The 72,089-nt window shown below is 45.4% G+C and overlaps 1 protein-coding gene and 1 pseudogene across 1 annotated transcript; one reads left to right on the forward strand and one right to left on the reverse strand.

Moving 5' to 3' along the window:
• Positions 1-27,178: 27,178 nt before the first annotated feature.
• Positions 27,179-37,645, forward strand: LOC125525796 (protein PAF1 homolog). Its single transcript, XM_048690805.2, has 12 exons — positions 27,179-28,267; positions 28,905-28,973; positions 31,477-31,584; positions 31,669-31,849; positions 31,941-32,020; positions 32,128-32,247; positions 32,616-32,721; positions 33,231-33,317; positions 33,515-33,583; positions 33,680-33,751; positions 33,852-34,004; positions 37,099-37,645. Exons 1-12 carry the CDS (start codon positions 27,567-27,569, stop codon positions 37,207-37,209), a joined length of 1,857 nt encoding a protein of 618 aa, XP_048546762.1. The 5' UTR covers positions 27,179-27,566; the 3' UTR covers positions 37,210-37,645.
• LOC147959821 (uncharacterized) lies at positions 34,393-37,092 on the reverse strand (annotated as a pseudogene).
• Positions 37,646-72,089: the final 34,444 nt, after the last annotated feature.

Raw genomic sequence — 72,089 nt, forward strand, 5'->3', positions numbered from 1 at the left:
GTCAAGCACACTAGCGCTCCCCAAATACTCCCGCCTCTGCATCCCTCGCAATCTCGAAAATATTACTGCCTCGTAATCTCAAAAATATCTACGCGGATGTGGTGCCAGGTAGCAGGACGATGCGCTATGGTGTGGAGTTTAGCTGGGCGTTGCCACTTTAAGTAGCGCATTCCAGTGAGGCCAAGCGTCCGAGTGCGTCATTAAGTCGCCGGAGTTGGTTCCTCGGGCACCAAGCCTCTTAATGATGGCATACGGACGAATGGCATGAATGCAGGCAGCTGACGCCAGTTGGGAACGCATCGCGCGACGGTGCGAGGGACGAGGGTTTTTGGTGTGCCAGGGTAGTCAGCTGTGGTCAGGGCAACGTTGGAGATGCCCTTTGCTCACATGCGATCCCCACATGTCATTGAAAAAGCAAGATGACCCAACATGGTCTCAGGTCCTGGGGATGCAGTTGGCCGCGCTACAACACTTCACGGACGAATCGCGGCGCGCACGCACTTCGGTGCCCCATGCATCCTCGATGAGCCGGGTGTTGATCTGCTAGTCGTGCCATAGCGCTAACGCCCCCCTCGGCACCCTGAAGCTAGCCGTGTCCAGCAACGATGAGCGTGTCGCTCACCGCGGTCGTCGTGTCTAGAGGTGGTGCAAGAGCTGCACCACATTCCTAGGCCCCCACGACCCACATGAACGGTTGTCGGTGGTGAGGAGGTTGTGTGCCAGCTACTCCATTGGACTAGTCTGCGCCACATCATCCCGACAGGTGTGCCCCACATGTCGGTTTCCTTGTTTTCCCAGCCAAATTCAAGCATCAGTGCTCCGTGTTGCGCATTAGGCGCAGAACAAGTGGTTTTTGTGCCCTAGTTCAAATGTGGTACAATACCAAGTTGTTACCCTAGCCTCAAGTGTGGTGATTTTGGGTACGGTACCACCCTTTTCCTTTTCAACTAGTGAAGCGTAACACTTGATTAAGTAGCCGGATGGTGTGCTAATGTAGGTGTCCGACTGTTTCAAGGAATAATTGAGGTGTGCCCGATCCGTGCCCACATTTAGGGGTCCAACTTACCATGTACCGGCAGTAGTAACTATACTAGTCCCTGCGTACTCCCTCTGTTTTTATTTACTCCGCATTTTAGCTTTGCTCAAAGTCAAACTTTGTAAACTTTGACAAAGTTTATAGACATAAGTAATAACATATACAATAACAAATCAATACCATTAGATTCATTATTGAATATACTTTCACATCATATAGATTTGCTATTGTAAATGTTCATATTTTTTCTATAAATTTGGTCAAATTTTATGAAGTTTGACTTCAGTCAAGCCTAATATGCAGAGTAAATAGAAACAGAGGGAGGATCTTACTCCGTGACCAAGAGAAAGGGAAAACGAAACAACTTATTGTTTATTTGTGTCGTTCAAGTATAATCATGTGGCGTTGCTTATTTCTCATTCCTCTCCAACCCTCTTCTCCATCGATCATGCTGCCCTCCAGTCGAGTCCGTCCTCCCGCATGCCTCATTTGAACATTCTGCCGAGTATCATTCGCATGTGGGCCTTGACCATGCTTGTATTTCCAATGTTGTAATTTGTCCGACATGCATGCGAGAAAACGGTTTGTTTAGAGTTTCACTTTCCCTCCACTATGTGTCGCTTCCCATCTTAGTTTTGACATCCCATTCAGTTCATGCCCTGACACATCTTGACGAGATCAATTTATGTTGAGAGATCAAGTGTGTGTTGTGCAAGGTGATAAAGGTTTGGTGTGTTTCTATGATAGAAATGACCCGGGGGGGTCTGTGGGGATCAGAGGGAGTATATTGTACGTTAAAAAGCGAAATGTACATACTATAACCACCCTAGTCCTCTTTCAATCGATCTCCGGACCCCGAGATGAAACCGAGAGAGAGTAAGTGGGTGAATGTGTGATACCTAAGGCAGATTCAAAATTTTGAATAGGTGATCATAGCATCAGCAAATCATATATAAAGGGTATTCAATGTTTGTTTCGCTTTTGAACGTACAACATACTCCCTCCGATCCTTTCTAGTTTACATATAAGTTTTATGTGTAGTCAAAGTATCTCTACTTTGATCAAACTTACAGAAAAAAGTATCTACATTCAACAACACCCAATCAATATTGTTAGATTCGTACGTACTCCTAGATTTGTATTCAAACAGAGATGGTTTCCAATTTGTTTTCAAACACGTGAATGTGCTTGTTCTCGCGCATGCTCTTCCTACTAGTATTTCGCCACGTATAGCCTGTCCAATAATAACTTTTCTAAGCTCCCTGCCCAATAGTACTAGTGGAGTACTGACAACATCTGCAGTAGAGTATGCAGTGCTCATAGTACTAGTAGTGTACTCCCTCTGCTTTTATTTACTCCGCATAAAACGGAGGGAGTACTAGTAACACTCGGTCGACCTCTCTCTCTCTCTTCTAGTAGTAGTATAAATGACGCGGCGGGGGAGGGGGAGGGACATCGGTTTGCCCTCAACTGCGGTCCCACAAGCGAGCGAAAACACAAGACGAAGCGCATTCCATTCGGTGAGCGACGTGGAGGGTCCAGCTTGCCGGGGCGCAACGCAAATGCGACAAGAGCAATGTATAGTCAAAATCGAATGACCGGTCATCACCGAAACCACTATTCACACCAGAACCCTCGCTGCTCGGCCTACGCCAGCCACTGCCCCAAAACCACACCTCCTTTCCAGCCGATTCCCCCACCTTTTGATCCCCTAGCCCGCACCAAGCGCCGCCTAGTTCGCAGGAAAGCCATGGCGCGCCGCAAGATCACGTACTACAAGATGCTGACGCCGGAGCGCCACGCAGAAATTGCGGCGGTGGTCGGTGCCACAGACCTGCATTCACAAGCTCGCTTTGCGGCAGGCCAATCCCCGAGTTCTCTGGAGCCAAGCTCCGAGGAGGAGGAAGTTGATCCAATGTTCATGGCAGAGGTCGCGGCGCAGAAGACCCCCAATGTGTATGAGACAACGGACGTCGACTTCATGCCGGCGTCCGGGACCCCCATGGTGCAGGCGGACCAGCGGTTCAACCTGGCGATACTAAAGGAGGATCGGGAGGCGGAGGCTCAACTCAACGCGGAGCGCGCGTCTGCCGCTGCCATCGAGGCCCTCCTGCAGGCAGAACCAGATGTCGTGGATGTGAACCGGTCGGCGGAGGCTTAACTTGACGCAGAGCGTGTGGATGCCACTGCCATCGAGGCCCTCCTGCAGGTGGAATCGGACGTCCTGGACTTGAACAGGGTGGCGGAGGTTTAACTTGACGCGGAGCGCGCGGATGCCGCTACCATCGAGGCCCTCCTGCAGGCGGAACCAGATGTCCTGGACTTGAACCGGGCGGTGCTCGCGTCCGTGCAGAGCGCCCGCACGCTCCGCGTGAACGAGTAGCTGGAGGCCGAGGACAAGCACGGTGCGGAGACACACGTCGGCAGCTACAGCTGCTTCGCGCCGGCAGCCAAAGACGACGAGGCCGTCTCATTCCGCGAGCAATGATAATTTTTCTTTATGTTGTTGTTTTTAGGGATCTTTTGCTGTGTAAAAACATACATTTATGCAAGTCGTCTGACTTTCATCATTTTGGTCAGTCGACCATTTCAGGCTGTTGGATGAATATCCTACGTTTCCTAACCCTTCTTCCTCACCTCTTCTTCTTCCCCAACAGATCACCGCACGGGCCATAAGGATCTTCCCCAACATGCGGTTGGATAAACATATTGTATGAACGAAAATTATGTGTTAGTGGTAGGATGGCTGAGTTTGGTTTGATCATATGCGGTAGCACATGTCAGTGAGGGTGCGTTCCCTTGGTTGGGTTTGCGGCATGCAGGAGCGACTGTGTGAGGGTGCGGTGCGACTGCGACAGCCGTGTGCAAGTGTACCTCCTTTTCATTTTGAAAACTTTAGGCAAGCTTGGCAAAAATGTGTGATGAAGTATGGTAATGCAAGGCCTAGACCCAAACATGATACAAGTACGTACGTAGGAGTACTACTTGTGTTAAAAAAAGAAAGGCAGGGTCTTTCACGGGATTGATTGATACAAATCCTCGTTTGACGTGTAAATTAATGCGTATTTTTTCTCCAATGCCCAAAGAGCTAACCATCTCACTCCTCATTGTTCGATTAATGCAGCGTCATGCAAACCAACCTTCTCACTTCCACATGTATGCAAGGGTATATTAATGTCCTTGCACTACAAAAAAAGACACATTCGTGACATTTTGGGCCGAACGATTTTTATCTGCCATGCTTATGACACTTATATGGCGATAATTGTGACAAAACCCGGTATCATCATAGATGTTGTCGGCTCCTACTTCTATGACAAAAATCATGACAGAAAATGGGCTTTTCGTCTTAGGCGGGCAGGAGACGCAGCTGCATGACATTCTTTGGGCCGTTCATGACGGAAAAAAACGTGGTAGAAGCGAGGGCGAGGAAAATATCGGGGAGTTCCCGGTTACGGTGGGTGGTTGGGGCCGAGCGATGCACGGAGTTTTGCGCATTTCTCTCGTACACGTACGCGCGCGTGTGTGAGGCGTTGCGCTCTAAATGAACCCGAGCGAGGCGTTGGGCTCTAACTAAACCCGAGAGATTGCACTACACTAGTACGCGTCGGTGCTATACAAACGGTTTTTAACCCCTTTCCGCGACGGCATTTGGAACCGTTGCCTAGTGAGTTATGTCGATAGGGGGGTCCTTCCCACACGACCCAGAAACCTTCGGGGATAGGGAGCCTTGATGCATACAGTTGTCCCTATATAACCGTTTTCGATATCTCGAATATCCCAAACGCTTCATCCTTGCTACTCGTTTGTGCTCGCATTTCCATCACAGTCGGAGTTTTGTGGTTTTACCTAAAACCAGGCAGATTTCAAGCACAAGAGCTTTCCAGGCAGATTCCAGGCATGAGAGTTTTACGATGCCTGGCACATCACAAACAGTTCATGATTATGAACCATGTACCATAGCTAGACAATCACACACGTTTAGTTTCCCCGCACAGTATGTGATAGTGTCTGACATCACACACGCTTTGCAAACGGCACTGTGTGCATGCTTGCACACGTTTCCTCTCTGTGAACCGTCTCGGATTATGGTGTATATCGCAAAGGTTTGTGTTTTACCAACCGTGTGTGCCGTAATTGAAGGAAATATGCCCTAGAGGCAATAATAAAGTTGTTATTTATATTTCCTTATATCATGATAAATGTTTATTATTCATGCTAGGATTGAATTAACTGGAAACTTAGTACATGTGTGAATACATAGACAAACAGAGTATCACTAGTATGCCTCTACTTGACTAGCTCGTTGATCAAATATGGTTAAGTTTCCTAACCATGGACAAAGAGTTGTCATTTGATAAACGGGATCACATCATTAGAGAATGATGTGATTGACTTGATCCATCTGTTAACTTAGCATGATGATCATTTAGTTTACTGCTATTGCTTTCTCCATAAGTTATACATGTTCCTATGAGTATGAAATTATGCAACTCCCGAATACCGGAGGAACACTTAGTGTGCTATCAAACGTCACAATGTAACTGGGTGACTATAAAGATGCTCTATAGGTGTCTCCGATGGTGTTTGTTGAGTTGGCATAGACCGAGATTAGGATTTGTCACTTCGTGTATCAGAGAGGTATCTCTGGGCCCTCTCGGTAATGCACATCACTATAAGCCTTGCAAGCAGTGTGACTAATGAGTTAGTTGTGGTATGATGCATTACGGAACGAGTAAAGAGACTTGCCAGTAACGAGATTGAACTAGGTATTGAGATACCGACGATCGAATCTCGGGCAAGTAACATACCGATGATAAAGGGAACAACGTATGTTGTTATGCGGTTTGGCCGATAAAGATCTTCATAGAATATGTGAGAGCCAATATGAACATCCACGTTTCGCTATTGGTTACTGACCGGAGACGTGTCTTGGTCATGTCTACATAGTTCTCGAACCCGTAGGGTCCGCATGCTTAACGTTCGGTGATGATCGATATTATGAGTTTATGTGTTTTGATGTACTGAAGGTAGTTCGGAGTCCCGGATATGATCACGGACATGACGAGGAGTCTCGAAATGGTCGAGACATAAAGATTGATATATTGGACGACTATATTCGGACACCGAAAGTGTTCCGGGTGATTTCGGAGAAAACTGGAGTGCCGGAGGGTTACCGGAAACCCCCCGGGGATAGATTGGGCCTACATGGGCCATAGGAAAGAGGGGAGGCAGCCCACAAGGGTCAGCCGCACCCCATCCCTATAGGGAGTCCGAATTGGACTAGGGAGGGGGGCGTGCCCCCCTTTCCTTCTCCTCTTCCTCTCCTTTCCCTCTTTCCCCTTCTCCTCCTAGTAGGACTAGGTAAGGAGGAATCCTACTCCTACTAGGAGGAGGATTCCTCCTCCCTTGGCTCGCCCCTAGGGCTGGCTGGCCTCCCCCTTGCTCCTTTATATATGGGGGCAGGGGGGCACCCTAGTACACACAAGTTGATTGCTTTTAGCCGTGTGTGGTGCCCCCTCCACCATAATCCACCTCGGTCATATCGTCGTAGTGCTTAGGTGAAGCCCTATGCCGGTAGCTTCATCATCACCGTCATCACGCCATCATGCTGATGAAGCTCTCCCTCGACACTCACCTGGATCAAGAGTTCGTGGGACGTCACCGAGCTGAACGTGTGCAGATTGCGGAGGTGCCATACTTTCGGTGCTAGGATCGGTTGGGTCGTGAAGACGTTTGACTACATCAACCGCGTTGTCATAACACTTCCGCTTACGGTCTACGAGGGTACGTAGACAACACTCTTCCCTCTCGTTGCTATGCATCACCATGATAGATCTTGCGTGTGCGTAGGAATTTTTTTGAAATTACTGCGTTCCCCAACAGTGGCATCCGAGCCAGGTTTATGCGTAGATGTTATATGCATGAGTAGAACATAGAGGAGTTGTGGGTGTGGGTATATACATATTGCTTGCCGTCACTAGTTGATTCTTGATTCAGTGGTATTGTTGGATGAAGCGGCTCAGACTGACATTACGCGTACTGCTGTAGTAATCTGTAGCCAGCGCAAGATCTGGAACCCCAAAAATTCTAAAATAAATTGCTGGACGTGTGGAATTTATCTATTAATCATCTGCAAAAAGAATTAACTAAATATCACTTTCCAAATAAAAATGACAGCAGTTCTCGTGAGTGCTAAAATTTCTGTTTTTTACAGCAAGTTCAACAAGATTTTCCCCAAGTCTTCCCAACGGTTCTACTTGGCACAAACACTAATTAAACACAAAAAACACAACCAAAACAGAGGCTAGATAATTTATTTATTACTAAACAGGAGCAAAAAGCAAGGAATAAAAATAAAATTGGGTTGCCTCCCAACAAGCGCTATCGTTTAACGCCCCTAGCTAGGCATAACAAGCAAGAATAGATCTAGGTATTGCCATCTTTGGTAGGCAATCCATAAGTGGCTCTCATAATAGATTCATAAGGTAATTTAATTTTGTTTCTAGGAAAGTGTTCCATGCCTTTCCTTAATGGAAATTAGAATCTAATATGTCCTTCCTTCATATCAATAATCGCACCAATCGTTCTAAGGAAAGGTCTACCAAGAATAATAGGACATGAAGATTGCAATTTATGTCAAGAACGATAAAATCTATGGGCACATAATTTCTATTTTCAACAATAATAACATCATTAATTCTTCCCATAGGTTTCTTAATAGTGGAATCCGCAAGGTGCAAGTTTAGAGAGCAATCATCAAAATCACGGAAACCTAACAAATCACACAAAGTCTTTGGAATTGTGGAAACACTAGCACCCAAATGACATAAAGCATAGCATTCATGATCTTTAATTTTAATTTTAATAGTTGGTTCCCACTCATCATAAAGTTTTCTAGGGATAGAAACTTCCAATTCAAGTTTTTCTTCACAAGATTGCATTAAGGCATCAACGATATGTTTAGTAAACGCTTTATTTTGACTATAAGCGTGAGGAGAATTTAGCACGGATTACAACAAGGAAATACAATCAATCAAAGATCAATTTTCATAGTTAAATTCCTTGAAATCCATAATAGTGGGTTTAGCAACATCTAGGGTTTTAATTTCTTCAATCCCACTTTTATCAATTTTAGCATCAAGATCAAAAGATTCAGAATTCTTGGAACGCCTTCTAGGTAAAGGTGGATCACATTCAGTCCCATCATTATCAAGATTCATATTGCAAAACAAATATTTAATATGGGACACATCAATAACTTTTAGATCTTCGTCATTATTTTCATAGGAACTAGAAGAACACGCTTTTATAAAGGCATCTTTCTTAGCACGCATCCTAGCGGTTCTTTCTTTGCACTCATCAATGGAAATTCTCATGGCTTTGAGAGACTCATTGATATCATGCTTAGGTGGAATAGATCTAAGTTTCAAAGAATCAACATCAAGAACAATTCTATCAACGTTCCTAGCCAAATCATCAATCTTAAGCATTTTTTCTTCAATCATAGCATTAAAATTCTTTTGCGAAGTAATAAATTCTTTAATATTAGATTCAAAATTAGAGGGCATCTTATTATAATTTCCATAAGAATTCTTGTAGGAATTACCATAATTATTAGAGGGATTACTAGGATAAGGCCTAGGGTTGAAATTTCCTCAATACGCGTTATTACCAAAATTGTTCCTACCAACAAAATTCACATCCATAGATTCATTATTATTCTCAATCAAAGTATACAAGGGCATATCATTAGGATCAGAAGAAACACTCTTATTAGCAAATAATTTCATAAGTTCATCCATCTTTCCACTCAAAACATTAATTTCTTCTATCACATGCACCTTTTTATTAGTAGATCTTTCAGTATGCCATTGAGAATAATTAACCATAATATTATCTAGGAGTTTAGTAGCTTCTCCTAAAGTGATTTCCATAAAAGTGCCTCCCGCGGCCGAATCTAAAATATTTCTAGAAGCAAAATTCAATCCGGCATAAAAAATTTGTATAATCATCCACAAATTTATACCATGAGTAGGGCAATTACGTATAATTAATTTCATTCTCTCCCAAGCTTGTGCAACATGTTCATGATCAAGTTGCTTAAAGTTCATAATATCGTTTCTAAGAGAGATGATCTTAGCGGGAGGAAAATACTTAGAGATAAAAGCATCTTTGCACTTGTTACATGAATCAATACTATTTTTAGGCAAAGACGAAAACTAAGCTTTAGCACGATCTCTAAGCGAAAAAGGAAATAGCTTCAATTTAACAATATCATTATCCACATCTTTCTTCTTTTGCATGTCACACAAATCAACGAAGCTATTTAGATGGGTAGCGGCATCTTCACTAGGAAGGCCGGAGAACGGATCTTTCATAACAAGATTCAGCAAAGTAGCATTAATTTCACAAGATTCAGCATCGGTAAGAGGAGCAATCGGAGTGCTAATAAAATCATTGTTGTTGGTATTGGTGAAGTCACACAATTTAGTATTATCTTGAGCCATCGTGATAAGCAAGCAAACTAACACACAATCAAACAAAAAGCAAGCGAACAAAAAGAGGCAAAAGAGGGAGGATAGAGAAAGAGAGGGCGAATAAAACGGCAAGGGTGAAGTGGGGGAGAGGAAAACAAGAGGCAAATGGCAAATAATGTAATGCGGGAGATAAGGGTATGTGATGGGTACTTGGTATGTTGACTTTTGCGTAGACCTCCCCGGCAACGGCGCCAGAAATCCTTCTTGCTACCTCTTTTAGCACTGCGTTGGTTTTCCCCGAAGAAGAAGGGATGATGCAGCAAAGTAGCGTAAGTATTTCCCTCAGTTTTTGAAAACCAAGGTATCAATCCAGTAGGAGGTTACGCGCGAGTCCCTCGCACCTGCACAAAACAAATACATCCTCGCAACCAACGCAAATAGGGGTTGTCAATCCCTATAGGGCCACTTATGAGAGTGAGATCTGATAGATATGATAAGATAATATTTCTGGTATTTTTATGATAAAGATGCAAAGTAAAATAAAGGAAAAGTAAATGGCAAAATAAATAACTAAGTAGTAGGAGATTGATATGATAAAGATAGACCCGGGGGCCATAGGTTTCACTAGTGGCTTCTCTCAAGAGCATAAGTATTCTACGGTGGGTGAACAAATTACTGTTGAGCAATTGACAGAATTGAGCATAGTTATGAGAATATCTAGGTATGATCATGTATATAGGCATCACGTCCGAGACAAGTAGACCGACTCCTGCCTGCATCTACTACTATTACTCCACTCATCGACCGCTATCCAGCATGCATCTAGAGTATTAAGTTAAAAACAGAGTAACGCCTTAAGCAAGATGGCATGATGTAGAGGGATAGACTCATGCAATATGAAGAAAACCCCATCTTGTTATCCTCGATGGCAACAATACAATACGTGCCTTGCTGCCCTTACTGTCCCCGGGAAAGGACACCGCAAGATTGAACCCAAAGCTAAGCACTTCTCCCATTGCAAGAAAGATCAATCTAGTAGGACAAACCAAACTGATAATTCGAAGAGACTTGCAAAGATAACCAATCATACATAAAAGAATTCAGAGAAGATTCAAATATTATTCATAGATAGACTTGATCATAAACCCACAATTCATTGGTCTCAACAAACACACCGCAAAAAGAAGATTACATCGAATAGATCTCCACAAGAGAGGGGGAGAACATTGTATTGAGATCCAAAAAGAGAGAATAAGCCATCTAGCTACTAACTATGGACCCGTAGGTCTGAGGTAAACTACCCACACTTCATCAGAAGGGCTATGGTGTTGATGTAGAAACCCTCCGTGATCGATGCCCCCTCCGGCGGAGCTCCGGAACAGGCCCCAAGATGGGATCTTGTGGATACAGAAAGTTGCGGCGGTGGAATTAGGGTTTTGGCTTCATATCTGATCGTTTGGGGGTACGTGGGTATATATAGGAGGAAGAAGTACGTCGGTGGAGCAACAGGGGGCCCACGAGGGTGGAGGGCGCGCCTGGGGGGGTAGGCGCGCCCCCTACCTCGTGGCCTCCTGTTACGTGGCTTGACGTAGGGTCCAAGTCTCCTGAGTTGTATTCAATGAGAAAACCACGTTCCCAAAGGTTTCATTCCGTTTGGACTCCGTTTGATATTCCTTTTCTTCAAAACCCTAAAACAGCAATTCTGGGATGGGCCTCCGGTTAATAGGTTAGTCCCAAAAATAATATAAAAGTGGATAATAAAGCCCAATAATGTCCAAAATAGTAGATAATATAGCATGGAGCAATCAAAAATTATAGATACGTTGGAGACGTATCACCCGCCTTGTCATCAATAACGATATCACTTCTGGAAGGACCCTAGCTCCAGGTCAGGTCCTCCAGCTCGGCGGTTTTACCATGGGCACTTGCCCGACCGTTAAGCCAACAGTGGCCCCCATGACCGCCAAACATCATCTCCGCATCAGCCTCGAACACTCCGAAAAGATGGATCCGGCAGATATCTCATCTTTGAACGAGCTGATAGATCGCATCGCTACCCTGGGGGTCGCAACAAACTATGATCGGATTGGGCTTAAACCCGATCAGAGGGAGATCAATTCCCCACCGATCACCCACTTGGTAGCGGTCGTGGAGGAATGAGCCGAGAAGGCCTCTTCCCCTAAGTTAAGAACCGGCTATGTTCAGATTTCCGAGCCCTGCAAGCCAGATACCCATCCTCGGAAGAGACTTCATGTCCTCCGAACATAGGATCAGGCATTGAACCCGGAAGTCACCAGGACCTTCCCGATCCTGAACTGGTGACCTCGGAGATTCTTCAAGCTCCAGATTCAATCATGGGTCAGGATTCAGATTTTAGCCCGCCCACCCACCACAATCAATATTCCCCAAGCAATTCAGGCCCTTCAGACATATGTGACCTAATGTATGTACGGCATCAACCTCTAGAAACAGTCCAGCACTTCTGGGCCAGATTCCTCCTTGTTAAAAACAAGATTAAAGATTGCTGTGACGACGACGCGGTTTCAGTGTTTTCCCGCAACTGTACAGACGAGGGAATTATCAATGCCCTCAACCGCCGCATACAACACTTTACAGATTTGGCACACATAGTACAGAAGTACTGCGCGATGGAAAACGCTTGGAAAGCCTAGACAGCGCGGTGGGAACCCCTGGCCTTTAAGCAACCCACCATACGGGCAAAACGTATGCACCCTTACGAAGCATCTGACCACAAACCAATTGACAAGAAAAACAAGCCCTTCACGGGACATAGAACCGTCCTTGACGAACTGCTTGATAAGCCCTGTCAGATACATACGACTCCGAGCACCGAACCAATGCATAGCCTTCGGGCATGTTGGGTACTCCGTCAAGTGGCTAAAAGCGGTGAGGCTATCCTCACCAATACTACTCCAGAGAGGCATTCCTTGGAGGAGGAGGATTTCAACGTCTGTACGATCTTTGAGACCTTTTCTTCAAATAATCGACGCAAATGGGCGCTCTGCGACCTCGCCGAAGTCAACCAAGTAACCGCAATGAACCCTTGGAGCGATACGGCCATAACTTTCGCCGCCGACGACGAACCAAGGGCCCGATCAGTCTGAGCACCAGCCGCCTTGGTCTTAAACCCAATTGTGGATGGTTTTCGACTCACCAAAGTGCTCATGGACGACAATAGCGGACTTAACCTCATCTACGAAGATATGCTAGACAATATGCAAATGGACAAGAGTAGCGTCGAGCAAAGCAGTACCACCTTTCGAGGTATTATCCCCAGTCGAGAAGCACGATGCTCGGGGAAAATCAAACTCGGTGTAGTATTCGGCATGCCTGATAACTACAGGTCCGGAGAGTTGCTCTTCCACGTGGCCCCTTTCAATAGCTGATATCATGCCCTTTTGGGGTGGGACGCCTTCGCACGCTTCCAAGCCATACCCCATTACGCGTACGTGAAGCTTAAAATGCCAGGGCCCAATGGAGTAATCACTATCATCAGCGATCCGGATATAGCACTCCGTGCCGAAAACAAAACCGCATCCTTGGCCCTCGAGGCACTATCCGAGGCCCTCGCGGCCGAAGAGTTAACCACTCTACGTTCTACAGTGGACAAAGACGATGTAATCCTCGACAAGAGCCCCAGATCCACCTCTTTCAAACCAGTAGATGAAATAGTCAAATTTCCAGTGCACCCGACGGATCCTAACAAAATAGCATCCATTGGAGCACAGCTGGATCCGACGGTCGACGCCGCCTTACGAGCGTTCCTGCGTGAAAATTGGGACATCTTTACCTGGCATCCTTCGGACATGCCTGGAATCCCACGCAGACTGGCCAAGCATAGCCTCAACATAATAAAGGGGTTCAAACCAGTAAAGCAAACGTTGCAGCGATTTGCCAAACCCAAATGACAAGCTATGGGGGAGAAGCTAGCCAAACTACTTGAGGCCGGGTTCATTAGAGAGATCAAGCACCCAGACTGGCTAGCGAACCTGGTCATGGTGCCAAAGAAGGATAAATCCTAGCACCTTTGTGTCGATTTCAAAGACCTCAATAAGGCTTGCCCTAAGGACCCCTTCCCGCTGCCACACATTGACCAAATCATTGACGCAACTGTAGGACATGATTCATTGTGTTTCCTCGATGCCTATCCGGATACCATTGGATTAAGATGAAGGAGTCCGACCAGGTCGCAACGGCATAATTACCCTATACGGGCCTTTTTGCTTCAACACTATGCCCTTCGGGCTCAAAAACGCTGGTGCCACCTACCAACGCATGATTCAAACATGTTTGAAAAACAAATCGTCAAAATAGTGGAGGCATATGTGAATGACGTGGTCATCAAAACTAAACACATCAAATCATTGGTCGACGACCAACGCCTCACATTTCACAACCTCTGAACATATGACATACGGCTCAATCGGGAAAAATGTGTCTTCGGCGTTCTAGCTAGGAAACTGCTCGGGTTCATTGTTTCCAATAGAGGAATCGAAGCGAACCCAGCCAAAATCCGAGCCCTGTCACAATTGGCAATGCCGATAGACCTAAAACAGATCCAAAAACTAGCTGGGTGCATGGCAGCCTTAAGCTGCTTCATCTCCAGATTGGGAGAAAAGGCACTACCACTTTATCAACTGCTCCAGCGCACCGACCACTTCGAATGGACGGACGTGGCTATAGCTGGATTGGAAGAAATAAAAACTTTGTTAGCAGGTAACCCAATCCTAGCTGCACCAAGTGTTGGCGAGCCTTTGTTGCTATATATATCTGTGATGCACCAGGTAGTGAGCGCCGTACTCATCGTTGAACGAGAGGAAGAGGGACATAAATTCCCCATCCATAAACCGGTGTACTACGTATCAGCGGTCCTTACACCATGCAAATCTCGATACCCTCACTATCAGAAGATAGCTTATGCGGTCTTTATGGCATCCCAGAAGCTATGGCACTACTTTCAAGAGTGTTCGATCACGGTGGCATCCGAAGTACCACTGCATGACATCATAAATAATCGGGATGCCGCCGGCTGCATAGCCAAATGGGCCATCGAGCTCTTACCATTTGAAATAACATACAAGCCACGCCGAGCTATTAAATCTCAGGTGCTGGCCGACTTTGTCGCCGAATGGATGGAAGTCGAGCTCCCTAAAGAGTATAGCACATACTCCAACTGGATTATGTACTTTGACAGCTCCAAAATGTTAGCCGGACTGGGGGCTCGTGTCATCTTGACATCCCCTATGGGAGACACAATCCGCTATGTGTTACAAATCATGTATACATATTCCAACAATGCAGCCGAATACGAGGCATTACTACATGGTCTCCGAATGGTTGTCTCCATGGGCATACAACGCCTAGAGGTGCGTGGGGATTCGAACCTCGCAATATCCCAAATAAATGGAGAATTCGATGCAAAAGACCAAAAAATGGCGGCATACCAGAATGTCGTACTCAAAATATCAGCTCGGTTTGAGGGGCTTGAATTCCATTACATTGCTCGAGACAGTAATCACGCAGCAGACATCCTTGCTCGAATGGGCGCTAAGCGCGATCCCGTCCCGCCCAACACCTTTGTGGAAAGGCTCTTCAAGCCATCTGTGGTATGGTAGGACGGGAACAGAAATACTAGTCCGGAGCCGATCATACCCCTAGCAGCCGAACACAATTCCGATATCATTGGGGGCTCGGACACCGAAATGACACCTTCCGCCCATGTAATCAGGGTCGTCATTGCTCCGTGGACCGAACCCTTCCTGGCCTACCTTATTAGGCAGGAGCTCCCTAATGACCAGAATGAGGCCCGTCCCATAGTTCGATGCTCCAAAGCCTACAAAGTTCATGAAGGTGAACTCTACAAGAAAAATACTACTGGAGTCCTTCAAAGATGCATCTCCGAAGAGGAGGGATGACAGCTCTTGGCTGAAATACATGTTGGTCTCGATGGCCATCACACCGCAGCTTGGGCCCTCGTAAGTAAGGCCTTTCATACAGCTTTCTTTTGGCCAACGGCCCGAGCAGACGCACATGCCCTTGTGCAGCGCTGTGTGGGATGTCAGCTTTTCACCAATCAAAGTCATATGCCGCCCACTGCCCTAAGAACAATCCCCATTACTTGGCCCTTTGCGGTCTGGGGGCTAGATATGGTCGCACCCCTTAAAGGGGGAAGCCACAAGAATAAATATTTGCTGGTTATGGTAGATAAATTCACTAAGTGGATAGAGGCCAAACCAGTAAAGACGGCTGAAGCCGGGCAAGTGATCGACTTTATATCCGGCGTGGTACACCATTATGGTATCCTGCACAACAACATCACCAATAATGGCTCCAATTTCATAGCCAATGAGGTGACAAATTGGTGTGCTAACTTGGGCATTAAGCTCGATTACGCCTCCGTATACCACCCTCAAACAAACGGTCAGGTCGAACGGGCTAATTGCCTGATAATGAGAGGCATCAAACCCAGACTAGTGCGATCCCTACGGGAGTCAGATAAACATTGGGTCAAGGAACTTGATTCCGTACTCTAGGGATTGCGGACTACACCCAATCGCACGACCAGATACACACCCTTTTTTATGGTGTACGACGCAGAGGCTGTCTTGCCCTACGACATTATTCATGACTGACCTCGAGTGCGCATGTATGAAGAGAGAGAAGTCGAGCTCGATCGGCGGGACGACCTAGACGGCTTGGAGGAGGAGCACGAAATTGCAAGAGCCTGTTCCGCATTTTATCAATAACAGGCTCAGAGATACCAAAGCAGAGAAGTGCGGGCCAAGACATATAATGTCGGCGAACTCGTTTTACGACTCCCAGAGAAGAAAAAGGACAAGCTCAAACCAAAATGGGAGGGGCCCTTCATTATAGATGAAGTTGTCATAGGAGGAGCCTATCGCCTTCGTAATGCATCGGATAATCGCCTAGAGCCGAATCCAGGGAACGCTGCTCGGCTCCAAAGATTCTACGCATAAGTTCGGCCATGCTTCTTTTCGCCCTTTTTTTTTTCTTTTTCCTCTTCATTTACTGTTTTCCCGTTTTTATACGTTTCCCAGGATATGTTCGGATAGGACTAACTCTTAAGGGGTACACATCTTAAAATGTATACACCCCACCATGTCTGGGGGCTTCTTTAACCGAAGCTTATTATTATTCAGAGCCTAGAGCTCACAGTTTATACGTTGTTTGTTTATATACACTCTTTTTTGACATTATATGCACCTCTATGACTTAAGTTTTTGCCAAGCTAGGTTGCCTTGCTCCTGTGTTTATGCCCTACGTTCCCGATTGTTCGACTAGGGCATAAAGGGAGCACCTCTGCGATTGTTACAACTGGGTAATCCGTACATGTACCTCAGACGGGTGAAGCTGAAAGCTAGCATTCTTAAGAGAATAATTGGTCGGCAATCAAACGACAGATATTTACATTCTTGTAACTCTTAAAACAATGTGGGATAGTTTTTCCGTAATACGGACCAAAGCCCAGGCACGCACAATTATAGCATGCCAACTTAAGGAAAGGAACCCTTAACATAACTATTCTCCTTGGAAGATGTTTCTTACATATGTAATATAATATACCTCCCAAACTATTTTTTTTCTGTTCGAGCACAATGACTGGGTTGCCTGGTTTCCGAACATAATGAATGCATCTTTAATTCCACAATAGTATCCGGAAACACTCCACCATTTTGGTTTGGAGGTTAAAGCCAAAAGCCTGCGATGACAAATTTTCCACATGTTCGGCTGAAGATACAGGTTGATCATAAAGTACATTAATACATTGAATCAAATACCTACCCCTCATCTATTCCATCTATTAGACTGTCTAACCTACAGTCTTCTTGTGAATATTTCACATCTATCATTACTTGGTCATACACCAAGTTCAATGGAATTTCTTTCCTGTTTGGTCCCTGTGGTCCCACTCGGGCCATATGATTCAGATCTAGCTTGGTGAAGTGTGTTTTCACCATTGCCCAGGCTTCTCGCGCGCCTTCACGGCAGGCGAACGTCTTCCATAGCTCAAAGCGGTGCCGGGCACCTTTGAACAGGCTTGCCGAACCCTCCATACTTTCTGTAGGGGTATCGGATGGACATAAAGCCTAGATTAGGGGGTCCTCGGGTGTCCGGGCTACTGGATATGGGACGGACTGATGGGCCATGAAGATACAAGGCAGAAGGCCTTCCCCCGTGTCCGGGTAGGACTCTCCTATGCGTGGATGGCAAATCGGTGTTCGGATATGTAATTTCCTTCCTCTATAAACCAACTCTGTACAACCCTAGGCCCCTCCGGTGTGTATATAAATCGGACGATTTAGTCTGTAGAGGCTATCAGAATTTATAGAGGCTAGACAACTAGGGTTTAGCCATTACGATCTCGAGGTAGATCAACTCTTGTAACCCCTATTCTTATCAAATACAATCAAGCAGGACGTAGGATTTTACCTCCATTAAGAGGGCCCGAACCTGGGTAAACATCGTGTTCCCCCTGTCCCTTGTTACCTTCGATCCTCAGACGCACAGTTCGGTACCCCAACCTCAGATCGGCCGGTTTTGACACCGGCAATAACCGCAACTCCGAGAGACGAGGGTGTATGTCGATGTTCACTTCCTTGCAGGGAAGCTAGTCACAGTTAGAGAGGTGGATGCTACCACGAAGGCACACAACCACCACGAAGGCTCACCCTATGTCCCCCCTATGTAAACACCACAAAGGCGTTTCTCAACTACTAGTGGTAGACCTTGAGGTGGTCTCCAAACCTTGACAAACTTTCTGAGGGGGTAATCACAATGAACGATTCCTCTCTAAAGAACTCCTACCGCCTAGATGTCTCCAACCTCCAAGGGTAACAAGATATGGGGGGAGAGCTCAAGACTTGCGCAAATCATGATTTGCTTCATTCACAAGAAGGAGAGGGAGTAGATCTTCCTCTTTATTAGAACAACTCTCAAGAACACTCACAAATATTCTCGGGATCAAAGATTTAGTGTGGGAGAGTGTAAAAGGGAGCACTTGTGTTCCTGGGGAAGATATGAATGTAGAGGTCAACCTTCTCATGGAGTGGGAGAGGGGTATTTATACCTCCTAATAAATGTGGTCGTTCAATGCACAAGGTTACCTGTCCGGATGATCCGTATGCCTACCCGGACGATACAGGCAAAGCCCGGATGATCCATCTAGGGATCCAAATGATCCGTTTGGGTCAAACCAGCATAGCCACGTAGAGGCGACCAAACATCTAGGAGGGACTCCAGATGAGTTTAACACGGGCGACAGGCACATGGGTGCCTAGACGTTCGCGAAGGGATCCAGACAATAAGCCGGATGAACATGCTCTCTATTGAGCAATCCAGGCAGAGTATCCAGGCGATGTCCGTATGATCCAGATGGGTACACAGATGATCCGGGTAATGCCCGGGCGATCTGACTTCACGACAAACCCGCTGGTGGTTTCTAGTCCTCTAATCGGACGATTTGGGATGGAGTCCGGATGATCTAAGACGGCGTCTGGACGATCTGACAGAGAGACCATGGGCAAGAGAATTTAACCAAGGGTTTTGGCAAAGTGGATTTTGTGAGCGTAACGAGGCAGGGTACTCGTGAGGAAATATATGGAGATGTGTATGTGTAGGGAGAAGGTGACATGAAGATAACTTGAGCAAATCTTGAACGAACCCCTTTGATCCCCTCTTAATAGTGCGGGATCCCAATAACTCAAGATGAAATAAAAAAACATGCACTTCTTTTCTCGTTATCATCATGCTTGAGTCATATCTCGTTTGATGTGTCTATGATCCCTACAACATGATGCCAAAGAGAGTAATGTCTTGTGTATAGACTAGGAAACGCAATTAGTCCCCTATTTGTATTTTGTCATCAACGTCAAAATAAGATTAAGGGGATGATTGCACTTTTAGTAGGCCATTCTTAAGAACCATTAAAGTTTTTGAAGGTCATGTGAGATTCGATCTTCCGTCAAATGATCCTTTTGTTAAACATTTCCCCACTAAAATGAGAAGATGAAGATGTACACATGAGATGGTATCACCCTAAATGCCATGAGCTATGGGCTAGGCATTCATGCACCAAAAGAGAAGTAATAGTCACTAAGGTCGAGCTAACTGACCAAAAACGAAGCGCTTCGAGGTAGCCCATCTGAATAAGGTAGAGAGAGTAAGTTCGTTTTGCTTTTGTTTTGTTTTCTCAATAAAGAGTTTTGAAGTTTAGAGGAGGAGAAGAAGATGGTCGTTACCGACACCGTTCGAAGTTGGGAAAACTTTGTTTTTGCCACTCTACCTTTTAACCACTTTGCTAATGCCACTCTAGAATTTGACATTTCACTTTTGCCACTCTTAGCTTTTGACTATACATCAAAATTGCCTTTCTGTGGCAAAAGCAAAAAATTGGAATGACAATTGTGATACATTGTCAAAAGCTAAGAGTGACAAAAGTGAAATGAAAAATTATTGTGTTTGCCATAGAAGGACATATGTCGTGTATTGTCAAAAGATAATAGTAGTAAAAATGAGATGTCAAATTCTAGAGTGGCATAAGCAAAGTGGACAAAAGCTAAAGTCGCAAAAACAAAGTTTCCCCTTCAAAGTTTCCTTGAAAATTGAATTTTATTTTTTCCATTCAATGGGGATTAGATGATCTAGTTCATAATATTATTACTTTACTCATTTAAAAAATTCCACAACAAATCTCTTGATTTGGAATTCGGGACTTATTTAGGTAAGAACGTAGTTTGAAAGGGAATTCAAAACATAAAAGTACATTCAAAGAAGAATCCAAATTATTAAACAATTGGAATTCTTGTTTGATAAGTCAATTCATATTATTCCAAAACCCTACTTTTTTTTCAATCCCGACAAAAGGGAAAGCTAGTATAGGTCCCAAGGGTTTGGTTGTTCGTCGATGAAGGTGATACATGAGTTGGGTTTAGAACGTCATGCCACAATTAGAAAAATGCTTCAAATGAATCAGTGATTTCCCCTTTATTTCCCTCGGAGCACAAGGGGAACTGGAAACCGTCTGACCTGACTTTGCCTAAGGGGTCATTTTAATTTTCTTAGGTGAAAGGACCTTTGACGTGTTGACTAACCTTGATTTGATGGTGAACTCTTCCACTTTGCCCCAATTGACCCACTTACCTTACAAAAAATCCTAGGACTACAGGGAATATAGATACCTATACTAGAGCCCCTTATTTCTTATTCTTATTCTTGCCTTGCCTAGCTAGCGGCAAAAAAATGGAACTCTTGCATGAAAGACTAGATTGGATTTGACGCAAGATGAATGGTGTTGAGTTTTTTCAAATGAAACCCGCAATCAAAAAAGTCACCAACGGAGCCATGCAATGTGTCTAGTAGTGTGCCATGACACGGTACTGCGCTTCGGCAGTGGAAGGAGCAACTGTCTATTACTTTTGCTCAATGAAGTTGAAAGACACCTCTCTCAGCAGAATCAAGTTTATTGTAGGTAGCATGGCAAACTTTGTTTTCCACGCACCATTCAAATTTCGCCATTCTATGTTAAAATATTTTATGTAGCATGGTATTATTTAGACCATGGAAATTTTCAATTTACGTGTCATGGCATTTTTATATTTTGACTACATGGCAATTTTTTGTCATGGCAAAATCTTAAAAATATTGCCATGTAACAAAAAAGATTAGCTCCAAATCATGGCAATTTTGTAATTGTATCCTCTTTGTCGCGTGGCAATTTGTAAGTTTTAATAGTGTTTCATATAGTCTCATGGCAATTTCACAAATTTTCTCGTTTCCAAAACATGGCATATTTGGCAACTTACTTGTATTGTTTTTTTCACATGGTAATTTTAGGGAAGTCTATTTCATAGATCTTGGCAAATGAAAAAATCATCGCAATTCTCGCTACATGTTGTGTGCTCATTTTTAATACAATTTTTTCCATAGACGATGGAAATTTTATTGTGTATAACATGTGTATCATGAAATTTTTGTTTTATCTTTTAAGAAAAAAGTAGGTACATTTTTTGTGTTGTGTCATGACAATTTTTACGAATGTTTGTTTTTCATACTATCATGGCAATTACATAATTTTTGTATGTGCATTTTTACAGACATTTAGCAATTCATGTTATATTCCATGGCAAATTTATTTTGTATGGCCATGGTTTTCTGATTTTTCTAGAGCATATTTTTCATGAATTTTTAGATGTGTATTTTTTTTGCCATGGACTAACTTTATTTTTTCCCAAATCCTAAAAAGTGCAGCTGCACTTTTTTATGTTCCCGAGCACACACCCTTTCAGACCGTCGGATCTTCATCCTGAGTCGCGCACCTGCCCAGGTGCTTCCTGGTCAGGGATTCTGACTGAATCGTCGCCCGAACGTTCGAACGGGATCAACGGTAAGGGTTGGCCCACGAAACCCACGTCCCTATCCCTCTCCCACGCACGACCACCTGGACAGGAGGGTGGTGTTGTGCAGTTACCATTTTTGCCCAAATCCATCGCCGCTCCAAATCGAAGCCGGGGCGGAACCACTGGAGTTGGGAGGTGCAGGCAGAGGGGACCAGAATCACCCCTTTCGGTTCAGACGTGGTGGGAGATCGAATCGGCGGCGCACGGCGATTGCGACGACTCCGCCATCGCTTCCTCTTTCTCCTCCTACACCTGCTCGCGGCCTTCTCTGCCACCGCGACCACCGCCGCCGAGGAGTTTCCCCACGACGGGAGGGTGATAGGCCTAGACGACAGCAACTTCGAGGCGGCCCTCAGCTCCATCGATTTCTTCTTTGTTGACTTCTACTCGACCTCCGCTGTTGTTGCTTGCTTAGGACGGCGTCTCACCACCACTTGATGTGCTTGTACCTTGCGTCGGCCGTTCGTCGTCGACCAGTAGACCAGTTCATTGTCCGCCATGCCATACTGGTCATTCGGAAAGGAACTAACATTGCCCTTCATCTGCTTGTACTCTGCACACTTCAAACTCTGTTTCTTCTTAAATCTGAGTGAACTGAAGGAGCATGGCGAATGTTGCCTGCTTGCAGGGTTCTACCTGTGCCGATATGGGTACCTGAACGTGTCTGATCTGGAGGGCGTGGTGGCCGGATACGCCAAAGCCAAGACCCCCCTGGAGGCTGGAGGTGATGTGGATGGACATCGACTACATGGATGGGTTCAAGGCCCTCACCCTGAACCGCGTGAACTTCACTGTCGCCGAGCTCCGACCGTTCGTCGACCGGCTTCACTGGAACGGCCAGAACTACGTTGTCATCTTAGAACCAGGTACGTACACACGACACGAGTGAGTGAGTCGATCGATCAAATGTAGCAGCATGGTACACTGTATAAATGTGAAGAAACTACCGACGAGCAACTAGTACACTATATAAATGTGAAGCAACTAAATCAGCAACACCAGGCAACTAATGGGATAAACACTAGAACCAAAGTTTCCCCCTTTTTTCCTGTGGTATATATATGCACCAAACAATAAACAAGTTTCTTTTTCTTTTTCATCTTATGTTCAATAGGTGAAATCAGATGAAACATGGACAGAGGTAAAGCAACAATTTGAAAGCGGTGCAGGGCGCAGCCTCACACTTATTTTGCATACAAAACTTGCCTGGAATTAGTATGAATTTTGCCTAAATTTCTTTTTGCCTCAAAAATATTTTTTTGCCTAAATTTCATGCTAAATTGTGCATTGGTTGGTTGTCAAGTTGTCTAAAACTATTAGAGTAAACATATTGACTGAAGTTACAACACAATTTGCATCATCATACCTTTGTAGGCAATTTATAGAAATAGCCGTGCAACTTAGAATCATAAGTACATGTGACGATCATTTTTTGCTGAGAATTCAGAGTGATTGTTTTCGTGTGGAAGTACTCGGTAATACTAAAAGGTTCACCATTTTTTGTGATCGACTCTATGTACCCTATGTTCTATTCACATATTGGATCAGATGGTGATCTGTTGAGATACAGGAGTGTTAATTTTTGGTGAAAAATAGTGTGTTTGAACCCTATAATGTTTCCACGTCACCTTTTTAATTTTCTCAAATTTAATTGTAGGTTGCTCACACCATCAATTAATCCAATTTTAATGTTTTTTACTGGAGGTATGTATCGTACAAGAGGGGGCATTGGGTTGAAAGTCATGATAAGCAATTTTAGAGATGATATTAGGCAACTTAACACTACTTCTTTTATCCAGGGCCCTCACCAACTTTAGAGAGGTGGGGCATCAGGTCGAGTCGTCTATAGAATAGAGGAGGTAAATCGACAATTTGTGTGGCGGCGGGGTTTCGTGGTTGGTGTGGTGGGCGGTGACGCCAAGGGTGGCGGCACATGTGTGAGGAAGAAGCATTTTTATTGGGATAAGTTGGGTACCTCAGCACAAACAACCCATGGAAAATATGGGTGAGAACCACTACTTGCGAGAGACACATGCGTGAATTGTCAGAGTTGTGGATAGGTGTTGCATGAGAGGGGGACAAGTGGTAAGTTGCTTGGGGTTGACAACTTCACACCACCTCTGTCCTATATGGAAAAAAGATAAGTAATTGTGTGGGGTGGTAAACTTTACAACATTTTCAAAGAAACCTTTCTGCTACGGAAGGCAACTTTAGTGGCCCATAAAAGCAACATTCTTTGTCTAATTCATGCTAGAAAATTTGTCTAACATTTTTCTCACTTTGCCTACCGTGGCGAGTAAGCAGTCTACCAGTGGATGCTCAATTGCCCACTATTGTCTCTAAGAGTTGCCCATTATCGATACTCAGTTGTCTTTCATTGCTAATTTTTAGTATTGTGTCTGACAAGTTGCTTTGACATTGCCTAGTTGCCTACGAATAACTCTCGCTTGCATGCCATTGTAATTAGTTGCCTACCAAAAGCATTGAGTTGATAAGTAGTCATGATAAGCAACCTGGAACAAGGTGCTTCATGTAGCACCAAAGTTGATAGGTAGTTATGGTAGGCAACTTAAAGATGGTGCTTGGCAATTGTATATTCATCATAGCCAACTCAAAAGGACATTGGGATGATAGATGACCATGATACACTATATAATCTGATAAGTAGTCATGATAAGCAACCTGGAACAAGGTGCTTCGTGTAGCACCAAAGTTGATAGGTAGTTATGGTAGGCAACTTAAAGATGATGCTAGGCAATTGTGTATTCATCATAGCCAACTCAAAATGACATTGGGACGATAGATGACCATGATACACTATATAATCTGATAAGTAGTCATGATAAGCAACCTGGAACAAGGTGCTTCATGTAGCACCAAAGTTGATAGGTAGTTATGGTAGGCAACTTAGAGATGATGCTAGGCAATTGTGTATTCATCACAACCAACTCAAAAGGACATTGGGATGATAGATGACCATGATACACTACATAATCGAAAGTTGCTTACTATAGTACAAAAGGTGCCTCTTCGAGGCACCAAAGTTGCTTGAGAAAAAAAGTTCGTTGAATGCAACTTCATAGGTGACACTAGGCAACTTGATGGTCATGACAACCAAGTTTCTATGAGCATTGAGTTGATAGGTAGTAATGATAGGCAACCTAAGCGAAAATTGCTTAATGTAGTACAAAAGTTGCCTCTTCATGGCACCAAAATTGCTTAAGAACAAAAGTTCTTCAAAAGCAACTTCATATGTGACGCTAGGCAACTTGACGGTCATGATAGCCAAATTTATAATAGTATTGAGTTGATAGGTAGTCATGATAGACAACCTAAGTGAAAGTTGCTTACTTTAGTACATAATTTGCCTCTTCGTGGCACGGAAGTTGCTCGAGAATAAAAAAGCTCATCAAAAGCAACTTAATATGTGATGATAGGCAATTTTATGGTCATGATATCCAACTTTTATAAGAGTATTGAGTTGACATGTAGTCATGATAGGTAACTGGCAACTAGGTGCTTCATGTAGCACCAAAGTTGATAGGTGTCCTGGTAGGAAACTTATAGGTAATTTTAGGCAATTTGTTAGTTATTATGGCCAACTCAAAAGAACATTTGGGATGATGAGTGATCAAGATGAATAGCCTAACTATAAGTTGATTACTATAGCACAAAAGTTGCCTCTATATGGACCAAAGTTGCCTGAAAAAGTTCGTCGAAACATACTCATATGCACCTGCATCACCTGCTAGGTAACTTCATGTACCGCCAACTTGATATGTGACCATGATACACAACCTAACTGAAAGTTGCCTTCCGTAGTATAAAAAGTTGCCTCTTCGTGGCACCAAAGTTGCCAAAGAAAAAAGTTTGTCAAAAGCAACTTCATAGGTGACGCTAGGCAACTTGACGGGCATGATAGCCAACTTTATAACACCATTGAGTTGATAGGTAGCATGATCGACAACTTAACAACAAGGTTTTTCATGTAGTATCAAAGTTGATAGGTAGTCATGGTAGGAACCTTACATGTGATGCTAGGCAACTTGGTAATCATCGTAACCAACTGAAAAGATCATCAGGATGATAGGGACCATGATACACAAGCCTAGCCGGAAGTTGCCTACTGTAGTACAAAAAGTCGCCTCTCCGTGACACCAAAGTTGCCTAAGAAAAAAAAGTTCACTGAAAGTAACTTCGTAGGTGACGCTAGGCAACTTGACGGACATAGTAGCTAACTTTATAACATCTTTCAGATTCATATGTAGTCCTGATAGACAACCTGACAACACGGTTTTTTCATCTAACATCAAAGTTGATAGGTATTCATGGTATGCAAGTTTGCAGCTTACATGTGATGCTAGGCAACTTGGTAGTTGTCGTAGCCAACTCGAAAGAACATCAGGATAATACATGACCATGATATGCAGCCTAACCGAAAGTTGCCTACTATAGTATAAAAAGTTGCCTCTGCGTGGCACCAAAGTTGCTTAAGAAAAAAAGTTCGTCGAAACATTCTCATATGGAATCTAGTTTCGAAGAGCTCGGCGTTGGAGACCTAAAGGTGAAAACGGATCTTAATTTCGATGCTTGATTCAAAAGTTATGACTTTTTGAAATTTTTAAACACACAAAATAATTGCACATGGGACAATATCTTTTCTTTCTTTAAATTGATTTTGCACCATATCATTTAGACAAAAGCTTACCTTTTTTGGTTGTGTGCTCAGGAACGCTAGGGAGCACATGTGTCCTTATTTTTTATTCATATTGGCGATTGGGCCTGGAGGCCTAAAAAAGGGCATGTACACCAAAACTTTCCCTGTGAGTGTTTTATGTAGAGAACCAAACCAATTTGCTTGCTCCACCACCCTATATATTATTGAGTATTAAATTAAAGAAAACAGAAATAAAAATCCTTAAATTTTGGGATATCAAACCTGGGTGCCTAATCTACTTCCGTGAAATTTCATGATTTTTTTTACCAGGAAACGTATTTTCTTACGGGTGAATATTTTCTTTATATATAGAGAAAACTATTTGGATGGATTTTAGGCGTGACTGTATTTTCTTCTCATGTATACATTTTTTGATATTTTTTCATGAAACTTCACACGGGGTAGATTGGGCACCTAGGTTTGTCATCCCTAAATTCCAGTTTTTTTTTAAATTTTTTCCTGATATTTCTTGAAAATATTCTTATAGGGGGGTTGAGCACCCAGGAGTCCCATCGATTGCATCGTTCGCGTTGTTCCTTCCTGTGTGAGGAGAAACGTGAGCCAGATAAGGAAAAACTTCAGCCAGATTGTAGCGAATTTAAACCAAAATCGTCCCCAAATTCAAGCAAAACACGAGGGAATTCATTTCAAACTCCGCGATCTTGGAATCAAAACCGTTCTTTGGATCCCTCTCGCGCTTCTGCGCAAGACTCCAATTCTTCACCACGCTCTCGCCTGTCTCCTCCGCTCCGAATTCGACACACAGCGCTGTGATCTTCGGGTAGATCTAGTGGGGCCCCGGAGCTGCCCCCGCGGCTCTAGAAGCATAGCGGAGGCGGCGGCGGCGGGAGAGGTAGCTGCGACAGTGGGGTTGGTGTGTTGCTGGGGGGCGCGCGATGGCGTACCGGCCGTACCCGCCGCCTCAGGGGGCCTTCCCGCCGCAGGCCCGGCCTGTCAACCCGTACGGGCAGCCGCCGCCGCCGCAGGCAGGGTACGGCCAGATGCCACCGCCACCGTTTCACGCGCCGCCGCCGCCCCCGCCCGGACCGCCCCCGCCACACCAGCCTCAGTACAACTTCGGCCACGTGCCCCCGCAGCAGCAGCAACAGCCGCCGCCGCCGCCGCCCCAGATGTATTACCAGCCCCCACCGCCGCCGTATGGCGGGAACAACAATCAAGCGCCCCCTCCACCACCACCAATGTCTCCTCCCCCTTCGGCACCGCCACCACCTCCTGCCCAGCCACCCCCACGGGTGGCTCCGCCGCCACCAAAGGAGCAGCAGGCCAAGGCGGCACTGCCAAGAGTGGAGATGGAGGAGCAGCGGCGAGCAAGGAAGAAGCGCGAGTATGAGAAGCAGAAGGTGGAAGACCGGAAGCAGCAGCAGATGATGCGCCAGTCGCAGGCCACCATTCTGCAGAAGACACAGCAGGTGCGTGCCGCGCAACAGCAGCAGCAGCCACAGCCTCAGAGCCGGCACCTCCAGCCATCAGGCGGGACTCGGGTGGCGACAACTGTGTCTCGCCCAGCCTCCGCACCAAACACTGAGAGGTTTGAGAATCGGCTCAAGAAGCCGACAACGTTCCTCTGCAAGCACAGGTGAGTATAGGAAAATTTGGACTTTTGATCTATGCAAGTGCTAGTTGGAGGAAATTGGAGCCCTTTCAGTGTAAAATGTGTGCTTGAGTAAATTATTATGATTATCATGCACTTGGGTATTTTGGCTGGCAATCTGAGCAGTTGCCAAATGCTGTACTGCTGATTCAGGACAAGCGACAAACGGCCTGTTTGAATTTTGGTGCAACTGCAACGTCATTGGTGAAGTCAGTGGCGTTAGGATCAAAGATCGACCTTTCCTTTTTCTAGCTTTTGGGAATATGTTCTTTGTTAATACGTAAACTGTATCTTACTAATGATTCTTATGTTTTTGACATATATGCTGTTTTTGTATGTGCTTAGAGAAATGATCACATCTGTGTGATTCTAGAGTAGCATCAAAGGATTCACGAGCTATGATTTCCTGCACTACCTATTTCTTGTTATGAAACTAGAAAGATGAACCCTTTTGTGCAGTAGGCAGGCACACGGGTAGGCAAAATGGTTCTCAAAGCATAACTCCATTAATTGGCAGTTTCCTTTTGAAAAGTGTGTCTGCATGAATTTTTTTTGTCTCTGTGTCTTTCGGAACTAAACTACTGTATGACCCTGTTTTTTGCTTCTTCTCTTGTTAATGCAGGTTTAGGAATGAACTGCCAGACCCAAGTGCTCAATTGAAATGGCTGCCTCTGAATAAGGACAAGGACCGGTAGTTTTCTCCTCGTGTTTTGATCAGATTGCTCTGTTCTGTTGTTACTTATGTTTGATGCAGTGAAAACCATTTCAGTGTTGCTTATCTAGTTTTACTATATACATTACATTGCTAGTTCCAAATTTGTGATTTTTCCATTCACCTGCTATTATTTAGGTGTTAAATGAATTTCTAGCTCATTATTGTATAATGATCATTCTCTTTATCGAGACAACCTGTTTGAGCATATGGCAGGTCTAAGCTTGTATTTATACCTGCTGTCAGTCCCATAACATGCATTTACTTTTAGAAACAGTCCCAAATTTTCAGCCATTTGATCATATTTCAAGCACAAGTCTAAGAGACCCAACATATGATGTGCAGCAATAGATGGGGTATTCTTCACGTGAACAGTACCGGGAGGCACTATCTCATGCAAGGAGAGCAAACAGCTGCTCAGGTTTAAATTTGTTCTAGAGATATCCTTGATTGACATCCTTAGTCAAGATATGATATCCGAGTATGATCTCATTCTCATGCAAGGAGAGCAACTGGCCGCCACCCCTTTCCTTGACCCCCTCTCTCCCGATCCCCTCCCCCCCTGATCCGATCTAGGGCTTCGAGCCGCCGCCGCCGCCGGAGCTCCGCGGGGCAAAGCCCAGGTGGCGGATGATGGCGGTGGTGGGGCCTTCCTCCACCGCGACTCCGGGATGCAGTTGCGGTGGAGATCCGCGCGGGTGTCCTGGATGTGTGCGTCGTCCGGCGTTGGCGGCACAGCGGTGCGGGCCCCTCCGCCCTCGATGGCTCACCCATGCGGGGCCGGCTGTCCTGGGCGGTGGTGCGGCTCCGGTCGTACGGTTTCCCGGCGGTAGACGTTCACCCATGGGCGTGCTGGATGACGGAGGAGGTCGATGTGGTGGTCCAGCCAGGGATGGGCGCGAATTTGTCAGCGAAAGCTTGGTTCGGCCTCGGCCAGAACCGTCGGCGGCGGCGCCCGTGGGCGTCGTTACCTCGTTGGAGGCGTTGTGGAGCAATTCGTGTTCCCTGTGTGCCCCGGGGGAACCCCAGATTCGGGCTTTTCGGATCGGATGATGGCGAGGTTCCTGTGTCGTCACCCCCATGGGGGCATCATCTTTGGGGTTGTATACCGGCTGGAGGGATAAGTGTTTGGCTTGGTGGCTGGGCGCAGGTCTCCGTATGCTTCTCGTGCGGTGACCAAGGTGGAGCGGCGTGCCATCTACAGTATTGACGATGGCGAGTCTTGGTGGCAAGGTGCAGCGGGGTCTCGGCGCTGGATACCGTTTGATGGACGCGTGCAGGAGGCAGGCGCTGTTTGGCGTCGACGGCAGAAGGGTCTGACAAGATCAGTGCTTGATTGCTCTTGAAGATGAGACTGCGGAAGAAGGCGGTGACAACAGATTCTACAGCGTGTGCATGCAGTGCATGCTGAGGGTCTACTAGACCGGTGGTGCTCCCGGCTAGCCGGTGGGTGGCTTGGTGAGGTCACTGGATTTCTTGGTGTGCGTGGCGCGCAGTCAGGGCAAATCATCAATCTTGTAGGTAGGGACACCGTTTTCGCCAGGAAGGTGGCTTTGAGTTGATCTACGCATTTATTTGTAAGACCTTGTTGAATAATGCAATAAAGATGGCTGTATGCATCGCTCGTAGAGGCCGCGGGCAATCCTCCTTTTCGAAAGAAGAAAAATGTCAGTTGAATTTGTAGGAAGAAGATCTATTTGTACATGTGCTGCTGCATGCTTCATGGGAATGAAAAAATAAAATATACCAAGCTCCTTGCCCTCCCCTTTGGCCTGCCTCTATGGCGTCGTTGCCCTGCCCATGTCCAGGATCAACTAGCCAAAACCCACCATGTAACCTCCATGGCAAAAATGCATTTTTTACCATGTTGCTTTGTTCGCCTGATCCAATTATTTGTTGTACTTATGCATGATTAATAGATGAATTCAGAATTGTTTCACAGAAAATTATCCAAGTTCATTATATCTGGTTACTGAAACATAAAATTAAATACAAACATAATCATTGTTGTTAGTCATATCATCGTGTGTGAGTGAATGGTCTCTCCACTGTTGTTTTTACAAGACAGGTCCTGTGCCATTTCCATGATATTTGCAATACTCTGCTTTCTTATTACACTATTAGTTCTTGGTGTTTCTCTCAGTTGTAATTCATTCTGCATGTTCGACCGCATCTTCGACCGCGAGCAACCGTCAGTTCACACCTTAGTGAGTAGGATCAAAGCCGAAGCCAGGCTCTGGGCCACTGCTGGCGCTGCTGGCCTTAGAGTCGTGCTGCCCACCACATGGGATGTGCACTAGCATCTACTTTATGTCTGAAACCGCCTCCTAGGAGGATTGTAATTACAAACTCTCTCTTTTCAATGGAATGAAATGCATGGGTCCCCTGCGTTTTCTCGAAAAAAAAAGTTCATTCTGCATGCTGCGTTTTTTTTGGGGCAGCCATCCTTACTTATGTTTTTCTGTCTATTGCCTTTTCACAGATATACCAAGTACAGGATCTCATCATTGGAGAAAAATTATCTGCCTAAAATGATTGTCCCTGAGGATCTTGGGATACCTCTTGACCTACTTGATATGACTGTATACAAGTAAGAATTAAGCCAGCCATATATTTCTACCTTTCTGATGATTCTTTGTAGCATCCCTAACTTGAGTGCCAAACATGCATTTAGCCCTCCCGCTGCTCAGCTGCCCCTGGCTCCAGAAGATGAAGAGCTGCTGCGTGATGATGAAGTTCTCACCCCTGTTAAACCAGAAGGTATAAGGAAAAAGGAGAGGCCAACCGACAAAGGCATGTCTTGGCTGGTCAAAACACAGTACATTTCTCCACTTAGTACCGATGCAGCCAAAATGGTAATGCCAGCTGATTCTTCCATAAATATAGTTACATATATTGTGCTTGATTACTTCATATATACTAAAAATAGTAATTTGGCCATTCCAGTCGATCACTGAAAAGCAAGCAAAAGAAAGGCGAGAATCAAGGGAGGGTCGAGATAATGTCCTCGAAAATCTTAATGATAGGTATGCGTTTCCTTTTACTTGGTTTATTCTTTTGTTTCTGAAGGTTTGCCTGTTCTGCAAGCCTGGTGCAGCCAATGACATTATTTTTCTATGCGCGTATATATCAGACAGAAGCGAATAAAAGCCATTGCAGAGTCCTTCAAAGCCGCTAAATCGCGCCCTGTCCACCAGACTAAACGAGGGATGGAACCAGAGTTTGTTCTCCCTTTGGTACCCGATTTTGATAGGTATGACTTTTCAGATGACACTTTATTCTGTGTGTCTGTCATTATATTTTAGAAGACTTAGTTCTTCATTTTTGACATCTGATGTTTGTTGAGCACGGTCAGTTCATTGAAGTACGTTTTGTTGCCACTTCAGTTTCTTATCTATGTTACAAAAAAATTGTTTACTTCCCACCAGCTATAAAATTTCAGGTCAGTGTGTCCAAAATTTATTGTTGTTGAAAAAGTGATCTTCCCTTATAGTATATGCCATAATTTCTTCTGTTTTGCTATTCAAGGTACCACCTTGATTTTTGTGTTGCCTTGGGGTCCTATAAGCTGGTGGATGAATTTAAGTGATCTCAAATTTGCTTTTCTGTTGACCTCTATAGGTATAATGATCCATTTGTTATGGTGAATTTTGATGGAGATCCTACAGCTGATTCAGAGCAGTACAACAAGCTAGAGAGACCTGTACGTGATGAATGTGAATCCCAGGTGAGTCACATTTTTTTTCTTCTGCCTTGAGCTTTCTGATTTAGTTACTTATGTTAACATGCCCATAAGGATGTATTGTAGAAACAGATATTTTATATTGATTGCATGTTAATGTCAAATGCATATATTTCCAGATGTTATGTTAATACGTCACTGATGCTCTGCGTAGATATACCCTCGCATCTATACCAATACAAAAAGACCTGAAGGGGCAGATCCAAGCCATCTCAGCCATCAAATCATGAGATCTAGCAGTTCAAACTGCTCCAATGTTGATCACCAAACACGTTTAACACTCTAATTACTCACCACTGCCACTGGTTGTAGATACATTTAAACTCAACGTCATCTTATAAAATCAGCCACGCAATTGATATCCTGCCAATTATCAACGTGCAAGTGATATCTTACCTAACATCAATATGCAATTAATATCCTACTAAAATTAACGTGCATTGCACCTACACGTTTACCAAGTATATCTGAGGTTTTCCGTGTTATCATGATAGGCTCTGATGAAAAGTTTTCAAGTCAGTGGTTCAGACCCTGCAAAACAAGAGAAATTTCTGGCATATATGGCTCCAGCACCCCACGAGGTATCCATCCTTTTCTCAACTCTAGTACATCTTTATTTAAAATGTCACAGGTCATAGTTATATACTCCCTCTGTCCCAAAATATAAGAACGTTTTTGACACTAGTATAGTGTAAAAAACGTTCTTATATTTTGGGACGGAGGGAGTATATTTTTGGTATTATTATCATAATCTTATCACGACTATGGTTTTGTCTAGCTTGTCAAGGACTTGGATGATGAAAATGAAGACTTCCAGTACTCCTGGATTCGGGAATATCACTGGGAAGTATGTGGCATTTGCTAACGTGTCTGCGATTGTGTCTAACTTTTCGTTCTACTGGTGTAAAACTGCCTACATACCTTTTCTTGTTTCGTGATTCAGGTAAGGGGGGATGACAAACAAGATCCAACGACTTACCTTGTCTCATTTGATGATGATGATGCAAAATATTTGGTAACTTGCTCTGTGCATACTTTATTTATTCTGATTTTATTCTAATATGTGGCAGTTATTCATTGCACATTTGGGTGACACTTTATTGTCCATTGGGCAGCCTCTTCCTACCAAGTTAGTATTGCAGAAGAAGAAAGCTAAAGAGGGGAGATCTGGGGATGAAATCGAGCATTTTCCAGTGCCTTCTAGAATTATTGTGAGCAGGACAGCACATGGTGATCAGATGGAGCACGGAGAATCATCCAGCATGCATGTATGACTCATTTTTCCTTTATAACTGCTGGCATGAAAGTTTAATTTGCAGTGAACTACTATACTGCAGCTAGGTAGCATTTGTTTTCGAAACGGAGGCAAAAGATTTGCCTCATCGATTAATTAAGAAGGGAATTGCCCAGTTAATTAACGGAAAACCGGGCAAAAACCGATACAAACCAGCCACATGTGGACTACTCACAGAGCATGCAACCCCATAAGCACATGATCAGCTGACAACCATACCCAACACGTAACGACCACCAACCCCCACACTGGTACATCGCAAGGACACCCTGACGAGAGTAGCTCGACCGACCATGTGCACCACCAAACCCACGAAGACAAACCAGGCCATAAGGACAACCCAAGAAACTGATGACCATCCATCAAGCAGCTGCGGACGCCTTTCCTGTGGCGCCACTCTTCTTTCCTTTGCTCCTGAGAGCCTCCTCCACAATCGCCTTGCCAGATCCAGGGCTAGCCGCCTCCAAACGTTTGAGCAAGCTGTGAAGCTCTATCTAAAAGAGAATATCATCGACCTTGTCACGTACAGAAACCTGCCTAGCAGTCACGTGTGAGTGGGTGACCGCAGCATCGGAACCTCCATGGTCCACAGAGGCGAGTGGCTGGCTAGGCTCCAAAGGATCGGGCATCAACATGCCGATCGCCTCAATATCAGATGACAGAGCCTCAGAGTTAGGTGCCAACACACCTGTCTCAACAACCTCGCCACTCAGGCGCCACATGCCCAATGGCCATAAATGAGAGACCGACATAATCAACCAAGCCTCCACTGTCCACAACGGCGGGCGCTGGCCGCACTCTGACGGTGGTGGTGAGGGCGTCATGGACACCGCCAAGGACTCCAATGGGCCCAGCTCCATCGGTAGCATCATAGATGATTCCCTACAAAACTCGTGCAGCTCAGGCATAATCTGCAGAACTAGAGCCACGACCTCGATCACGACCGCACTTCCATAGATAGACGGCGTCGCATGTAGAGCACGAGGAGAAAAATCTCCAAAGAAGCATTCAACCTCATCAATGGGACCAATCTGGAGCTCAGGTAGCAAAGGCATAGCCGACACAACCTGAAGCTTGGCAAGAGCGCCGCGAAGCTCAGTGCGAAGCAGCTCAACCTCCTGAAGGATCTCCGTGCGCAGCAGGGCAAACTAGGACTCCAAAGAAGATACCGAGAAGGCGCTGACATTGGAATGCTTGCAACACCCAGATTGGGACCTTGGTGGCACCGACACACGTAGCGATGAGTGGCCCATGGCCTCAGCCCAACTCCTGGTCAGTGAAGGACAAGGTTGGGCAGACAAGGAGCGGCTCTGCTGGCAAGGAGCACGAGTGACCGGAGAGCCAGCGCGAGCGATCGGAGAGCGATCACAAGCAACCGGAGAGCAAGCACGACATAACCTCTCCTGATGACCAGGACGACGATAGCGAATGCATCTGAATGGCTCACGACATGCACTAACTTGGTGGCCACGCCCGAGGCAACGGAAGCACCTTCCTCGAGCCCACCGCTTGAAGGCGAGGCTACGCTCGAGAACTTTCGTCGACGGCTTGGGGGGAGCACCCCGGCCGGAACAGCACCCCCGACCCACATGCTCCCAGCCCGCCTCAGCTTCAAGAGCGACAGCGACAGCAGAGAGGTCGTTGCATGCCGACGCTGAAGATGGACCGAGCAGAGGAGACTCCAACTTCTCTGGCGTCTTCTCGTCATCGCACCCACCATCGTTTCCTCCAGCTTCGCCGGAATCAGCGACTACGAGGGCGGTCGGTGCTGCCGCACAGGAGGCCGGCGTTGTAGGCGGCAACATCGTCTGGGAAGAAGCAGGTGCCGGGGAGATCATTGCCAGTGGAGACTACACACTGCTAGGTGGCGGTGGCTGCTGGGACGCGAGTATCTGCGCGGTCTTGACACTGTCCTTCTGAGAAGTTGCATCGAGGGTGCAGATCGCTGAAGGGGGCTGGGCGCGGTCCACCGAGGGGGGACTGCGCCAAGGGCGCCGTCAGCGGGTCGGAGGACGCTTCTGGCAGCAGGAGCATCTCGGGCCTCTGTGGAGGGGGCTGAATCACCAGGCCGGTGGAGGTGCCAGCAGGAGCGCCGCCGTGGAGGCCGTCCCCGGCTTCGGGCGGCCCGGGCAGGAGGACATCACGCCTCCATTCTCCGGCCTATACCTCCTAGCAGGAGGATGCCGGAGCACAACCGACAACGGAGCCACATAACTGGCGCCTAGCACAAACAGAGTTCCGGCCGCCGACGCGGACGCGGACGCGGTCACAGGCCGGCGAGGAGACATAGCGCCGAGCCGAGCTTCACATGGAGAAGAGAGAGGGCGAGGAGGGATTCCGGATCTGGCCTTGGCAGTTGCAGAGCTGGCCGGAGGAGAGAGATCAAGGCGCCGCCGCTGGGGCGCTCACCCGACGTTGGTTCGGTCGCGGGAGCCCACCTGTGAAGAAAATTGAAAAATGTTTTAGTAAGTATTAGGTACTCAGGATCCTAGGTAGCATTTCCATTCTTCAGTTTTTTGTCTATTTAATACTCCCTCTGATCCAAAATATAAGGTGTATTATTTTTTTCCAAAAGTCAAACATTTCTACGTTTGACCAAGATTACAGAAAAAATTATCAACATCTACGTTACCACATAAATACAGCAACAAAAACAACAAAGCCTTTAGTCCCAAATAAGTTGGGGTAGGCTAGAGCTGAAACCCATAAGATCTCGCAACCAACTCCACATGGATAGCACGGTGCCTAATAAATAGAATTTGAAAATATATTATATGATGAATTTAATGATAGATAATTTTTCTCAATAAACTTGGTCAAATGTAGATATGTTTGACTTTTACAAAAATCAATACACCTTATATTTTTGACCGAGGGAGTATATTTGTAGGTGGTTCATCTTCTCACCAAGCCATATATAAAGCTACTGGGTTTCTTGCTATCAGTTCACCTATTCTCGCTCTTGGGATTGTTCACCTTTTTATTATCCCCAACTCTTCCCATGTTGGAGCATAAATTGATCTTTATGCATTACCATTACCTTGAACTAAAGGATTTCTCCTCTGTAGGGGAATTTAAAGCGACAAAGATCTTCTGTTGATGATGATCTTGATGAACATCCGAGGCATTCTCGTGTAGAAGATATGGGGCAGTATAGTGAAGAAGACTATTCTGATTGATCAATTAGATATGGAAGGATCGTCATTTTCTTGCACCATCGAATTTCATGAGCACATATGAATCTTTGAAGATCTCATATGCATTTGCTTTGGTACCTCCATAAGTAGCAATAGGGTGCAGGGTTGATGAAAGAACATGCTTGAGTACATTCGGGCAATAGCAGATTTTGAAGTGCAGAGTGGGCAAAGCAAGGCAGAGTGTAACTGGACCTTAAGACTGGTCTCAGAAGTGATGATAGGAGGTCTCATCATCATGTAAAAAAAGTCTCTGTGGTCTTGGGAGTGATTCTCCACTGCTGTTTTGATGATATAGGCAACTGTTATTCCCATTTGATTGTGTAAGTACAACAATTTATTTATGTGAGGATACTAGACAGTTGTGCTATCGTAACTGTTTCTTTTCTGGTGGAAATGATAATCAACATAGCGAAGGTCATGTATTTGTGCTACCAGGAATGTTAAGGTGCACTTACTGAAGACCAAGAGTAGCATTGCAAGAAGAGTAAACTGTGTTTTCAGTTTCTTTTTTGCATGTTGTAACTGTGGTGTCCATAGAAAAACTTGTTTTGGGGGTATTTTTCTGCCTTTCAAAAAACATTGTTTATTTTTGCAATGATTCCTTGACTTGAGAGGAATCGTATGAAGTATTGAGGTAGATGGAAGTGCAAATATCAAACAATAGGTATATTATTGAGATAATGTAGACACCCATTTACCTGCTTGTTGTGACTATTTTGATTCAAGTGGTATCAGCAGTACCTCTTGAGGTGATCTTCAAGTGTTCTCAACTGTTGCTTGGAATGCTGCCTTTGAGTTGCCATTGGAGATTGGAAAGATCCTTTGATCATCAACTTCATGTTGCCAGCTGGCTCAGATTCTTAGTCACACTTGGTGGCAACCAGGTATTATTCTTCATCATGTAGTACTGTCAAATAGCCTTTGCAATTTTCTCTGACTTCAGTTAATCTCTTACTGTTCAGGAATTCAATGGATTTTAAGCCATAGGAGGTCTTCTAAAAACAAAAACAAGGAAGGTATCATTAATTTTCTGGTATCCCGGCTCTCCTGATTGTTCTTCCTAACACCATTCCCGACTCATCTCATACCTGTTGTGTGATGCTGACAATGCAGATATCATAATCCAATCTGAAACTGTTGCCGCAGGTCATATCATGTGTTTGTCGTAGATAATTACCAGATTCTCTGCTCTTCTTTTGACGGAAAATTCCATATGCTCTTTAATATTTCTTAACATTTTTTCTTGCAAGTGTGCTATACATTCCACTGGAAGATATGTTTCACCTTGTTATTTTGTTCTATGCTACTTTCTACTCCCTCTATTCCAAATTAATTGAAGTTCTAGTTTTGTCCTAAGTCAAAACTAGTTTAAGTTTGACCAATTCTATAGAAAAATATATTATTATATAAAACATCAAATATATACAGTACAGAAATATATTTCATGATGAGTCTGCTGAACTAGTTTGGTGTTAGAGATGTTCATATGTTTCTATAGACTTGGCAAACTTAAACAAGTTTGACTTGGTCAACTATCTATAGCTGTTCATATGTTTTTCTAGACTTGATCTAATGGTTAATAAAATTATAGGTTAACATAGTACGACAAGTGCTGGAACTTTATTCAACCGTATCATACTTCCATGTCAGGTGTTCTTTTTGCTGCTGCAATGTAGTGTGTGTGTGTGTGTGTGTGTGTGTGTGTGTGTGTGTGTGTGTGTGTGTGTGTGTAAATGGGCCCATGATGGAGCTCTTTGTAACACGCTTGAAGCTGCATGCAATGCTGCTCTGATGGTTTTCGAGGCACATGATCATCTGGTTCTTAATCAGTCTTGCCAGTCCTGCTGGGAAAAGATTGGACATTTCAAATCTTTTGGTTAACGCTTCCGGTTTGATCCAGTTGTAATGATTATATTGGCTCTCACACTAGAACATGAAAGCGCGTTGGTTTTGAGAAAATAACGATATAAATGAACTATCTCAAAAATAATGATTAAAATATTCGAAATAGCTGAGGTGCAAAGTAGATTTTGAATGGTTTGAATTATGATGCACCGATGAGATGGTGGGGCATGTTTGTCAAAAATATGATGCATGAAATACACAATAGTACCGTCATGTAAATGCACTATATGTCACTTGCTTATTACTTTTGTTTCAGAGCTTGCACTAAAGCTGCTTGAGAGCTTGAATGTTTTACTTGTTCATAACAAAGCTGCATTGATCTGCTTACTACAAGCACAAGGTAACCAACATAAGTTGGATAATTAGGAGGGTAAAGGCTATATTACTTTGTAGAACGATTTCATACTTATTGTAGTAGACAAAGTAGAGGTAAAGTAACTTATTCAAGTATGCTTGTAACACCCACAATGCGGCTATATCTCTCATGTGTCGGAGCACGACTTAGAGGCATAACCGCATTGCAGGCAATGTCGCAAGAGGGGTAATCTTCACACATCCCATGTACTGAATAAGAAAAGAGGTACATAGTTGGCTTACAATCGCCACTTCACATAATACATGAACAAGGCATTACATCAACCGGATACAATCAAGGTCTGACTACGGAACCAAAATAAAAGAAGACCATCCCTAAAGCTACAGATCCCCAATCGCCCCAACTGGGCTCCACTACTGATCGACTGGAAACGAAACAACATAATGACCATGAACTTCAACGAGCTCCTCCTGAAGCTTGGTTGCGTCACCTGCACGATATCATCGGCACCTGCAAGCTGGTTTTGGAAGTAATCTGTGAGTCACCGGGACTCAGCAATCTCACACCCTTGCGATCAAGACTATTTAAGCTTATGGGTAGGGAAAGGTAGTGAGGTGGAGCTGCAGCAAGCACTAGCATATATGGTGGCTAACATACGCAAAAGAGAGCGAGAAGAGAAGGCAAAGCACGGTCGATAAACTATGATCAAGAAGTGATCCTAGACTACTTATGTTCAAGCATAACTCCAACACCGTGTTCGCTTTTCGGACCCCGCCGAGAAGAGACCATCACGGCTACACACGCGGTTGATGCATTTTAATTAAGTTAAGTGTCAAGTTCTCTACAACTGGACATTAACAAATTCCCATCTGCCCATAACCGCGGGCACGGCTTTCGAAAGTTCAAAACCCTGCAGGGGTGTCCCAACTTAGCCCATCACAAGCTCTCACGGTCAACAAAGGATATTCCTTCTCCCAGGAAGACCCGATCAGACTCGGAATCCCGGTTATAAGACATTTCGACGATGGTAAAACAAGACCAGTAAGACCACTCGCTGTGCCGACAAATCCCGATAGGAGCTGCACATATCTCATTCTCAGGGCACACCGGATAAGCTAAGCGTACAGGAGCCGATGTGTAGGATCGAAAGTATGTCTAGAGGGGGGGTGATTAGACTACTTGACCAAATAAAAACTTAACCTTTTCCCAATTTTAGTTCTTGGCAGATTTTAGCTAATTTAGGACAAGTCAAGCAATCATCACATAATTCAAGCAAGCATGCAAAGAGTATATAGGCAGCGGAAAGTAAAGCATGCAACTTGCAAGAATGTAAAGGGAAGGGTTTGAAGAATTCAAACGCTATTGGAGACACGGATGTTTTTCCCATGGTTCGGATAGGTGGTGCTATCCTACATCCACGTTGATGGAGACTTCAACCCACGAAGGGTAACGGTTGCGCGAGTCCACACAGGGCTCCACCCAAGGGTAACGGTTGCGCGAGTCCACACAGGGCTCCACCCACGAAGGGTCCACGAAGAAGCAACCACCCACAAAGGGTCCACGAAGAAGCAACCTTGCCTATCCCACCATGGCCAACGCCCACACAGGACTTGCCTCACTAGCGGTAGATCTTCACGAAGTAGGCGATCTCCTTGCCCTTACAAACTCCTTGGTTCAACTCCACAATCTTGTCGGAGGCTCCCAAGTGACACCTAGCCAATCTAGGAGACACCACTCTCCAAGAAGTAACAAATGGTGTGAAGGTAATGAACTCCTTGCTCTTGTGCTTCAAATGATAGTCTCCCCAACACTCAGCTCTCTCTCAAAGGATTTGGATTTGGTGGAAAGAGGGTTTGAGTGGAAAGCAACTTGGGAAGGCTAGAGATCAAGATTCATATGGTAGGAATGGAATGTCTTGGTCTCAACACATGAGTAGGTGGTTCTCTCTCAGAACATATGAGTTGGAATGGTGTGTGTGTTCTGATGGCTCTCTCTCCGAATGAGAATAAGGTGGAGGGGTATATATAGCCTCCACACAAAATCCAACCGTTACACAGTTTTCCAATCTCGGTGGGACCGAATCAATAAGCTCGGTCGGACCAAAAATGTAAACCTAGTGACCGTTAGTGATTTTCGGTGGGACTGATATGCAACTCGGTAGGACCGATATGGTTAGGGTTTGGGCATAACGTAATCTCGGTGAGACCGATTACACAAACTCGGTGAGACTGAATTTGGTAATTAGCTAACCAGAGAGTTGGTCAGGCAAACTCGGTGGGACCGATTTGCTCTTTCGGTGAGACCGAGTGGAACTCGGTGAGACCGAAAAGTTACAAAGGGGAAACACTGAGTTTACATTGCAATCTCGGTGGGACCGATTCTCTCTTTCGGTGGGACCGAAAAGTTACGAAAGGGAAACAGAGAGTTTGCAACCCCATCTCGGTGAGACCGAGATCCCTATCGGTAGGACCGAATTGCTAGGGTTTGGCAGTGGCTAATGACAAGTGAAACTCGGTGGCGCCGGATAGGAAGAATTGGTAGGACCGAGTTTGGCTTAGGGTTTAGGTCATATGTGGATATGGGAAAGTAGTTGAGGGTTTTGGAGAATATCACTAAGCACATGAAGCAAGAGGCTCATTAAGCAACACCTCATCCCTCCTTGATAGTATTGGCTTTTCCTAAAGACTCAATGTGATCTTGGATCACTAAAATATAAAATGAAGAGTCTTGAGCTTTTGAGCTTGAGCCAATCTTTTGTCCTTAGCATTTTGAGGGTTCCACTTTCACATCCATGCCATGCCAATCATTGAGCTTTCCTGAAATAATCATCTTGGAATAGTATTAGCTCAATGAGCTATATGTTGTTATGAATTACCAAAACCACCTAGGGATAGTTGCACTTTCAATCTCCCCCTTTTTGGTAATTGATGACAACATATAGATCAAAGCTTCGACAAATGATAATAAGCATGAAATATATCGTCGCTTTGAGAAGTATGTGATAAGTAAGAACTCCCCCTAAATTTGTGCATATTTAAAATTTTGCTTTGGACTGCAAATGCACAAAGAGTTAGAGTCATGGGTTACTCTTCCATATCACATACATCTTGGTGGAGCGCTTAAAATGATAAGAATGAAATACATGCACTCATCACCAAAAAAAGTGAATGATCACACAAGATAGATAAGATGATAATATTAAGCAAACATTAAGTGTAGCTTATGATCAAACACATGATCATCAATGTCTCACAAATAATGACGTAGTATCTCAGGCACTCAAAAGCAAACAAGTTCGAAAAACCACCAAATAAAGCAAGAGAGAAAAGCAACACTCTCTCTCTCGAAGCCTATGATCTATACATCTTCTCCCCCTTTGGCAACAAGTTACCAAAAAGTTCCTAGAAAATGCATAGTGCTAAATCGACGCTCAGGCTTGATCTTCTGGTGGTGGTGGAGTCCGGATCACTCCAAGGACGAAGGCTTCGGTAGATGCTGAAGTAGTCGCTGGAGTTGGAGCTGAAGTAGACGCTGGAGCTGAGGCTGTAGCTGGTGCTGAAGTGGTGGCTCTTGAGTCAGCAACTGGCACGGCAGATGACCTCGGGCCTCGTGGCACTCTAGAAAAGGCATGAGTGGTAGTCCTACCTCTCCTCTCCTGCATGTCCTCCTGGAGCTGCTCCACTGCAGACTGAACTTCCGTTACCTTGACATCCAAGTCATAGAACTTCTGTTCCATGATTCTCTCTAGGCTCTGCTGATTCTTAGTGAGGGTGGCCAGACTTTGCTCAATCCTCAGCGTGGATGCAATCAAGTAACCAAGTTGCTCTTGTTTAGTCTTCAAGAAGTATTCAGATGCCTCCTCTTGGGTAGGCATCTTGGCAGCTTTCTCCTTCCTCGCCTTCTCCTTCTTTGCAAATGCTTGGGCAGATGATGGCTCATTCTCAGTCATGACAACTTGATTGTCCTCGAAATCTGAACGGATGGGCAGGTGTTCCTTGTCCAATAGATATATGCCCGTGCCCATCTTGGAGTTGATGAGCTCCTGAATCTGAGGGGCATATCCGCAGCTCCTCTTCTGATCTGCTGCAGTCCTCTTAATTGTTTCCACTATGAGGCTCATCACCTTGAACTTCTGAGGCACATCAAACACATGTAACAAGTTGATAGCATGACCTCTGATCATCTTGTGATCTCCAGACTTAGGCAATAAGGTGTGCCTTAGTATCCAATTGATCGTCGGGAGCCCTGACAGAAGGTAATGCATAGAGCCAAACTTGAAGGTGTCAAGAGCTTCATTGGGAATTTCCTTGTACATATTGGACATGGAGTTATGGTCCATCTTCTTCTTGGCATAGATATCCAAGTCATCATCTTGCTCCTCTGGGGCATTAATGATCTGTGCCCACTCAGCCACTGTGGATTGGTACCTTGTACCCTCAGACATCCATGTGATCCTCCCATCTGGATAAAAGTGTATCGTGGAGTAGAACTGCATGATAAGTTCCTCATTCCACTTTGTGAGCTTCTGCCCAACAAAGTCAGCTGCTCCACAAGCATGAAAGTTGTCATATACTCCTGGGTAGTGTTCCTCCTTCTCCCTCATGTAGGTCCAGTCAACCCATCTCATGTCACAGACAATTGGCTTCTTATCTAGCAAAACAGTCTCATAGAAATCCTGCTGCTCCTTGATGTGAAACCTGTAGTCCATGGCAGTCCTTCTCCTTGAAGCATACGGGCCTGCTTCTCTCCATTTCCTCAGCCCTGAATCTCTCCTGAGCTTCATATCCTCAGCCACAGGATGAGCATCGTTGTGGTCTGGGATCTTGGGCTTTAGCTTTCTCAGGACATTCTCTTCCTCATCCTCAGCAACAGTCTCAGGCACTGGAGCCTTGTTCTTCTCAGCTGCAGGAATGCTCCTTGTATTTCTCTTAGGTTTTGGCTTGGAGGCAGCTTTGGGCTTAGATGCAGTAGCCCCTGACCTTATGGCATCACCCATCAGCTTGGGTGCCTTGGGTGCTGGTGCAGCTACCTCTTCTTCCTCTTCTTCTTCCATGATGGAAGCTTTTCCAAGCACTCTAGCCACAGTCTTCTTCACCCTCTCCTTCCTTTTCTTGCCCTCAGCTGCAACTGGCTCTTGGGGAGTGGGCTTCTCAGTTGAGTCTCTTGCCTTTAACATGGGCTGCCTGCCTGCTGGCTTTTTAATTTTCAGACCTGGCTTAGTGCCTTGAGCTGGCTCAATTCTCTTGGAAGTGGCCTCTTCCTCTGCCACATAGTCCTCATCTTCGGAATCTGAAGTCCTCTTCTTTCTTTGTCTCGTGGCAGCCTTTGGCAAATTGCTAGGAGTGCTACTGCTGCCTTCATCAGATGAACTGGAGGGACTAGTGCCCTCACTCATCACCACTTGCTGCTCTGACATATTTTGGCTATCACTTTGATCAGACATGCTGCAAACTGACTGCTGACCCTGTGAATAGATTATAGATGAGATAGAAAAGATGAGCATCACAAAATGCAGAGTATTTTTGCAAAAGAATGATCCAAAAGCTTAGTTTTAGTTTCCCACTGAAATCATCTCGGATCTACCGATTTTCAAAAATGGTCACACCGATAAGTAATTCTCGGTCAGACCGAGTCTCACTTGTGCAATGGCATAAGCCAAATCGGTGGGACTGAGTTTTTCAACTCGGTGGGTCCGAGATAGTTTCGGCGGAAACCTAAACCTAGAATTTTCGAATCAAACCTAATCTATGAGCGTTTTGACTGGATAGAAGTTGATCAAACGTGGCTAGAATCAATATGATCACAATGTGCTAGGAATCAGATTGGGGAATAGCACAAAGATCAAGTCCATACCCTAGTTCGGCGGGGACTTGCTATGGCGGCAACGGCGGGGCAGAATTCCCGTTGACAGCGACGGAGACCAGCGACTGGAGGCTGCTGGCGGCGAGAAGACGATCCGGAGACCACGAGGGCAGAGCAGGCTATCGCGCGGGCGAAGGGGTTCGGAGAAATTTCCAAATTTTGCCCGTGACTATATATAGCCCGACCCTGTCGGTGTGACCGAGTGGAACAACTCGGTGGCACCGAGATTCATAACTGTGTGCAGTTACTGAAACTCGGTGTGACCGAAAGGTTCAAATCGGTTGCACCGAGATCGAAAACCTAGATCAACTTAATGATCTCGGTAGGACCGAAAGTGGAGTATCGGTCAGACCGAGAATCATAAAGAGGTTTTGGAAGTTTAAGTCTATGACGAATCGGGGACTCCGAGCGCTCCTCACACAGAGTGGTTCGAATCTGACTTGATCAAATTTTGTGATGCAGCATGAATAGAGTTTGAGATGAGAAGAGCATAGATAGCTAGAGGAGGTTCTTAGGCATTCTTGTCCATCCACTTGGCAAAAGAAGATAAAACCAAACAATCAAAACAACAAGTGGATGTCCTCGAATGAGTAAAATGTGCAACCAGCATGCTCACACAATAAGATGGCAAATGAAATATGTGACAAGGCATGCACAACAAATTCTAGTATCTATCAAGCAATTTGCGATGACTAGGTCATCTATATATGAGTATATTGACTTAGGAGTCAAGTGAGAGCACTTGATCATAGGTCATACTCATCGTTTAAGCTCAAGTGGGGTTACCACTTTTACATAAAGCATTGCTTTGTTCAGATCTTTAGAGTTGCTTTAGCTCAAGTCTTAGAGTAAAGCTCCCCCTAGATGTGATATCCCCCTAAGAGGGATGAACTAACCTTGGGTTTTGTCGATGATGACTTCATGTAGATATTGAAGATGTGGATGCTCAATGTTGATGTAGATCTCTTGGAGCTATCCATTTGAGTGAATTGCACTTTCAATACCTACATGGGTTAGTCCCACAAGGAACAAGCAAGGATATCCATAGACATAGAGTGATGCACACAAAAGATGATGTCCATGAAAACTTTTAGGTCACCTTGTCCCTTGTCTTACCAACAAGAGGGTTTGTGACTCCTTGAACTAGTGCAAGATGTTGAAGTTGATTGCACTTGTTCTTGCCAAAATGATAAGAGTGAAGTATGTTGGCGGAGTCACCCTCAAGAACTCTCTAGTTCTTCTTCTTTTGGATCCACACCATCTTGATGGGAATCCTTGGAGTTGTAGTCGTACTTGATGAAGTGGAACTTGAAGTAGTCTTGGGAATCCACTTGACTAAGGTCTTTGGAGCTTCTTCAAATGCATCAATTTCCTCTTGAAGCTTGTCCTTGCCTTTTTGCTTGTAGTCTTGTGGTGGAAGATCATCTTGAGCTTGTGTCCCCTTGAAAGAAGTATACTTCTCTTGTTGAGGGACAAACTTTGCCTTGGGGTATTGATCTTCTTCCCACTCAACTCCATTGGCATTGAACTTTCGTTCAAAACCAACACCTTGATTCTTCCGGTGCATTCCTTGCTTGCGCACAATTTCCTCGAATTGCTTACTCCCGGCAAGGCTTTTGTACACTCCTTTCTCTATAATTCCCTTCAATAAGCTATTTTCTTGCTCAAGTGTGACTTGGCTAAGAGAATCATTAGTGGAATCAAGAGAACTACTAGAAGCAACAATATTGGATTTAACATGATCATTGTTACTGCTAGAGGAAGAATCTTTCTTGTTAGACTTGACTTAAGGCATGTAAGTGGATAAGAGTAAACGCTTGGCAATGTAAGAAGAACTTTTCTTGCGGAGGTCATCATTGATTGCTTTTAAGAACTCATGCTCTTGCTCAAGATTGAGCTTTTCAAAGCGTAATTTCTCATGAGCTCTTAAAAGTTCTCGATGATCTTCGAAGATAGTGTCATGAGCTAACTTAAGAGTTTTTAGTTCTTTAGTTAGAGCCTCAATCTTCTCCTTATCATTGTCATTCATTTTATCTTGATTAGGATGATTAATTTGTCTTTCATCATAGTATTCATCACTAGAGTTGTCAACAAGCAAATCATCACCTAACAAGTCATCTTCATCACTATTGAAATCAACATACTCGGGGTGTGTTACCTTAGGACCTTTGGCCATGAAGCATCTTCCAATTCCCTCATTTGGTGAGTCAAATATGTCGTAGGATTTGGTTGACACAAGTGCTAGACCGGCAACACCTTCATCTTGAGTATCTTCGGAGCCGGAGTAATAACTTCTCTCGGAGTGGCTGTCGGAGTCGGAGCCGGATACCCATTCACCAACATGAGCTTGATGTCTTCGTCTTGTGTAGCTCCTTGATGATTTTTCCTTCCTTTCCGAATCCTTGCTTCTCCGTGAGTATCTTCGTTCATAACGATCATCTCTACTCCTTCTCTCTCTTGGTGGTGATTCTTTGCTTCTTCTTTTTGGAGAATCTTCTCTTCTTTTGTAGGGAGCCGTACACTCATTGGAATAGTGTCCGGGTCTTCCACAATTGTAGCAGTTTCGCTCTCGACTAGAAGATCTTTTGTCATTATAGGACCTTGACTTGAAGCTTCTATCTTTGCTTCTACTCTTGTAGAACTTGTTGAAGTTCTTCACCATTAAGCTCAATTCTTCATTGAAGTCTTGTTTCTCACTTGATGATGTAGGGGCTTCACATGAGGCTTTATAGGCACCACTTGATTTGTTGTGAAGTTCCTCTTTATCCTTAAGTGACATCTCATGAGCAACAATTCTTCCAATCACTTCCGTTGGCTTGAGATCTTTGTAATTGGGCATCATTTGGATCAATGTGCACACGGTATCATATTTTCCATCCAAGGCTCTTAGAATCTTCTTGATGATGAATCTATCGGTCATCTCTTCACTTCCTAAGCCGGCAATCTCATTTGTGATGAGAGCAAGCCTAGAGTATATTTCGGCGACACCTTCACCATCCTTCATCTTGAACTTGTCAAGTTGGCTTTGAAGCACATCCAATTTGGATTCCTTGACAGAGTCGGTACCTTCGTGCATATCAATCAAAGTGTCCCAAATTTCCTTTGCATTCTCAAGGCGGCTGATTTTGTTGAATTCTTCAGGGCACAATCCGTTGAAGAGAATATCACAAGCTTGAGCACTGTATTGCAACATCTTCAACTCATCCACGGTAGCTTCACGGTTCGGTTCTCTCCCATCAAAGAAGTCACCTTGCAAACCAACACACACAATAGCCCAAACGGCAGGGTTATGTCCAACAATATGCATTTTCATTTTATGCTTCCAACTAGCAAAATTAGTACCATCAAAGTAAGGACCTCTACGGTGATAATTTCCCTCGCTAGATGCCATACTCTCCTAGGTTGTGAAACCAAGGCCATGACCACCAAAAGCTATGGAGATCAAGCAAATGGAGACCAAAGCTCTCATACCACTTGTAGGATCGAAAGTATGTCTAGAGGGGGGTGATTAGACTACTTGACCAAATAAAAACTTAACCTTTTCCCAATTTTAGTTCTTGGCAGATTTTAGCTAATTTAGGACAAGTCAAGCAATCATCACATAATTCAAGCAAGCATGCAAAGAGTATATAGGCAGCGGAAAGTAAAGCATGCAACTTGCAAGAATGTAAAGGGAAGGGTTTGAAGAATTCAAACGCTATTGGAGACACGGATGTTTTTCCCGTGGTTCGGATAGGTGGTGCTATCCTACATCCACGTTGATGGAGACTTCAACCCACGAAGGGTAATGGTTGCGCGAGTCCACACAGGGCTCCACCCAAGGGTAACGGTTGCGCGAGTCCACACAGGGCTCCACCCACGAAGGGTCCACGAAGAAGCAACCACCCACAAAGGGTCCACGAAGAAGCAACCTTGCCTATCCCACCATGGCCAACGCCCACACAGGACTTGCCTCACTAGCGGTAGATCTTCACGAAGTAGGCGATCTCCTTGCCCTTACAAACTCCTTGGTTCAACTCCACAATCTTGTCGGAGGCTCCCAAGTGACACCTAGCCAATCTAGGAGACACCACTCTCCAAGAAGTAACAAATGGTGTGAAGGTAATGAACTCCTTGCTCTTGTGCTTCAAATGATAGTCTCCCCAACACTCAACTCTCTCTCAAAGGATTTGGATTTGGTGGAAAGAGGGTTTGAGTGGAAAGCAACTTGGGAAGGCTAGAGATCAAGATTCATATGGTAGGAATGGAATGTCTTGGTCTTAACACATGAGTAGGTGGTTCTCTCTCAGAACATATGAGTTGGAATGGTGTGTGTGTTCTGATGGCTCTCTCTCCGAATGAGAAGAAGGTGGAGGGGTATATATAGCCTCCACACAAAATCCAACCGTTACACAGTTTTCCAATCTCGGTGGGACCGAATCAATAAGCTCGGTCGGACCAAAAATGTAAACCTAGTGACCGTTAGTGATTTTCGGTGGGACTGATATGCAACTCGGTAGGACCGATACGGTTAGGGTTTGGGCATAACGTAATCTCGGTGAGACCGATTACACAAACTCGGTGAGACTGAATTTGGTAATTAGCTAACCAGAGAGTTGGTCAGGCAAACTCGGTGGGACCAATTTGCTCTTTCGGTGAGACCGAGTGGAACTCGGTGAGACCGAAAAGTTACAACGGGGAAACACTGAGTTTACATTACAATCTCGGTGGGACCGATTCGCTCTTTCGGTGGGACCGAAAAGTTACGAAAGGGAAACAGAGAGTTTGCAACCCCATCTCGGTGAGACCGAGATCCCTATCGGTAGGACCGAATTGCTAGGGTTTGGCAGTGGCTAATGACAAGTGAAACTCGGTGGCGCCGGATAGGAAGAATCGGTAGGACCGAGTTTGGCTTAGGGTTTAGGTCATATGTGGATATGGGAAAGTAGTTGAGGGTTTTGGAGAATATCACTAAGCACATGAAGCAAGAGGCTCATTAAGCAACACCTCATCCCTCCTTGATAGTATTGGCTTTTCCTAAAGACTCAATGTGATCTTGGATCACTAAAATATAAAATGAAGAGTCTTGAGCTTTTGAGCTTGAGCCAATCTTTTGTCCTTAGCATTTTGAGGGTTCCACTTTCACATCCATGCCATGCCAATCATTGAGCTTTCCTGAAATAATCATCTTGGAATAGTATTAGCTCAATGAGCTATATGTTGTTATGAATTACCAAAACCACCTAGGGATAGTTGCACTTTCACGATTTAACCCAAGTTGCCAAGGGATGGCCCTGCACGGTGCTCTAGTTTGGACCAACACTCAGAGGAGCACTGGCCCGGGGGTTTAAATAAAGATGACCCTTGAGTCTGCAGAACACAAGGGAAAAAGGCTTAGGTGGCAAATGGTAAAACCAAGGTCGGGCCTTGCTGAAGGAGTTTTTTTCAAGGCGAACTGTCAAGGGTCTCCCATTATAACCCAACCGTGTAAGGAACGCAAAATCAAGGAACATAACACCGGTATGACGGAAACTAGGGCGACAAGAGTGGAACAAAACACCAGGCATAAGGCCGAGCCTTCCATCCTTTACCAAGTATATAGATGCTTTAAGTAAATAAGATATATTGTGATATCCCAACAAATATCCATGTTCCAGAAAGGAACAAACTCCAATCCTCACCTGCAACTAACAACGCTATAAGAGGGGCTGAGCAAAGCGGTAACATAGCCAAACAACGGTTTGCTAGGAAAGGTGGGTTATAGGCTTGGCTTAGCAATATGGGAGGCATGATATTGCAAGTGGTAGGTATCGCAGCATAGGCATAGCAATAGAGCGAGCAAACTAGCAAGCAAAGATAGAAGTGATTTCAAGGGTATGGTCATCTTGCCTGAGATCCCGCAAGGAAGAAGTACGAGTCCATGAAGAAGACAAACGGACGGAGTCGAACGAATCCTCACAAACGCGACGTTATCGGAACTAACCCGAAGAAGCAACACCGGAAAGAAGCAAACAACATAGTAAACAACCATCACACAACATGGCATGATGCACAACCAAGTATGATGCATGTCCGGTTTAATGATACATGGCATGGCAAAGTGCACAAACAATCCTACAAATTAAGTGGAGCTCAATATGCAGTTGCATATTGACGGAACACCACATTAAAGTTATTTAGTTCGATCTCGTTTATGTACCCAACAATATTAAATATTGATTAACATGGCAAGGGGGGTGAAGCATATGAAAACTACCTAACTAGGCAAGTTTAAATGAGGCCGGAACAACAAACAACAATTCCGGTAAATGCCCAGATGCATTTATCAATTTGGTGTAACAACAATTTTTAAACACTTAAAAGTTATTATCATGATGCGAATGACATGTGCAGGTTTATGCAATTTTTATTAAAAGTTGACAAGAGAATTATGAAGCATTTGTCACCGTGGTGGAAAGAAAAGGGGTGCCACGACAACGATAACGGTAACGTGTTGGGGAACGTAGCAGAATTTTAAAATTTTCTACGCATCACCAAGATCAATCTATGCTGTCATCTAGCAACGAGGGAAAGAGGAGTGCATCTACATACCCTTGTAGATCACGAGCGGAAGCGTTCAAGAGAACGGGGTTGATGGAGTCGTACTCGACGTGATTCAAATCACCGATGACCAAGTGCCGAACGGACGGCGCCTCCGCGTTCAACACACGTATGGTTGGGAGACGTCTCCTCGTTCTTGATCCAGCAAGGGGGAAGGAGAGGTTGATGAAGATCCAGCAGCACGACGGCGTGGTGGTGGAAGCAACGGTGATCTCGGCAGGGCTTCGCCAAGCGCTGGGAGACGGAGGAGTGTCACGGGAGGGAGAGGGAGAGGCCAGGGACTTGGGTGCGGCTGCCCTCCCTCCCCCCCACTATATATAGGGTGCCTGGGGGGCGCTGGCCCTAGGAGATCCAATCTCCTAGGGGGGGCGGCGGCCAAGGGGGTGCCTTGCCCCCCAAGGCAAGGGTGGCGCCCCCACCCCTAGGGTTCCAACCCTAGGCGCAGGGGGAGGCCCAAGGGGGGGCCGCACCAGCCCACTAGGGGCTGGTTCCCCTCCCACTTCAGCCCATGGGGCCCTCTGGGATAGGTGGCCCCACCCGGTGGACCCCCGGGACCCTTCCGGTGGTCCCGGTACAATACCGGTGACCCCGAAACCTTCCCGATGGCCGAAACTGGACTTCCTATATATAAACCTTTACCTCCGTACCATTCCGGAACTCCTCGTGACGTCTGGGATCTCATCCGGGACTCCGAACAACTTTCGGGTTACCGTGTGCTAATATGTCTACAACCCTAGCATCACCAAACCTTAAGTGTGTAGACCCTACGGGTTCGGGAGACATGCAGACATGACCGAGAAGCCTCTCCGGTCAATAACCAACAGCGGGATCTGGATACCCATGTTGGCTCCCACATGCTCCACGATGATCTCATCGGATGAACCACAATGTCGAGGATTCAATCAATCCGTATACAATTCCCTTTGTCAATCGGTACGTTACTTGCCCGAGACTCAATCGTCGGTATCCCAATACCTTGTTCAGTCTCGTTACCGGAAAGTCACTTTACTCGTATTGTAATGCATGATCCCGTGATCAACCACTTGATCACATTGAGCTCATTATGATGATGCATTACCGAGTGGGCTCAGAGATACCTCTCCGTCATACGGAGTGACAAATCCCAGTCTCGATTCGTGCCAACCCAACAGACACTTTCGGAGATACCTGTAATGTACCTTTATAGTCACCCAGTTACGTTGTGACGTTTGGCACACCCAAGGCTCTCCTACGGTATCCGGGAGTTGCACAATCTCATGGTCTAAGGAAATGATACTTGACATTCAGAAAAGCTACAGCAAACGAACTACACGATCTTTGAGCTAAGCTTAGGATTGGGTCTTGTCCATCACATCATTCTCCTAATGATGTGATCCCGTTATCAATGACATCCAATGTCCATAGTCAGGAAACCATGACTATCTTTTGATCAACGAGCTAGTCAACTAGAGGCTCACTAGGGACGTGTTGTGGTCTATGTATTCACACATGTATTACGATTTCCGGATAACACAATTATAGCATGAACAATAGACAATTATCATGAACAAAGAAATATAATAATAACCATTTTATTATTGCCTCTAGGGCATATTTCCAACAGTCTCCCACTTGCACTAGAGTCAATATTCTAGTTACATTGTGATGAATCGAACACCCATGCAGATCTGGTGTTGATCATGTTTTGCTCTAGGGAGAGGTTTAGTCAACGGATCTGCTACATTCAGGTCCGTATGTACTTTACAAATCTCTATGTCTCCATTTTGAACACTTTCACGAATGGAGTTGAAGCGACGCTTGATATGCCTGGTCTTCCTGTGAAACCTGGGCTCCTTGGCAAGGGCAATAGCTCCAGTGTTGTCACAGAAGAGAGTCATCGGGCCCGACGCATTGGGTATGACTCGTAGGTCGGTAATGAACTCCTTCACCCAGACTGCTTCTTGTGTTGCCTCCGAGGCTGCCATGTACTCCGCTTCACATGTAGATCCCGCCACAACGCTTTGCTTGCAACTGCACCAGCTTACTGCCCCACCATTCAAAATATACATGTATCCGGTTTGTGACTTAGAGTCATCCAGATCTGTGTCGAAGCTAGCATCGACGTAACCCTTTACGACGAGCTCTTTGTCACCTCCATAAACGAGAAACATTTCCTTGGTCCTTTTCAGGTACTTCAGGATATTCTTGACCGCTGTCCAGTGTTCCATGCCGGGATTACTTTGGTACCTTCCTACCAAACTTACGGCAAGGTTTACATCAGGTCTGGTACACAACATAGCATACATGATAGACCCTATGGCCGAGGCATAGGGGATGACACTCATTTTTTCTCTATCTTCTGCCGTGGTCGGGCATTGAGCTGTGCTCAATCTCATACCTTGCAATACAGGCAAGAACCCCTTCTTTGACTGATCCATTTTGAACTTCTTCAATATCTTGTCAAGGTACGTACTCTGTGAAAGACCAATGTGGCGTCTCAATCTATCTCTATAGATCTTGATGCCTAATATATAAGCAGCTTCTCCAAGGTCCTTCATTGAAAAACACTTGTTCAAGTAGGCCTTTATGCTTTCCAAGAATTCTATATCATTTCCCATCTACAGTATGTCATCCACATACAATATGAGAAATGCTACAGAGCTCCCACTCACTTTCTTGTAAATGCAGGCTTCTCCATAAGTCTGCATAAACCCAAACGCTTTGATCATCTCATCAAAGCGAATGTTCCAACTCTGAGATGCTTGCACCAGCCCATAAATCGAGTGTTGGAGCTTGCACACCTTGTCAGCATTCTTAGGATCGACAAAACCTTCCGGCTGCATCATATACAATTCTTCCTTAAGGAAACCATTAAGGAATGCCGTTTTGACGTCCATTTGCCATATCTCATAATCATAGAATGCAGCAATTGCTAACATGATTCGGACGGACTTCAGCTTCGCTATGGGTGAGAAAGTCTCATCGTAGTCAACCCCTTGAACTTGTTGATAACCCTTAGCGACAAGCCGAGCTTTATAGATGGTCACATTACCATCCGCGCCCGTCTTCTTCTTAAAGATCCATTTATTTTCTATGGCTCGCCGATCAACGGGCAAGTCAGTCAAAGTCCATACTTCGTTTTCATACATGGATCCTATCTCGGATTTCATGGCTTCCAGCCATTTGTCGGAATTCGGGCCCGCCATCGCTTCTTCATAGTTCGAAGGTTCACCGTTGTCTAACAACATGATTTCCAAGACAGGGTTGCCGTACCACTCTGGTGCGGAACGTGTCCTTGTGGACCTACGAAGTTCAGTAGCAACTTGATCTGAAGTTTCATGATCATCATCAACTTCCTCTCTAGTCGGTGCAGGCACCTCAGGAACATTTTCTTGAGATGCGCCACTTACCGGTTCAAGAGGTAATACTTCATCATGTTCTACCTTCCTCTCACTTATTTCTTTCGAGAGAAACTCTTTCTCGAGAAAGGACCCATTCTTGGCAACAAAGATCTTGCCTTCGGATCTGAGGTAGAAGGTATACCCAACAGTTTCTTTAGGGTATCCTATGAAGACGCATTTTTTCGACTTGGGTTCGAGCTTTTCAGGTTGAAGTTTCTTGACATAAGCAACGCATCCCCAAACTTTTAGAAACGACAGCTTAGGTTTCTTCCCAAACCATAATTCATACGGTGTCGTCTCAACGGATTTCGACGGAGCCCTATTTAAAGTGAATGCGGCAGTCTCTAAAGCATAGCCCCAAAATGACAGCGGTAAATCGGTAAGAGACATCATAGATCGCACCATATCCAATAGAGTGCGATTACGAGTTCGGACACACCATTACGCTGAGGTGTTCTAGGCGGCGTGAGTTGTGAAACTATTCCACATTTTCTTAAGTGTGTGCCAAATTCGTGACTCAAGTATTCTCCCCCACGATCTGATCGCAAGAACTTGATTTTCCAATCACGTTGGTTCTCAACCTCACTCTGAAATTCCTTGAACTTTTCAAAGTTCTCAGACTTGTGTTTCATTAAGTAGACATACCCATATCTACTCAAGTCATCAGTGAGGGTGAGAACATAACGATAGCCACCGCGAGCCTCAACACTCATTGGACCGCACACATCAGTATGTATGATTTCCAATAAGTTGGTTGCTCGCTCCATTGTTCCTTAGAACGGAGTCTTGGTCATTTTACCCATGAGGCATGGTTCGCACGTGTCAAATGATTTGTAATCAAGAGACTCTAAAAGTCCATCTGCATGGAGCTTCTTCATGCGTTTGACACCAATGTGACCAAGGCGGCAGTGCCACAAGTATGTGGGACTATCATTATCAACCTTACATCTTTTGGTATTCACACTATGAATATGTGTAGCATTACGCTCGAGATTCATTAAGAATAAACCATTCACCATCGGAGCATGACCATAAAACATATCTCTCATATAAATAGAACAACCATTATTCTCGGATTTAAATGAGTATCCATCTCGTATTAAACGAGATCCTGATACAGTGTTCATGCTCAAAGCTGGCACTAAATAACAATTATTGAGGTTTAAAACTAATCCCGTAGGTAAATGTAGAGGTAGCGTGCCGACGGCGATCACATCGACCTTGGAACCATTCCCGACGCGCATCGTCACCTCGTCCTTCGCCAGTCTCCGTTTATTCCGCAGCTCCTGCTTTGAGTTACAAATGTGAGCAACCGCACCGGTATCAAATACCTAGGAGCTACTACGAGTACTGGTAAGGTACACATCAATTACATGTATATCACATATACCTTTTGTGATGCCGGCCTTCTTGTCCGCTAAGTATTTGGGGTAGTTCCGCTTCCAGTGACCACTTCCCTTGCAATAAAAACACTCAGTCTCGGGCTTGGGTCCATTCTTTGGCTTCTTCCCGGCAGCTTGCTTGCCGGGCGCGGCAACTACCTTGCCGTCCTTCTTGAAGTTCTTCTTACCCTTGCCTTTCTTGAACTTAGTGGTTTTATTCACCATCAACACTTGATGTTCCTTTTTTACTTCTACCTCTGCTGATTTCAGCATTGCAAATACTTCAGGAATGGTCTTTTCCATCCCCTGCATATTGAAGTTCATCACAAAGCTCTTGTAGCTCGGTGAAAGCGATTGAAGGATTCTGTTAATGACCGCGTCATCCGGGAGATTAACTCCTAGCTGAGTCAAGCGGTTATGCAACCCAGACATTTTGAGTATGTGCTCACTGACAGAACTATTTTCCTCCATCTTACAGCTGAAGAACTTGTCGGAGACTTCATATCTCTCGACCCGGGCATGAGCTTGAAAAACCATTTTCAGCTCATCGAACATCTCATATGCTCCGTGTCTCTCAAAACGCTTTTGGAGCCCCGGTTCTAAGCTGTAAAGCATGACGCACTGAACGAGGGAGTAATCATCAGCACGTGTCTGCCAAGCGTTCATAACATCTTGGTTCTGTGGGACGGGTGCGTCACCTAGCGGTGCTTCTAGGACATAATATTTCTTGGCAGCTATGAGGATGATCCTCAGGTTCCGGACCCAGTCCGTATAGTTGCTGCCATCGTCTTTCAGCTTGGTTTTCTCTAGGAACGCATTGAAGTTGAGGACAACGTGGGCCATTTGATCTACAAGACATATTGTAAAGATTTTAGACTAAGTTCATGATAATTAAGTTCATCTAATCAAATTATTCAATGAACTCCCACTCAGATAGACATCCCTCCAGTCATCTAAGTATAACATGATCCGAGTTAACTAGGCCGTGTCCGATCATCACGTGAGACGGACTAGTCAACATCGGTGAACATCTTCATGTTGATCGTATCTTCTATACGACTCATGCTCGACCTTTCGGTCTTCTGTGTTCCGAGGCCATGTCTGTACATGCTAGGCTCGTCAAGTCAACCTAAGTGTATTGCGTGTGTAAATCTGGCTTACACCCGTTGTATTCGAACGTTAGAATCTATCACACCCGATCATCATGTGGTGCTTCGAAACAACGAACCTTCGCAACGGTGCATAGTTAGGGGGAACACTTTATTGAAATTATTACGAGGGATCATCTTATTTAAGCTACCATAGTTCTAAGCAAATAAGATGTAAAACATGATAAACATCACATGCAATCAAATAGTGACATGATATGGCCAATATCATTTGCTCCTTTTGATCTCCATCTTTGGGGATCCATGATCATCGTTGTCACCGGCATGACACCATGATCTCCATCGTCGTGATCTCCATCATCGTGTCTTCTTGAAGTTGTCTCGCCATCTATTACTTCTACTACTATGGCTAACGCTTTAGCAATAAAGTAAAGTAATTACATGACGTTTATGTTGACACGCAGGTCATAAATAAATAAAGACAACTCCTATGGCTCCTGCCAGTTGTCATACTCATCGACATGAAAGTCGTGATTCCTATTATAAGAACATGATCATCTCATACATCACATATATCATTCATCACATCCTCTGGCCATATCACATCACAAAACACTTGCTGCAAAAACAAGTTAGACGTCCTCTAATTGTTGTTGCAAGTTTTTACGTGGCTGCTATAGGTTTCTAGCAAGAACGTTTCTTACCTACGCCAAAACCACAACGTGAATTGTCAATTTCTATTTACCCTTCATAAGGACCCTGTTCATCGAATCTGATCCGACTAAAGTAGGAGAGATAGACACCTGCCAGCCACCTTATGCAACTAGTGCATGTCAGTCGGTGGAACCGGTCTCACGTAAGCGTACGTGTAAGGTTGGTTCGGGCCGCTTCATCCCACGATGCCGCCAAATCAAGATAAGACTAGTAACGGCAAGCAAATTGACAATATCGACGCCCACAACTACTTTGTGTTCTACTCATGCATAGTAACTACGCATAGACCTAGCTCATGATGCCACTGTTGGGGAACGTAGCAGAATTTTAAAATTTTCTACGCATCACCAAGATCAATCTATGGAGTCATATAGAAACGAGGGAAAGAGTAGTGCATCTACATACCCTTGTAGATCACGAGCGGAAGCGTTCAAGAGAACGGGGTTGATGGAGTCGTACTCGACGTGATTCAAATCACCGATGACCAAATGCCGAACGGACGGCACCTCCGCGTTCAACACACGTATGGTTGGGAGACGTCTCCTCCTTCTTGATCCAGCAAGGGGGGAGGAGAGGTTGATGAAGATCCAGCAGCACGACGGCGTGGTGGTGGAAGCAACAGTGATCTCGGCAGGGCTTCGCCAAGCGTTGGGAGACGGAGGCGTGTCACGGGAGGGAGAGGGAGAGGCCAGGGACTTGGGTGCGGCTTCCCTCCCTCCCCCCCACTATATATAGGGTGCCTGGGGGGTGCCGGCCCTAGGAGATCCAATCTCCTAGGGGGGGCGGCGGCCAAGGGGGTGCCTTGCCCCCCAAGGCAAGGGTGGCGCCCCCACCCCTAGGGTTTCCAACCCTAGGCGCAGGGGGAGGCCCAAGGGGGGGCACACCAGCCCACTAGGGGCTGGTTCCCCTCCCACTTCAGCCCATGGGGCCCTCCGAGATAGGTGGCCCCACCCGGTGGACCCCCGGGACCCTTCCGGTGGTCCCGGTACAATACCGGTGACCACGAAACCTTCCCGATGGCCGAAACTGGACTTCCTATATATAAATCTTTACCTCCGTACCATTCCAGAACTCCTCGTGACGTCTGGGATCTCATCCGGGACTCCGAACAACTTTCGGGTTACCGTGTGCTAATATCTCTACAACCCTAGCGTCACCGAACCTTAAGTGTGTAGACCCTACGGGTTCGGGAGACATGCAGACATGACCGAGAAGCCTCTCCGGTCAATAACCAACAGCGGGATCTGGATACCCATGTTGGCTCCCACATGCTCCACGATGATCTCATCGGATGAACCACGATGTCTAGGATTCAATCAATCCGTATACAATTCCCTTTGTCAATCGGTACATTACTTGCCCGAGACTCGATCGTCGGTATCCCAATACCTTGTTCAGTCTCGTTACCGGAAAGTCACTTTACTCGTACCATAATGCATGATCCCGTGATCAACCACTTGATCACATTGAGCTCATTATGATGATGCATTACCGAGTGGGCCCAGAGATACCTCTCTGTCATACGGAGTGACAAATCCCAGTCTCGATTCGTGCCAACCCAACAAACACTTTCGGAGATACCTGTAATGTACCTTTATAGTCACCCAGTTACGTTCTGACGTTTGGCACACCCAAGGCACTCCTACGGTATCCGGGAGTTGCACAATCTCATGGTCTAAGGAAATGATACTTGACATTCAGAAAAGCTACAACAAACGAACTACACGATCTTTGAGCTAAGCTTAGGATTGGGTCTTGTCCATCACATCATTCTCCTAATGATGTGATCCCGTTATCAATGACATCCAATGTCCATAGTCAGGAAACCATGACTATCTTTTGATCAACGATCTAGTCAACTAGAGGCTCACTAGGGACGTGTTGTGGTCTATGTATTCACACATGTATTACGATTTCCGGATAACACAATTATAGCATGAACAATAGACAATTATCATGAACAAAGAAATATAATAATAACCATTTTATTATTGCCTCTAGGGCATATTTCCAACATAACGGTGCCACGGCAACGTTCCGGTTCCGGTACTCGTTTGAGATGCCGATGCAAAAGGAAGTGTGACGAGAGCGTGTCATGCAAGATGATGGGGTGATCCCGGTTACCGGGTTCCCACGGGTGGACGGCATGGCAATGAGGAGGACCATGCAAGCGACAATTTCAGACACAGTGCAAACGTGGGGCTCATCTCATACAACACACAACAAACGTTCACGACCGTCGTCTCGGGTTATACCTTTGAAGCATGCGTCTCAAAGCGGATCAGTTCGAGTTCATAGAGGAAGTAGGCGTTCTCGCGACGGTGGTAGTGGAAGTAGGGGTACATGACGACGGTAGAGGTACTTGTGATCTTGGCGGTGGTATATGTACATGGCAGCCGTAGTGGTACTATGCGTCGGTCGTCGAGGGTCTTGCTGAAATCCACAGAGCCGGTGTGATTGTTCGGGCGTCGGTCTTGCCGATGGGGTACTTGGTGACATCCACGGGATCAGCAGTCGTACATGGTCTTCGCGTTGTAGTTTGACTTGGCGATTCCAAAGCGTTCATCGATAGTAGAACTTGGCAGTCTCGACGGTCGTCGTGGTACTTGACGTAATCCGCGCAAACGGTGCTTGTCCAAGCATCGATCTTGACAAAGATGTACTTGACGAGTTACCCGAACGCGTTAGTCCTCAGACTTGGGCTCCGGAGATGGTGTCGTGGTGGTCCTGCAGCAACAGCCTCCGCAAGGGCGTTGGGGGAGGAGATGGTCGCGACCGAGGACGAAACCAAGGAGCAGCAGTGTGAGGAGGGCCATGGCGGGCGTCGTGGTTGAAGGCCCGAGGTGGTTGCAGCCAGAGCAGCGTCGAGTCAGGGTGCTGGACTCACCCGAGTCAACGTGGGCGCGTGTGACTAAGAATGCAGTAGGCAGCAGCGAGTGAAACAGGGCAGCAACGCGCAATAAACGGGCGGCGACCAGCTGCTAGGTCTGGGACGCGAGCGTCCATGGCCTCGGCAAAGGGTTCGCGCGCGAGGCTCCTATGGCGGCCATGATACCCGAGCTCGCGGATGGAGCTGCAGGCAGCCGAAGGAGGGCGTTGGCGCGAGAGGAGAAGGAGGGCGCGGAGGAGCTTGAGCGTGGAACAGTGGCCTGGTGGCGTTGGCGCTCCTGCGGGAGTTCATGGCGACGGCGGCCTCCGGCTGGTCCGATGACGAGGAGGGGGCAAAGGGGAACGGGACGAGGGCGTTGGCGCAGTTCTCTCTCTCCCTGCAAGTGGCGTCGCTAGGAGGAGAACGAAGGTAGAGATCTGGGGTCGAGAGATGGGCATCGGGGAGGAATCGAGGGAGATGGTGAGGAGGCACTGGTGAAAGGAGGAAGGGAGCGAGGGGGGTTCGGGAAGACTGGTGGTGGCGCTCGAGGGAGATGGGGGTCGGGCAGAGAGGGAGGAGATCGAGCAAAGGCTCGCTAGGGTTAGGTTAGGGAGTGGGCCGGCGCTGGATGGGCCTTGGTGGGCTGAGGAGAGCATGGCTGCGAGGTGGGTTAGGCCCCAGAGTCCGGTTAGGCTCTCTTTCCCTCTCACTCTAAAGAAAAAAAAATAAAACAAAACAAGATAAGAAAGAAAAGAAAAGGAGGGGTTAGAGAAAGAATTTGGGCATGCGGTTAAATCTCCCGGACTCATAAAAATGAGTTCGTTCTGAGAAAATGCATTTGGCACCGCTTGAAAGGATTGCATTCAAACACATTTGAATGTGATTCAAATAAGTTTGAATTAGAAAAAAAGTTTTGGAGAGTCCAAAAATGTTCGGAATTTTTGTGGAGATCGGGAAAGCGATGAAAGAAAAATATGGGCAAAGTTTGAGGACCAAACTTGAAGCGGGAAAAAGGCATGGGAATTAAATTGCAAGTGTGTTAAGGTGAATTCCAAAAGAATGGAAAAAAATTATAATAGCTCCCTAATATCGGGAGGATATGTTATAAAGAGAATCACCATGTGAATTTCCTCGATTTAAATGGACCGAAGATCCATGGAATTTACTTAGTTGAGTTTTAAAACAGATTGCATGATGACATGATGCAATGCACATGATTCAATGCACATGATGCAAAGATGAAATGCAACGGACCAAACAAATCACACGACGAAACCCGGAAATCATGGAAGGAACCTGAAGCTCCGGTCTTGGGGCGTCACAACACTCCAACACTACGAGAGGATCTCGTCCGGAGATCTAGGATGGCGCCGGAGGGAAAAGGAAGAGAAAGACGAGAGGTAAAATTAAGTTGCTTCTTTGACAAATGAGTGAAACCAAAGAACCTTGAGAGGTTGAACAACTTCGAGAAAATAATACAACAGAGATGAACAAAGTTGAAAACACTCCGTTAGAAAAGAGAAACAAGGAAGAACATATTCGGGCAGCACTCTGGTTGAAAAGTGATATGAAACTTGATAAGATGAAAATAACTTGAGCAGATGGCACAACACTCTGGTTAAATGGATAAGCAAAGGAAAGAACATGATCTTGACAAAACAAGATGATGGGTCGACGAGAGCAACATCACAATGCCTCCGGAACAAAAGATAGAACGGACTGAAAGTAACAAAGAAGAAAACAACATCTTCTACGTCGAATGAATTTGAAAGCGTCCTTAGAAAGAAGGATTGAATGGAGTTGTTGAAAATCAACAATGAAAAGAACATGCTTGTTGAGGGCTTATGGAAAACATCTCAAAAACTTGAGGTGAAAACCTGCCACAAACGAAAACAATTGCTTGCTTGAGAGCGATGGAGAGATGAAAGCATCTTTCATCGCGAGAATAGGAGGAAAGTTGGATTATTGATAAGCACCCCAATAGCAACATTCCTTAGGGAAGGTTTTAGGTGAAATATAACCCAAGATAACTCCAATGAAGAGATTGGTGGATTTAAAATATCTCATTCTTGACAACATGTAAATCATGAAACATGAAGTCAAATTTTGAAGAATGACATAGCACCACCTCAAATGATATAGTAGAAAGAATTGCACTTCCAAATGCAAGATAAAGAATGCTTGAACTCCTCAAAACAAAACATGTGTTGAGCACCATGTTTAATTTTTTAGTATAGCTTGGCAGATCTTGACTCTGAGAGAAAACTTGAAGAACAATTGAAGAGTGAAAAGAATCCTTGACAAACCATCATGTAGCCTCCCTGAAGAACTACGGTAACAAAAGGATGATCAAGACGGAAGGAAAAAGAAGTTGAAAACACAAGGTGAAGCCTTCCGATGATTTAAATGGAGCTTCGCGATGAGATAATGTGGAAAAACTTGGAAATCCGGAAAAGAAAGATGAACAAAAGAAGTCAAGAATTTTGATGAACCTTCGGAATAAGGAATTAATCACTTGGGTGAAGCAAGAATAAGAATTATGTTATGCGTATCCTTCACCAATTTAAATTGATGAAGAGCAAACGGATTTGACATACTTCTTATTCTCGTTGAAAGGATTAAGAAAGATATAGCGCAAACTTGGGAAGGTCTTCAACGAACCACCGGTAGGATTTGGGAACAACGAATGAATCTGTATGATAATGAAGGAGAAGAACTCTTGAACGAACCACCGTAAGAATTGGAAAAGAACGAAGAAAAGATAAAGAAACACGGGGAAGAATTAGCAAATGAAAAAAAATGCTTGCTAGGATTTAGATACATGAGAACGAAGAGGTCACGAGCTGATAAGAGAATACTTGAATGATGCACCGGTAAGATTTAGAGAATGAGAGCTGAAAGCTGGAATGAATAATTCTGAGATGATAGCCTTCGGACAAACAAACTAAAAATACTCTGAATTGCTCCGGATGGGTGAAAAGAATTTTCACAATCAAAAACAATTATGAGAGGATATCATGAAGCTAGAACCACGAATCCTTGATAGAACGGAAAAGATTTGGAGGAAAAAACTCTTCTTCGGTCTTCAAAAGTTGAGAATGATGACGCGAAACACCAACACGAGTTATTGAGGCACTCCGGAATAATGAAAAGTGAAGATGTTGAGCCAACAATGATAAGAATTTGAAAGATCTTGGAGCAATACAAATGACTGACGACAATTCATTCTTACGTCAAACTTTGAAATGAATTTAAGAATAACTCCGGGAAAGAATTAGAAGAGTCAGGTAAGATCCTGGGAAAATACCTGTGGGTTAGGGCCCACTCAATAGATACACCGTTGAACGATTTACAAGAGAGATTGCACCGGTTGAAATAAATGGCTTGAATGAGGTAACATCCTCGCAAAAGCTTGAACGAATTGAGAATGGAAACTTGAATCTTCGAGATATCTTGAGCACTCCGGAATAATTAAATAGCGCGAAGTGAAAGATTAAGAGGTGCAACGGCATGGGAAAGCATTGAAACAAGGAAAGAATATGATCAACAAAGCTTGACTTGAATCCACCGGAGAAGAAAAAGAGCGAATAATGATGAACTTGAAACTCCGTTAGCATCTTCTTGAGAATCACCGAATAAGAATATTGACGGAAAAGAATGGAGAGACTTCACATGAACAAAATGGATACTTGATTAAGGCATCTGAGTCCTTGAATAAAAAGGGATGGGAGGGTGGGAAAAACAAAGTCAACTTGGAACGGATGAAGGTAACACCGTTGAGAAGAACTGAAATTGGATCTTGCTGATGTTGAAAATGATCGGATCCACTTGAATAGAGACACACCGCTTGAGAAGAAATTTAGATGACAAGCTCGATGATCAAGAAGGATTTGTATTCACATCGGAGTATGAGAACACCGTTTAGGAAAGGTATGGAATCAACATTTGACTTCGAAGCAACTCGAATACCACAACTGAAAACAAAAAAAGGATTGGCTTGCAAAATAAGCCGGAAAAAACATATGATAGAGATTTCGTCCGAAGTTTTTGTGGTGGGGCCCACACGGGCTCGATCGTACAACACCATCATGTACAAGGCAGTGCACATGACATACAAAGAGTCCCCGAGTCAGCATAGCCAAGGACTCTTTAAGACACAACGAGACCACTGTAAACCAACCGTGGATAGGCGGACCACTAGACGTCGAACCCCAATCTCAAATCATGCATCTGTCGGAAAGATATCCTAAGAGCTACTTGAATTCTCACTTATAAACTCCCGAAACTTTCCATTTATGCAATCAGGTGTTGGGGATATAGGGGAAGCATAATATCTCACCCAAAACTAGCAAATCCTACATCCAACTGTATCCATCCTTCAACACATAACCAAGAAACTTTCGGAAATCGTTTACCTCAACCTTCGAAAAGCATCCGTTATACGAGTTATGGCAATACTCCCAAACTCCCGCCCCAGTACTGGGTGGCGTCGAGGTTATCTCACCAACAACTGCATAAAAGAGATTTTCAATGTCGGCGAAACTTAGGTATTCCAGAACTACAACGATAAAATTGTGACGACAACACCTCGGAGCTCAACTCCCCGGGATACTGCCACAACCCCTAAATGTCAGGAGGCACCAAGAACAATGTTCTCATCACAAAACCATCGAAACGATTCCAAGATACCCGCGTGATCCTAAAAATTGTTTTAGTGAAATTTGAGAAGAGAAGAGTCAAAACTCTACGTCAGGAAGCCTCACCAGAGCGACGAAGGGACTGAGGAGTAAAAAGAATCCTAATCTCCGATATATATAATCCTAAATGACTCAAAACATTTTTCTAGACTCAACAACGCCGGCGATTCGATCAAGCAGGGGGCTCCTAAGTCGGGGAAGGCTCTGATTACCAACTTGTAACACCCACGATGCGGCTATATCTCTCACGTGTCGGAGCACGACTTAGAGGCATAACCGCATTGTAGGCAATGTCGCAAGAGGGGTAATCTTCACACATCCCATGTACTGAATAAGAAAAGAGGTACATAGTTGGCTTACAATCGCCACTTCACACAATACATGAACAACGCGTTACATCAACCATATACAATCAAGGTCCGACTACGGAACCAAAATAAAAGAAGACCACCCCTAAAGCTACAGATCCCCGATCGCCCAACTGGGCTCCACTACTGATCAACTGGAAACAAAATAACATAACGAACACGAACTTCAACGAGCTCCTCCTGAAGCTTGGTTGCGTCACCTGCACGATATCATCGTCACCTGCAAGCTGGTTTTGGAAGTAATCTGTGAGTCTTGGGGACTCAGCAATCTCACACCCTCGCGATCAAGACTATTTAAGCTTATGGATAGGGAAAGGTAGTGAGGTGGAGCTGCAGCAAGCACTAGCATATATGGTGGCTAACATACGCAAAAGAGAGCGAGAAGAGAAGGCAAAGCACGGTCGATAAACTATGATCAAGAAGTCATCCTAGACTACTTCCGTTCAAGCATAACTCCAACACCGTGTTTGCTTCTCGTACCCCGCCGAGAAGAGACCATCACGACTACACACGCGATTGATGAATTTTAATTAAGTTAAGTGTCAAGTTCTCTACAACCGGACATTAACAAATTCCCATCTGCCCATAACCGCGGGCACGGCTTTCGAAAGTTCAAAACCCTGCAGGGGTGTCCCAACTTAGCCCATCACAAGCTCTCACGGTCAACGAAGGATATTCCTTCGCCCAGGAAGACCCGATCAGACTCAGAATCCGGGTTACAAGACATTTCGACGATGGTAAAACAAGACCAGCAAGACTACCCGCTGTGCCGACAAATCCCGATAGGAGCTGCACATATCTCGTTCTCAGGGCACACCGGATAAGCTAAGCGTATAGGAGTCGATGTAGCCCAAGTTTCCGAGGGATGGCCCTGCACGGTGCTCTAGTTTGGACCAACACTCAGAGGAGCACTGGCCCGGGGGTTTAAATAAAGATGAACCTTGAGTCTGTAGAACCCAAGGGAAAAAGGCTTAGGTGGCAAATGGTAAAACCAAGGTTGGGCCTTGCTGGAGGAGTTTTATTCAAGGCGAACTGTCAAGGGGTTCCCATTATAACCCAACCGTGTAAGGAACGCAAAATCAAGGAACATAACACCAGTATGACGGAAACTAGGGCGGCAAGAGTGGAACAAAACACCAGGCATAAGGCCGAGCCTTCCACCCTTTACTAAGTATATAGATGCTTTAAGTAAATAAGATATATTGTGATATCCCAACAAATATCCATGTTTCAAAAAGGAACAAACTCCAATCTTCACCTGCAACTAACAACGCTATAAGAGGGGCTGAGCAAAGCGGTAACATAGCCAAACAACGGTTTGCTAGGAAAGGTGGGTTAGAGGCTTGGCTTAGCAATATGGGAGGCATGATATAGCAAGTGGTAGGTATCACAGCATAGGCATAGCAATAGAGCGAGCAAACTAGCAAGCAAAGATAGAAGTGATTTCAAGGGTATGGTCATCTTGCCTGAGACCCCGCAAGGAAGAAGAATGAGTCCATGAAGAAGACAAACGGACGGAGTCGAATGAATCCTCACAAACGCGACGTTATCGGAACTAACCCGAAGAAGCAACACCGGAAAGAAGCAAACAACATAGTAAACAACCATCACACAACATGGCATGATGCACAACCAAGTATGATGCATGTCCGGTTTAATGATACATGGCATGGCAAAGTGCACAAACAAGCCTACAAATTAAGTGGAGCTCAATATGCAACGAGTTGCATATTGACGGAACACCATATTCAAGTTATTTAGTTCGATCTCGTTTATGTACCCAACAATATTAAATTTTGATTAACATGGCAAGGGGGGTGAAGCATATGAAAAGAACCTAACTAGGCAAGTTTAAATGAGGCCGGAACAACAAACAACAATTCCGGTAAATCCCCATATGCATTTATCAATTTGGTGCAACAACAATTTTTAAACATTTAAAAGTTATTATCATGATGCGAATGACATGTGCAAGTTTATGCAATTTTTATTAAAAGTTGACAAGAGCATTATGAAGCATTTGTCACCGTGGTGGAAAGAAAAGGGGTGCCACGACAACGATAACGGTAACGGTGCCACGACAACGTTCCGGTTCCGGTACTCGTTTGAGATGCTGGTGCAAAAGGAAGTGTGACGAGAGCGTGTCATGCAAGATGATGGGGTGATCCCGGTTACCGGGTTCCCACGGGTGGACGGCATGGCAACGAGGAGGACCATGCAAGCGACAATTTCAGACACGGTGCAAACGTGGGGTTCATCTCATACAACACACAACAAACGTTCACGGCCGTCGTCTCGGGTTATACCTTCGAAGCATGCGTCTTGAAGCGGATCGGTTCGAGTTCGTAGAGGAAGTAGGCGTTCTCGCAACGGCGTTAGTGGAAGTAGGGGTACATGACGATGATAGAGGTACTCATGATCTTGGCGGCGGTATATGTACATGGCAACCGTAGTGGTACTATGCGTCGGTCGTCGAGGGTCTTGCTGAAATCCACAAAGCCGGTGTGATTGTTCGGGCGTCGGTCTTGCCGATGGGGTACTTGGTGACATCCACGGGATCAGTAGTCGTACATGGTATTCGCATTGTAGTTTGACTTGGCGATTCCAAAGCATTCATCGGTAGTAGAACTTGGCGGTCTCGACGGTCGTCGTGGTACTTGATGTAATCCACACAAACGGTGCTTGTCCAACCATCGATCTTAATGAAGATGTACTTGACGAGTTACCCGAACGCGTTAGTCCTCGGACTTGGGCTCCGGAGATGGTGTCGTGGTGGTCCTGCAGCAACAGCCTCCACAAGGGCGTTGGGGGAGGAGATGGTCGCGACCGAGGACGAAACCAAGGAGCAGCAGTGCGAGGAGGGCCATGGCGGGCGTCGTGGTTGAAGGCCCGAGGTGGTTGCGGCTAGAGCAGCGTCGAGTCAGGGTGCTGGACTCACCCGAGTCAACGTGGGCGCGTGTGACTAAGAATGCAGTAGGCAGCAGCGAGTGAAACAGGGCAGCAACACGCGACAAACGGGTGGCGACCAGCTGCAAGGTCTGGGACGCGAGCGTCCATGGCCTCGGCAAAGGGTTCACGCGCGAGGCTCCTATGGCGGCCATGCTACACGAGCTCGCGGACGGAGCTGCAGGCAGCCGAAGGAGGGCGTTGGCGCGGGAGAAGGAGGGTGCGGAGGAGCTTGAGCGCGGAACAACGGCCTGGTAGCGTTGGCGCTCCTGCGGGAGTTCATGGCGACGGCGGCCTCCGGCTGGTCTGACGACAAGGAGGGGGCAGAGGGGAACGGGACGAGGGCGTTGGCACAGTTCTCTCTCTCGCTGCAAGTGGCGTCGCTAGGAGGAGAACGAAGGTAGAGATCTGGGGTCGAGAGATGGGCATCGGGGAGGAATCGAGGGAGATGGTGAGGAGGCGCTGGTGAAAGGAGGAAGGGAGCGAGGGGGGTTCGGGAAGACTGGTGGCGGCGCTCAAGGGATATGGGGGTCGGGCGGAGAGGGAGGAGATCGAGAAAGGCTCGCTAGGGTTAGGTTAGGGAGTGGGCCGGCGCTAGATGGGCCTTGGTGGGCTGAGGAGAGCATGGCTACGAGGTGGGTTAGGCCCCAGAGGCCGGTTAGGCTCTCTTTCCCTCTCACTCTAAAGAAAAAAAAATAAAAAAAACAAGATAAGAAAGAAAAGAAAAGGAGGGGTTAGAGAAAGAATTTGGGCATGCGGTTAAATCTCCCGGACTCATAAAAATGAGTTCATTCCGAGAAAATGCATTTGGCACCGCTTGAAAGGATTGCATTCAAACACATTTGAATGTGATTCAAATAAGTTTGAATTAGAAAAACATTTTTGGAGAGTCCAAAAATGTTCGTAATTTTTGTGGAGATCGGGAAAGCGATGAAACAAAAATAAGGGCGAAGTTTGAGGACCAAACTTGAAGCGGGAAAAGGCATGGGAATTAAATTGCAAGTGTGTTAAGGTGAATTGCAAAAGAATGGAAAAACTATAATAGCTCCCTAATATCGGGAGGATATGTTATAAAGAGAATCACCATGTGAATTCCCTCGGTTTTAATGGACCGAAGATCCATGCAATTTTCTTAGTTGAGTTTTAAAATGGGTTGCATGATGACATGATGCAATGCACATGATTCAATGCACATGATGCAAAGATGAAATGCAACAGACCAAACAAATCACACGACGAAACCCGGAAATCATGGAAGGCACCTGAAGCTCCGGTCTTGGGGCGTCACAATGCTAATTCTAACAAACACAAAACTGTTATTATTCGGCACATACTTCATACATACAAAAAGTTATGAAAACATACAATGTTAATATTGGGCATAGCTACACAACTCCTTTACATAGACATCACAACCCTTGTACATTACATGTGTTTCTACCAGCTGAGAAAGTGTGACACCCCCGATTTGACCGTACACTAATCATACACGCAAACGTGTACAATCAAGATCAGGGACTCACGGGAAGATATCACAACACAACTCTACAAATAAAATAAGTCATACAAGCATCGTATTACAAGCCAGGGGCCTCGAGGGCTCGGATACAAGAGCTCGATCATAGACGAGTCAGCGGAAGCAACAATATCTGAGTACAGACATAAGTTAAACAAGTTTGCCTTAAGAAGGCTAGCACAAACTGGGATACAGATCGAAAGAGGCGCAGGCCTCCTGCCTGGGATCCTCCTAAACTACTCCTGGTCATCGTCAGCGGGCTGCACGTAGTAGTAGGCACCTCCCGATTAGTAGTAGTCGTCATCGACAGTGGCGTCTGGCTCCTGGGCTCCATCGCCTGGTCGCAGCAATCGGGTATAGAAAGGGGGAAAAGAGGGAGCAAAGCAACCGTGAGTACTCATCCAAAGTACTCGCAAGCAAGGAGCTACACTACATATGTATGCATTGGTATCAAATGGCAAAAGGGGTAACATATGTGGGCTGAACTGCAGAATGCCAGAATAAGAGGGGGATAGCTATTCCTATCGAAGACTACGCTTCTGGCCACCTCCATCTTGTAGCATGTAGAAGAGAGTAGATGGTAAGTTCACCAAGTAGCATCGTGTAGCATAATCCTAACCGATGATCCTCCCCTCGTCGCCCTATGAGAGAGCGATCACCGGTTGTATCTGGCACTTGGAAGGGTGTGTTTTATTAAGTATCCGGTTCTAGTTGTCATAAGGTCAAGGTACAACTCCGGGTCGTCCTTTTACCGAGGGGCATGGCTATTCGAATAGATCAACTTCCCTGCAGGGGTGCACCACATTTCCCAACACGCTCGATCCCCTTTGTCTGGACACACTTTCCTGGGTCATGCCCGGCCTCGGAAGATCAACACGTCGTAGCCCTACCTAGGCACAACAGAGAGGTCAGCACACCGGTCTAAATCCTATGGCGCAGGGGTCTGGGCCCATCGCCCTTTGCACACCTGCACGTTGTGAACGCGGCCGGCGAGCAGACCTAGCAACCTCCATTACAAAGGAAGTTGCGTTACGCGGTCCAACCCGGCGCATGCCGCTCAGTCGCTGATATCATGAAGGCTTCGGCTGATACCACGACGTCGAGTGCCCATAACTTTTCCCGCATAGTTGGTTAGTGCGTATAGGCCAATAGCCAGACTCAGATCAAATACCAAGATCTCGTTAAGCATGTTATTTTTAAATAACCATGGACGCCGACC

The sequence above is a fragment of the Triticum urartu genome, chromosome 7A (assembly GCF_056163025.1).
Source record: "Triticum urartu cultivar PI428250 chromosome 7A, HENAU_Tu73, whole genome shotgun sequence".
NCBI lineage: Eukaryota > Viridiplantae > Streptophyta > Magnoliopsida > Poales > Poaceae > Triticum > Triticum urartu.

Excerpts from the sequence above, each read along its gene's own strand:
- LOC125525796 (XM_048690805.2), top strand. The coding sequence starts at position 27,567 with ATGGCGTACCGGCCGTACCCGCCGCCTCAGGGGGCCTTCCCGCCGCAG. Across the intron at positions 33,318-33,514 it reads TGGCTCCAGCACCCCACGAG|CTTGTCAAGGACTTGGATGA; the intron begins GTATCCATCCTT and ends GGTTTTGTCTAG. Across the intron at positions 33,584-33,679 it reads TTCGGGAATATCACTGGGAA|GTAAGGGGGGATGACAAACA; the intron begins GTATGTGGCATT and ends TTCGTGATTCAG.